Source organism: Haemaphysalis longicornis, unplaced genomic scaffold (assembly GCF_048455015.1).
Source record: "Haemaphysalis longicornis isolate Haplotype H1 unplaced genomic scaffold, Haemaphysalis longicornis Haplotype H1 scaffold_10, whole genome shotgun sequence".
NCBI lineage: Eukaryota > Metazoa > Arthropoda > Arachnida > Ixodida > Ixodidae > Haemaphysalis > Haemaphysalis longicornis.
Window position 1 is genome coordinate 117,007,297 of NW_027526204.1, and position 72,089 is coordinate 117,079,385.

The following is a 72,089-nucleotide window of genomic DNA, read 5'->3' on the forward strand; positions in this document are numbered from 1 at the left end:
ATTCTTATATTTTCGTACCTCAATATTATCTCCGATTGAGCATGCTGGTTTTATTGCAAACTCTTCATTACGTAGAAATCAGAAGTTTTCGAATATCAACTTAACTAATAAAGTAACCAGATAAATCATAAATCAAACTTTTTATTCCCCCTTCAATCAGCGAACGCCAGGAAAAAAAGCTTTGTTGTTAGTGGTCGACATCCTTGTAGTGTGGTAACAAAGTTATCCACACCCACACTTATACAGAACGAATAATTGTTTCTGCGTCAGAAGGAAAAACAAGCACGGTAGACGCAATGCAGCCGTTTCTGCCGGATCCAGTCTGAAAATTTTGTGGTCCTCACAGAGCCGGATTGAAGCACAAACCTCTGCCCAGCGAAAACTAATCAGCTTCCCTTTCCGCTTGCAATGGTGCGGGTTATTCTCGGTTTTTCTGATGAACAAACTTACAATTCCTGCAGCCGCCGATGCAAGAACTCCTGGCCCAAAAATTTGTTAGCGGGGACACCAGCCATCAAAGCGAAAAAGTCACATCGCGACACCCGAACTGATATTTTATGTTTTTCTCTTTCTTGTGCATGTTTTGCTGCATGTTTATGCCCTTCTTCGTGTGACGTATAACGAAGGCGTTTGTCAAACGTAGTACGGAGCAAATGTCTGTGTTCGTTGACAGTTGCCGCGAAGTTTCTTCCGCACCGAGAGCGGAAATTGAGTTGTTTTTATGCCTTTCATCATCCACGGTAAGCGTACTTGAGTGCGCTTGGTCAAAACAATGTGACTCTTGGGTGCGTGTCGGCCTTCCTTTCTTTTCCAGAAAATGTTGTGCATAGGCTACGCCATGCGAAGCCCATTCTCTCCCCCCATCCTCCCCTGTCGTTCCCAAAACAAGCTGCCGCATTTTCCTGCCTTCTCTTCTTCATCCACAATTGCGTTAACGTGTTCATGTTATTTTTTTACCGCCACTTTCCCCCACCCCAATTTAGCCTCTTGTTCAATAGCATGTCCATTGTTTAATCTTTCCACTCTCTATCTCAGCGACTTGTATTGCCATTTTTGTATATTTACAGGCTGTAAGACCACTTTTGGGGCATAGTTTGATTTCTTTATTACAGTAGGAAATTTATACACGACATTTTGTAAACTCCAAACAAACATTACACAGGAGCCGACCGATTTTTCGGACCTGCGGGTAACGAAACATAGTCGGAATAAAAGAGCGGTCCGAAAAATCTACGACTCGCAAAAACGAACTTTATTTCATTTAAACAGGACTGACGAAGTCACAAATAGTTCCTTGTCCTAAATTCTTCCTTCGTGTGAGAACGTTTGCTTGCATCTGTGCAAGCGTAACAATTTCTTCGTATATATCAGAATCTTTGTGGTGGCATGCACAGTGCACAGGCGATGGGATGACCCCGTGTACCATACTCACTACAGTGGCTACTGATCAACCCTCATAAAAATGGACGTTGACTTTTATTTGACCCGCTATTGTGTTTCTATAGGGTCAATAAAAAAGTCAATTAAAACTCATCGCCTATAGACTGTGCTCGTTAAAAAGTCAACAAACGTTGTATTGCACAAACTCAACCAACATTTTATTGCCTTCAAGACATTGAGATTTAATACACTTCATATTGCGTTTCTATAGAGTGAAGCCAATCTCCCATCTTAAAAACTGCGGCCAATATAACATCAATGAAGTTTTTATTGCAAAAATGCAACATAAATTTTATTGCCTTCACTATATTGAGTTTTAACAAACTCTGTACTGCCTTTCTATAGGGTCGATCAAACTCGTAATGTATGGACTGGGTGTCATTAGACAGGCAATAAACTTTTTATAACGAACACGCAGCAAGCGTCTTATCGCCTTCATTATGTTGAGTTTCAATAGACTCTGTATTGCGTTTCTATAGCCCACCCACGGAGGTCTGGTAGCTTATCGGTGCATATATGTGCGGTGCTATTGCGCCGCCTGCCCCGCCCCATCAACCAAAACCGCGCGATGGATGTCCCATCGCGTCGTCTTGGGAGCCCTTTGGAGCGGTGGCGCTCGGTATGGCGGACATCACCGCCGAACAGTTCGAGCCCCTACAAAGCTCCTCTGTTAAAACTTGCAAGAAAACCGGACTCACAGGCAACAGGTTATTACGCCTATACTCAATAAGAATTTTATTGAAAGCTAATAGAGATAAACTTATTAAAAACTCATCAGACATTCAATTCAGACTTTGACCGTATGCAACACGTTGTGATGACTGCGCACAATAAGAATTTTATAGAAATCTTATTGAGATAAATTTAATAGCAACCTATCAGAAACTATATTCAAAGCTGACTCACGCAACAGGTTGTTACGACCATACTCAAAACAATTTTAAGAAAGCGAATGCAGGCGAATTTAATAAAAACTCATCAAAATTTCTATCCAAACTTTATTCACACGCAACAGGATGTTGCGGCTATACACAATAAGAATTTTATAAAGAATGATTTGCCATAAATTTATTAAAAATCCGCTAGAAACTGTATTCAAACCTGACTCCCACGCAACAGGCTGTTGCGACTGTACTCAGTAAGTATTGCATAGAAAACTTATTGCATTTCTTTTATAAAAACCTCATAAAAAACTCTTAAGAAACAGCATTCAGAACCGATAGGGTCTATTAACTTGGCTCTGTAGACTTTTAATTAAAACGCGGTGGCCAATTTTTTATGGAAACTCAAAGGAAATATTCTATAGAATTTTGACAAAATGTCTATATGATTCTTTTGAGCAATCTCTATAACAAGTATATTAAATCTCGGCAAACAGTTTTATGAGGGAAGTAAACGAACAACGTCCATTATGCGCGAGACAGGACAAACGTGACGATAATTTTGCCTATAGCCAGCGTCACCTGATGCATAATAAAAGTGGTGTCTAAAAAAAGTGGCCACTATGACCCGTTTCCCGCTTATGAGATTGTTTCGCCGCAGACTACATGACCAGATCAAAGCTTGTAACCCCGGCGGGAGTCAAGACAAAGCCCATCCAATCCGAAGCTAGCCAGGCGGCCTAGCTGCCGCCGTCCCGGAGTCGCACCGTGGTTCTGTCCCGGAAAATATTGTCGATTAAATTTTGTGCGGAAAATCAAACTTTTGCTTTATTTTGTCCAAAATATCCGTTATTCATATACATTACTCCTATAGGACAAATGGCGGTTCCTCGGGAAAGCCCGGAATATCCAGCATGTCAGAATTTTCGCAGTTCGAAAAAACAGTCGGCTACTAGATGCCGCCATCTATAGTGAACCAGAATTGAGAATTACTGGCTTGATTGGTTAATACAGGAAGGAACACCGGTAGTTATGAACGACAGGGAAAGCATAAAGGAAATGCATGAACGTTTTTATATGGAAATAAAATGTTGTTTAATGGCTTGCGGGAAAGACAACGGGGGAAAATGACCGCGTATCTGCTCCTTTCGTTGCAAATATCGACGACAGACGATAGTCAACCGGTGCTTCTGGCAAGAAATAACTCGTTCCCTCTCACCTCTCATGCTGTTTCTTTTCCATCTTGTTCCTCCGAACATAACACGCTAGAGGATTGCTCAAGTCAATTTAAATTTACAGCGTTCCACTGCTCCAACTCGGGTGCCTTTATGACAGCGCTGCCGAACGGCGGAAACGCGAGTGAATCAAGGCACCGTATTAGAAAGTTTATAGAACCACGTTGCCCCACTCTACGAACGTTCCAAGCAGAACGTGGATCCTATCTAGTGGAACCTTTTGTTGCTGCTGCCGTACGAATTCCTAAATGTCGCCAGGAGCACGGGCAACATCAGGCGACGTTTTTCCCCAGTTGATGTAGTATTTCATTTGCTATCGTAAAAACCAAGTATCCATGAATTTTTTAATAAACTAACACTCCAAGTATCACTTATCTATTGATGGTCTGGCTTATGTTTGCGTAATGTCTTGTTCTTGTTCAACAATGTTGACAAGTACGAGCATTTCCACCGACTTGGACATCTAGATTTGGGTGTGGGTATAAAAGACCCACACCAATATATTGTTAAGCTTCTGTTTCACTTTGGCCGGGTGGCTGAATCGAGTCACAGACAGACAGACATACAGATGGACCGAAATTTCCTCGTTTACGTAGTCCAAGGAAGGCTATCGTCGTTAAAATATGCTTCACGAGTGAATCCACGACATTGTAACTATGCGCCCGATTCAGTACCAACCAACGTACCGGGAAGGTGTATTCGTCAGCATTTAATTGAGCATGTTTGGGAGCACGATTTTGTCCAAAGCCTGAGTGCGGCAGCCCACTCCGCTCCGACAACTCCGGGTGAAAGGTACTTATATTATTTATATGACGGCGTTATCAAATGTAATTAGTTCATTGCTCGTTGTGATGACATCTTTTTTATTCTTTCTGCACTGCTCGTACTACCTGACCTGCTGATGTATTCTTATTATATGCCTAGTTATTGTATAAATTTGGTTGGTATTTTTTTATTTTTTTATCTGCTAAATCCCCTTTACCCAATGCCCTGCATGAGCCTGGAAGGTGCTTTATATATATATATATATATATATATATATATATATATATATATATATATATATAGAGAGAGAGAGAGAGAGAGAGAGAGCGATGAATAAGTTCCGGGATTCGGTTTCAAAAATATACGAGAGGGCAGACACACGTATGAAAACGATGATTGAACTAACGTTTTGACCGGGGTCCGGTCGGTCGAAACGTTAGTTCAATCATCGTTTTCATACGTGTGTCTGCCATCTCGTGTATATATATATATATATATATATATATATATATATATATATATATATATATATATATATATATATATATATATATATATAAAGTAAGTAATGCAATTTCTTGGCCGCTGGCATTTCGTGATTCATAACCTTGTTACTCAATAGGCTTACAGCTACCGTTTTTATAAGTGCACACTTAAAGCCATGCCAAAAACAACCCTACATTCAGCACGGCGTAACCCGCGATGTAGGTAAGCCCCCAGTACCCCCAATTTCCCTCCCGGTCAAAATCCCGGAAATTTCCAAGTGGATTAATTAGATTTTTGCCTTAAGAGCCTCTGGGGCGTAAGCGCTAGTCGCAGTAAAAGTACTAGTAATTTAGGCAGCTACAGAAAGATGTCTAAAAAGCTACGAATCGTGGCCAAAATTTACTATAAGGAATCGAAAGAGACAAAATTAAATGACGCAGCAATTTTCACTCTCTAATTGACTTCTGGTGTAAAGAGCATGCCGCGAATTGAAAGCCACTTCCGGGTCCCTTAATTGAACTTTCGATTCTCAAATGCCCGTCTCCCTATAGCGTCCATCTGAAAGAAAGTCGCAGCAGGGCGTAAAATATTTGATTTTGTTGAGAGAAGCAAAAACTCTCAGAACGTTTCCCAAGAGTAACAACACGAAAAAGCACGAATGAAAATCTGAAGCCCTGCTTAAAAGGTCGAGCTGAGAGCTTGATTTGTTTACTGCACCGAATCTCTGACTCCACTATCATGTGCTCAGTGGAGCACGATGCCGATTTAATTTGCTTTGCCACAAGCGTTTTCGTATTTATCTTAAATCGCACCAAACGGAACGTTCAAGGTAAAAATGCAATGAGAAACTCTAATCGGCCGCAAAGCATATTGCGTTTAATTAAGACATCAGTGAAAAAAAAAAACAGAAAGTACTTGAGAAAATGCACACCTGGCTGAACACGAAACGCGTAAGCAGAAAAAAAAACAGCGAATTTTGAGTTGAATTTTCTTTTGGTGGGCAGTATGTCATATTTTATATTCCTCCCAATTTAATTTACGCAGTGTGTACGGTGCCGTCTGGCGGGTCTCTAGCTGAGCGCTGTAGACATGGTTTGAGTGCAGTTCGATGGCATTCTCTTTTCTCTTTGTCAAATATTTCGAATAATCGAGAATAGTCGAATATACATTAGAACATTTAGTACCACGCGAGCGTAGGCATTTAGAATGTCCTCAGAAGAACTCTTAGAAAATACTTTGAAATGACTTAACATAGTACAAGCCATCTTGTATGATCTGCAGAAGTTGATGTGTCACATGATTGTATTTTTTTATAATCGCTCTCCATAGTTTATGAAAAACGCGAATGGTGGATAGGCACGCTGAGCCCATGGTTTTTGCAAAATCACACGTTTTACAAAGAATCATTTTTGTTAAGCGTGCCTACAACCAAAATGATTCTCGTCCTGACTGGCAGCCTCTGCTTAGTAGCTGTTCAATGTTGCCTCGGTATTAAGCCACATGTACATAATTGTTCATTGTGTTCAGTTTTGTTTTTCGTCCTCTGTTTAACTCGTCTGTATCTGTATATAGTTGTAAATAGGGGTTGTAAATATCATTTTTTTTTAATTGGCCTGTAGTGCAATAAATACCATGTGCAAAAAAATCGATGGAGTATAAGGGTTTCGCCATGAATTCTTGATGACAAGGACGGTGAATCGAGACCGGCTCCTTCCGATTATTTCTCACCATTAAATTGAAATGCAAGGCATTTTATAGGGAATACCTTAAGAAATTTCTAAAACTAGGCTTTCGGAGGTTATATCTCTTTTCTTGCGCGAAGTGGTGAGAGGCCGTGGTGGGCGCAATAAAACGAGCGGCAATTGCTACTGAGTTAGGGCAGCAAGTACTAGAACTTGTAAATTAACTTTTTCATTATTGCAGTTGTGAATGTCATTGTAATGGGGAAATTATAGAGCATCATCTGTCGACCGGATATCCATAGTTATAATTGAGAAAGTGTAATTGCCCGGAGACTAATGGGCTGAAATTCAGTCCTCCGCACCAGCACATCTGGAGATGCAAAGACGCCCGAGTGTACGAGATTTCGGCGCACGTAAAGATCTCCAGGTGGTCAAAATTAATCTGGAGCTCTCCACTACGGCGCGCCTCGTCACCTGCGCTGGTGTCGGGGGGTTAAACCTTACAATCTGGAGATGCGTGGTTAAAAAGAGTGGCAAAGCCATGCCTACGCGTTGACGTCACTCAGAGTACACCAGCCTACTTTACCTCTGAAGCAAGATAAAGCCACGACCGGGCTAGATTGGGGGTGCTCGCCCGCTAGCCCGGCCGTGATAAAGCGTGGCGTGCGGGTAACGTGTACATCTCTGAGTGACGCAACGCGTAGGCATGGCTTTGCGGCGCTTTGCAGCCGCCGCACTGCAGATGCGCGCGTCCTGAGGACTGATGTACTCAGCCCATAGGCCTCCGGGCAATTCAGCATCATCATCAGTCTGTCTACGCCCATTGCAGTGCAAAGGCATCTCCCATAGATCTGCAAATATCCCGGTCCTCAGCTAACTGCGACCACTTTACCCCGCAAACTTCTTGATCTCATCTGCCAGCCTAACTTTTCTTCATTAATCGAAACGCTCTCAGAACCGCTACCAGTAAATCTTCGCAAAGGCCGGAAATCCTTACCTGCTCATGCCCCCTTACCCCACATCCCTTCTCTTGGCGACTTACCGAATTGTAATTCAAAAAGAGTGGGTTCTGCCTAACGTTTCATAAGTTGGGCTGAAACTACGGGATCCGCGTGTCGTTGTAATAGCATTTTTAATTTCTCCAGGATAATCTTTATTCCCCCCCCCCCAAAAAAAAACACGTTTTGAGTGCGGCTTTCTAAGCGCTTTTTCTAGTCACTTCCCTGATTCAATAAAGTAGATAGTGATCTGCAATTCTTTCGCGGCTCAACTATTCTGGTTCGACTGCAACTCTCCCCTCCCTCGATAGCACGCAAATAATAATCAATTCACAATTTCATTCAATAGCTCGCTTTGGTCTTGGAAGATTTTAAGGAATGTATTGCTTTATCTAGACACTAAAAAAAGTTATTTTTCACGATAGTTTGTTATTATCTTGTTCTGGGCCATACTGCAGAAGCGTGGTCTGCTGGGCAGATTCAACACTGGATTCTTTCGCAGGCTTTTCCTTGAGCTGTGTTACCGACTTCAGAAAACGCTGATTCCAGAAAGTTCACATAAATATACCCTCTGAACAAGGCAGAATACATAATGAAAACAGGAGAGGGGAGGGGTGGGGGTGGCGACTACTCATGAAAAAAAGTTAAAAAGAAATTACATAGAAAAACAGAGGGAGTCCAGCGTACCCCGGATATGTGACAAGGCAAGTAATTAGCCCTTGCAGCTAGACCCTTTTCGCACCAGACGGAATTCGTGATATTTTCGGAAAGCCGAGATAGCCAAATTTATTTCTCGCAGCGAATTTCTGTTCACAACAGCACCCGGTTCACCGTCTGATCTTTCGGCCAGAGGCAATATTCGACGGCTTCCAGGCCGCCTGGTCTCCTCCCATTCAATATCGTCGTGCAAAGGAAAGGCCTCCAGCCGGAGTATTTCTTTTGCTGCCTGGATATGGCGAATCAGCTTATGCGCTTCTGGTGATGGCACCACGCCTGCCCTCCATTCCGCTGTGTCGTTTTTTATTCCCCCAAGGATAGAAGTAGAGACGTACGGCTACTTCTGAATTGCCAGTGCCGCTTTGTAGCGTGCCTGTTCTACAGCCCTTCACCGCGTCGACCCGTAAATTCCGCGAGGTGTAGAGGCTTCTTCAGAGGAAAGCCTTTCAAAGTGGTGTTGGAACGAGGTTTTAGGAAGCATCAAACCAAGCGCGTGCGCCAACATTGCACACGCCAAAAACGCTTCCCCTGCACGCCCGTAAAAACAAAGATTGCCGGTAAATATTTCTAAAATATATATCGGCCTGCTTACAAACCACGGTGTGCTCGGCATGAGCCTCGGTGTTTCTAACTTCCGCCGAAGTTGCATTGTCATGATAAAAAGTGATGTGCCAAATAACGTTCCGTGTCATTCTACTGCAGGATGTTTTAAAGCGAAGCTTTCGTGGCCTCACTTGCATCACAAATCGTAACACCGTAACGCATTGCACGAAAGCCAACATAAACAACAAGTTTGCACAAGGGGCACGTGATGATAATGATAATGATAATAATAATGATGATGGTAATGGTGATTATGATTGTGGGGTGATGATGATGATGATTATGGCAACGATGGTGGTGGCGACGACGGCTATGATTATTATTTTTATTATGCTGGTGGTGATGATGATGAAGATGATCATGATCATGATGACGACGACGACGACGACGGCGATGATGATGATGATGATGATGATGATGATGATGATGATGATGATGATGATTGTGGTGGTGGTGGTGGTGGTGTTCTGGTGCTGATGAAACGCGAAGAACCTCGAGGGAGAAAAACGCTTCCCGTGGTTGGAATCGAAACGGGGTTCCTCGCGTCTATCCGATGGAGGCCTTCCGACATGGTCGAGACAGTTTGGATTGTAGACTTTGACTCAGGTCGCATGGGAGAAAGATTGATTTGATTGATTGCAGTCTTTATCGCGCCGACGCAACGCTGGCGATGAGGCGCGCCATAGTGGAGGGCCCCGGAATAATTTTGACCACCTGGGGAACTTTAACGTGTGCCGAAATCTCGTACACACGCGCATTTTTGCTTTTCGCCTCCATCAGAAAAGCGGCCGCCGCGGCCGGGAATCGAACCCGTGACCTCGTGCTCACCAGCGCAATGCCTTAGCCCCTGAATGGGAGAAAGATTAGATAGAAGTTTAAGTATCTTTTTTTTATAAGAGGGGCGTTGAGTTTTTGACATGCAGTGCAACCAAAAGTCTCTGCAACAAAAACAACGCCTTATTCGGCAACGACCCTTGCTTGCAGTCACCGACACTTACGATACTCGCTCCTGCATCCGCGGGGGTTTTCGAAGCCGTTGGAGAAACACGGCGTGAACAGTTCTCGGCTGACTGCTGCAGAAATAATGTTGGCCGCCATGATGTTTCGTTGCAGGAGTGTTAACGCGGAATCAGACCGTTGATGAGGGAGCACTTGACATGACAGAGTTTTATACTAAATGTGCAGGAGGGAAATCTCTCGCTGATATTGTTTGCCGTCGTGGGCGCCGTAATTGCACCTACCAACGTTCCCCTCTCTCCTACATGGCCTAGCTAGCCACATGGCATCTTTTCGCTCTTAAAGGAGCCATGAAGAGAAAATACAACTTCGTTTAATTTGAAAGAACTAGGATTCAGTATGTCACTCGGCTCCATTACAGACACAAAAGATGTTTTTTAACGAAAAAAAAGCAAGAAGTATTTAAAAACTTTCAAATTTTGCGCCACAGTGACGTGTTATGAGCAAGAATGACGTCATACGGGCTAACAATAAAACATAATTTTCAGTGCGTTAACTGCGCGTTAGCGTTCAAGTGATGCGGTCAAATGGAACTAGAGGCCCCATTACAGACGTCCAGTCATGTGTCGTCGCGACAGGTCAGTTAGGCGGCCGCCAATCGCACAAACAAGGTTCCGTGACGTCATAGAAAAGTTGCGGGAAATTGGCTAGGGGGTCGCAACTGCTTCACACGTTTTCTTTAATATCTCCGTTATTTGTTCGAAGATTGCGATGATATTGGTATCATTGTTATCGGGACTAAGCGGTCTTTCTAATAAACCCAACTTGTATTTTGTCTTCATGGCTCCTTTAAAGCCCAAATATATAAAAAAGAGTAACATTTTTTTCTTGTTCTTGTTGCATGAAGCTTTCACAATAATATCGGACAAATACAGTTCTGCCACTCCACTTCCCAGTTAATGAAACAACTTTACAAGCTGTTTCAAAATAATGGTTTTTCACCCCCAAGCTTGTTGGTTAGCCCTGTCAAAAACAAGCCTAACAGTTGTAACCCGATACATGGCGGCCCGCGCTCTGAAGCGTGGCTTGACCAGCCACTGGTGCCGCGACAGCCTTTGCGTCTTTCAAAACCCCTGGAAAGTACACTTTTTGTACCGTTTTTGTGTGCTGCTCTTTTAAGCGCTCACTCCGTGTAATTGGGAGACTGAATTTGTTCTATGTTATGGAACTGTCATTATCTGAATCGTACACCTCACCAGCTGCGGAACTTTTCGTCCGAATTCTTCCGAACGCTTGCACGCTTTACGCGGCGTGGCGCCTGCACCGGCTTTGTTGGATGGACCCGTCACATCCAGATGCATCAGGGCAAGAAAGCAACGGTACATGGAGCCAATGTGCGACGCCCGTCGTGTCAGGCAGTAACGCTTCATTTATTTCTAGTACAAAAGGCTTTAAAAGTACGAGTTCTCTCCGCCGTTGCTTGGCGTGCGGCTGAAGTGTAAGAACTTTCACTAGTCAACCTTTACAACCTGTTTGTTTTTGTGTCGTTTTGAACGTATCAGCGTCGCGCCAACATTTTCTTTTTGTATTTTCGTAGGGTCCGCTTAGCCCCTTTCGCACTCTGCCAAGCTCTTAATTGCTCCCATCAGCCCTGACAACTTTACTCGAATCTTGTTTATTGCTTAGTTTCGGTTCCTTCAGCTTAGCTTCCAAGGCGCTGTGTCTCGCCAAGGTGTCAAGTTAAGGTGGCATAACGGCATCTTGCCATCAGCTCCATCCTTGCTTCTTACCTGTGCCATCCAACTTTCAGACCTTTTTGTCCGCAATGACGCCAATTAGGGTACCGTTCTAGCTTAATTAAAGGGCTCTCACAGAGCTTGCTGTTGGCTCGTACATTGCTTTCCTGTCCCTCACATTTGCTGTTTTAGTTGCCCTAGGGAAAATACACGGAGCCCTTACGTGCATAAGCCAAGCAAGTACTGAACAAAGCTAGAAGAGAACTTGAAACACGGCCTTTTAGGGAGCAATTTGGTGGATGCACACCAATGGCTGCCTGTCATAAAAACTACTCGGGTTCTCTTTATAAACTGCAGAAACTCAGACAACTAGCATTAAGTAAGGTCCACTCACGAGGTCAGCGGCCAGGCGCCCCAGCCCTTGCGTGTGAAAGGATAGATCCCCGCAGCTTGGTCTAGAGGCACAGCACTGCCAACACTACGCTGTGGTCGTCGCGTTCCGGAGGCGGCTTGTCTGTATGGGGAAAATTCCGCGGGAATAATCCCCTTTACGAAGGCAGACAGCCCCGCCAAGTTTCGAGGATTGTGCGCATGGTGGACAACGAAGGGGTAATTATCGTCGTCCGAACCCAGGGCAGCCACCGCCTTCCCGCGAGATCCCTTTGTCGCACGCCACCGTAGGTACGGCTGCTCTTCGGTAGCCGCCACTTATCGCCCTGATCCTTCGAAGTCCTGTGTACTCGCTGCCGCGTTGCTCGCTTCCCTGCGCTCAGGCTTTTCAGCCAAAGGTGGTGGCGCTAATTGAATATTCGGCGAAGGGCTGGATGACACCTGTCTACGTGGATTTTGGAGGGGCGTTCCCGAGGGAGATTAATACCAAGCTGTTATAAGGCCTAACTTCGCCGTTAAAGAGCGTTTTTGTCTAAGCTCCCAGCTAGGCAGATCCTGGCGGGGCAAGAGTCTCGGCAGTTCAAGCTCGGTTAGGATTTGTGAGCCCCCTAGGCGGGAGGTAGACTTGAGGATCGAGTTGGGAAGTTAAGGGTACAGCTGTGTACCGGGCAACTAGATGGGTCCTGCGGCGGGAACAGAGTCCCGGCCATCGTCATCACTCGAGCGGTCTGTGTACGCTCCGAGCATAGGATAGTTCGATGGAGTTGAGGCTCCCTAGTGACTTGTGTGCACTTGAAGCTATAGCGTCTAACGGAAGTTTGAGGTTTTTTTTTCTTTTTTTCTCATGCACCCAGTTACTCTAATGTAAATAGTTGTATATAAATTCTTCGTCACCTTTTATCGAATCAAAACGCCTCTAGTCCGTCAATCCGAACATAATCTCCGAGAGCTTCAACACCATCGTCCAGCGAGCCTCCTGCCAAAGCAACCGGATCCCGGGCGATTGGGTTCCTGGTCGGTACCGAACTTTGGGGAAAGGAACATCATCAATCTATACTTATAACATAAATTAGAGCACACTACTCCGTCTGGCATGTTCATTCGAAGAATTTTCGAAGGTATTAAAAGTAGCAACACGCGATCTTAAAAAAATGGTTGTCTTGTTTTTTCTGTAACGAATCACTCAGGGATATTTTCGAGAAGCCTGCAGACTTGTAGCAAGCTGCTGATGTCACCTGCTGCCTTTATGGATTGCAGACAAAATGTAGAATCGCCTGATAATATTAAAAGAAGGAGGCACGTACCGTATTTGTCGGAATGAGTGATAGGGGAGCCACCACGCTGTCCTCATTTTCAATGCGTGTTCGTGCGACACAATAAAACGCCGATCTCATTCCCGGACGTTGATTTTGCTGAAATGCACGAACACCCGTGAATACGAGGTCACCGCGTACTTTGAAGGACTGCCGGTGGCCTAGCTCTTATTCCGATCTCTGTTCGCAAAGACACTTTCATGGCGTCATTTTTTATCACCATTTTAGTTTTCCTTCTCGCCCATGAAATTTTCTATCTACTTTGTGTATTGATTTCTTCTTTAAGTTTTAACGCTATTATTTTTACATCCACGCAAGAAGGCTGAAAAAAACTGTATGGAATGCTCCTCTTCTTTCTTTTTAACGTGCACGTACACAAGACATCTCCAAAAGCTTGAGCATGCTTTTCCCGGAGAAGTACTTTATGTTACGACTCGAACTTCATTATATATTCACTTTTTCTTTTCATAAGGTACCAGGAAAAGACAACGTGTTTGTCCCGCGTGGAATGCAGAAATGTACGTCGTGGTTTATAAATGCCCAGGCATTCCCACCCTTCCTTCGAAAGCGTGGGCGGTAAACAACCGCCAGCATATTTGTGAATCTGGCTAGCAAAAGCAGGCCGTTCTGGCGCGTCTAGAAAGCTACAGCTACCACGCCATCAGTTACGCGTTCTAATACCTTGAATATAAAATAAATACAGCGCAATAATGAAAAAGTGTTCTGATTTTATACTCTCGGCCTGTGAGGAACAACACGGGCAGGCTGCAGTCTCGAAACATAAAAGAAAGAACACACCTGGAACTGTTCTTTCGCTTTGATTGCAATTGTTCTAACCGAAGCAAGGATAAATTATTGGTGGTCACTCATTCTCTGTGCAGTGTAGTAGCCGCTAAGTTAAGCTGCCTATTTTGCTATGAAGATTAAGAAAAAATATTTTTTAGCGATACAACACATCTGCAGAGTGAGTCTGTAGTCTACTTTACACTAGTTTCTTTTGATTTATTTTTATCATGCAGGATTCTAAAAGAGCAAGGGAAGAACTGAATAGTACCAGCAAGCGGAGACGGCATTCCGTTCCCTAGTGGGCAGAGGCCCGCCACTTCCGGTACTCACGCAGTGCCAGCTACTGTTCACGTCGAATACTCCTCCTATTGTTTTGAACAACTGCTAGGACATCCACGCTGCTAGCCATAGTAGCCCAATTGGTTGAACCACAGATTTTCGCGAAAACGGCCTCGTATCGAACCCCATCAGTGTGTGAAATTGTTCCCAAAAAAACGCAATTTTTTAGAGACTTCTGCCGGCTCAATTCTGCGCATCCTTTTTTAAACTATGGACAGTTTGGTACATTTTAGGTCTGCCTAATGGTTTGGGAAGTGGCATACCAATACGTCTACTTAGGTTCTGCATAGAACCGGATGTATGGCTTGTACCTATGTCTAAACGGAATCTCGGAAGCTTGGAGACACAGTCGTGATCCTCATTATCACTAGCCTAATCAACATGGTCGTCATCATTGTTGCGAAGTATAAAAACGAAAACAGTCGGGACCAAAACTCCCCATATTGGAACTATTCCGCTCTCTCAGTCGGATCGGCTTCGCAATGCTTTCTTTTCAGGCTGTTCTATCCTGCCGCGTTGCAGCGGCCCCAGTTGAACGCGCTATAGTAAAATACCCGGTATTATTTTGAAATTCGCAACAAGTGCGAGTTGCTAGCAGCAGCCAGGGGAGGGTCATGTAACTTGGAGACGCCAGCGGTGCAGCTCATGTTGGTGGCGGCAGCGGCGGTGCATGGAAGTATAACTTGTCCGTGTTTATTTTCGCAATTAAACAGCGACAGAGGAGAGTTACCCGAATGAGGGCGTTTATAACAAGCCCAACACAGCTTTTGATACCTCCCAAGCGGGCAGCTCCACGGGGTCCTCAAATGGGGTTTGTTTTAAATGCAGAGCATTTCTTAGCCTCGCCTGTTCCTGCGTCGGACGGTGTCAACAGTTTCGCGTCTGCTACAGGTGCGCCTCTCCTTCCCTCCTCTCTCTCAACAGCAGCTGGCGCGCGCATGCGTCGTAGTCAGCCCGTTCGCTCCGTCGCGGTCTCGGCCTAACAGGTGCGTGATAGCAGCGCGGTTAGTCGTGGAAGGGCGCGCGCTGCTTGCGCATGCGCGCTCTCCCCCCCGTACTGCTCTCCCTCTACTGCGCGCGCTGCAAATATAGCGGCTAGCGGTCGCTCTTGTTTCAGTCACCGCGTTGCTCCTTCCTTCCTTGGTTGACGCTCGTGCCCACGTTTACTCGTGTCTGCTACTCCAGCATCACGGAAGAAGCGATGGAAGCAACACTGCCTTCAATCAGTACTGAGGCCCCAATGCTCTGCATTTACTCGTGTTCCCCTTGCGGGAAGGCGCGGGAATTTTTTTTTCGTGTGTGTTTGGTAGTACTCGCGACAATACGTCCTGGAAGCTAATTGCTAAATTTTCATTTTCGTTCTACTTTCGTCGCGCCTCTCTTTGACGCCGTTTCTTAATATGTATGTATTTTCCCAAATAAATCCAACATATTTTTTAGATAACGAGTAGTGTGATTTTTGTTTGCGTACTAGTCTTTTAGTTAAATCAATTCGAAGCCATGGGTGCAGAAAGCAATACTGACATGTATGAGCCGTACTAATCCACGAATGGTGTTCGGCGGGGAGAGTTCCCTGGTATTTTTTTATGGTCAGTTTGGCTATTTTGAAACATACAAAAATGGCATTAGTTCTTTTTCGAAGTAGCAGGAAGACGTGTATGACTTTTCTGGACGACCAACCCTTCTCCCCCACGAAAACACCTTGGCCCACCGGCTAAAAAAATTGGCCGCGTATCTGCTCCTTTCGTTGCAAATGTCGTCAAAAGACGATAGTCTTTATCGGCTATTGCGAAGTAAATGCCTCCCTTCGCTTTGCCGCTCACCTTTCATGTTGTTCCTCTTGTGTCGCGCTCGTCCCAAGGTAAAGACGCCAAAGGTTTGCTTAAATCATTTTAAATTTCCCGCGTTCCACTGCTCCAAACCGGGTGTCTCGATGCGAACGCTACTGTACGGCGGAGACGCGCGTTAATCGAGACGCCCTACTTCAACGTTTATAGAACCGCGTTTCCCTACTCCACGTGCGTTGCAAGCAGAACGTGGAACCTATATAGTGGAACCTTGCGTAACTGTTGCCGGTTGATTTCTTAAAATGGCGCAAGAAGCTATAGTGGCGCGGGCGACAGTAGGCGACGGCGAAGTGAATTCTTTTTCTGCAGTTGATGAAGTATTTAATTTCGCAAAAGCAAGCATGTTTTATTTTTTTATAAAGGAACACTGCAAATATCACTTCTGTATTGATTTGCTGTCTCATATTTGCGTAATGTCTTGCTCTTCTTCAACAATGTTGACAAGTATGAACCTTACACCGGACATAGACGGCTAGATTTAGCTGTGACTATATAAGACTAATGGGCAGGCATTGTTTTGCTTTGGCCGGGTGGCTGAATCGAGTCACAGACAGACAGACGGACAGACATACAGACATACAGACAGACCAAAATTTCTGGGTTTAAGGAGCCCAAGAAAGACTGTCGTCTTTAAAACGCAACGCTAACATAAATAACTTCTTTTGTTAACGCAAACAGTGCGTGTATGGGATGTCCTAGGGAGATTTAGGAGGAGGCTCATTTTAGGGGTAAAGCCCCTTTGGGGCTCGGTGTGCTGACGTCTCCTTTCATTGTCGTCTCATGTAGTCACGGCACTAAAACACCGGGATACTGGTTTCCAACGCCTCGTACTCGAACAGAACACGTACGAAAAAAAAGTATAGAAAGAATAAAACAGGTTTGAAATAAACTAAGATGATTTAAAGGTTTGTGGCACACTCCCTGTCCGCTTTGGCAATCGTCAAGCACAAGCACAAGCTGTTTGCAGACCGGTTATAATTTGTGTTACACTCAAGTACTTTCCGGATATCGACGCGATGCCTTATCGAATTGGGTGGTCGGTCGAATAAAGGAAAGGCGTATTGACCTGGTTCCGCGGCCTCCTCTATCCCCGAGGGCGAGCCCCCCGGGTAAGGCGTGGGCATTGCACTGCAGTCGCTTTTACCCTTGCTACTACCCCAAACTGGGGCAGATGGGGTATGCAAATTGCTTGAATTCGGTTCAACGCAAAAGAGGGCGCCACCGCCTCAGCAAGCGCGCGATCACTCCTCTGTCCGGCGCATCTCCGGCGCCCAACCAGCGCGCGCGGTGTGGCAAGAGATAGATGTACAATCTTTGAATACACTTATACAGAGCATGCTTCGCCCCTCCCAGGTTTCACTTTAGTGGAGATGGCCGCGTTGTACCGCGTTGTAAGTATCTTACTGTCTTCGTGACACACCAACTTAAACCGCGCTACGACGCAGGACAGTAGTCAGGTCGCCTCGCGATGTCAGACCTCCACGATGAAGTCCCCCATGAGCAGAACAGGCATTTTAAAGGTGAGCGCCTGAAACACCGGGTTGTGGGAATATTTACAAGAAAGACAAGTTGCTTTATTGTTGTGGCTGGAAAGATAGTGCCGGAATCAATGTATTATGAGTCCACATGGCCCTAAGCGCATAAAGACAACCAGAGTTGCTTCAGTATAATTAGAGGCACCTTTACATTCATTCGATTTTACCAGCTTTATAGAAACTTGCAGGACCGGTTATTCGCTTCATTATATTATCTGAAGTGGTGGATTAGGCTAACCGCTGCGTCATAGCTGGAATACGCTGCGTTATTTCGCTTGTGGACAATGCCCGGGCTGGTGTTTCTGAAGTTGTATCTTGCGAGATCATCTAACATTGATTCCGTGGCAAATGGGGGACGCAAGCAGTAAGGATACGTTTTGTTCGCTTTCACTTGGTGCGATTCAAAGAACAACATGTATCGGTGTACGATATCAAGCAGGGAATATCAGTTAACAAAGGTTTTACTGCGGCGTATTCACCTTGCATGCAGCGGTTGTCTTTGAGTTAACCGTTGACTTCTGTTGTGCCATATAGACAAATATTTAATGGTGAGTCACCCAACCAAATAATCCCGCTATATTTTATGGTAACACTTTGGAACATCAGGCGCTCTGCGCGCTTCCCAGAGCACGCCCAACTTTCGATCAATGTCAAGTTCAGACTGACAATCTTTCGAAACAACATAAAACCTCAGCGAATAATTGAATTTGTGAACGGGTAGTAACGGCGTTAACTAGAGCAGTGTATGTAGAGTAAAACTGCAACGGTCCAAAAACACTAAGCCGCAATACACCGAATGTTAGAGGGGGATTGATTGGCTCCGGTCAAATAAAACGTACTGAACGCGGTTTCTAAAGTAGTCACAAACCCAACCTGGAAATTTGTGTCGATTTGGGCGTGTAGACATTTTGTAAAGAAATTGACTACTGACAGAATATAATTACAGTTACCGAATATCCTTTTCTAAAGCCGTGTAGTTAGCTTGTATGAGGTGTCGATGTAGCGCTTACGTCCTAGAGATGCAATTCATACTGCTGTAGTTACATAGCCGTTCAGGTTTTCTTGCGCAGAAATTTATTCCACTGGAATTTGAACCTGGCAACGTTTAACGCGCATAACTCTGCGCACCAAAGGCAGTTTAGATGTGCTAATAGAGGAGATTAGGGGCATTCAATCACCATCGTAGGGTTCAGCGAGGTCACAAGAACATGTGAGGGCTTTTAGGTGTTGAACAGGGGACGTATCCTGTTCTTCCAGGACCATCGCTAAACGAAGGACCTCGGGTAGCATGTTCGATCTACAAAGCGATGCCACGGAATGGGGAGAAATTCCGCATCATTTGCGAAACAGCCGCGCCGTTGTGAGCAAACTCAACAGGAGGTACAGGCTAAAAATAGTGCACGCCCACGTTTGAACTTTTGGTTACGAGGGCGAGGGTCTGGACCGTTTCTACGAGGAAGCGGAACTGAAATGGAATGATCTAAGCACTCAGTGAACCTTTGCGTAAAAGTGGGAGGGAAGCGGGTGAGAACTGCGTTTATATTCCGCGGTGTTTTAAGCCGAACGTTTGAGAAATTCCTTTTCTTGAATACCCATTTGTTAGCCCCAACAAGAGCAACAACCGAAACGAACAGTTATAACAATTGCGGTTTTCATCAAGTAATGGCCGCATCCCTTAAGTTTCCTGGTTTTTACATTGGGTCGTATGGTAAGCCATCATTTTTGCATGCCAATATTTTAAATTCTACGTATGTGTTTTTGCTCAATATTCCACTGTGTAACTTTCAGGTAGTATCGTGTTGTGTCTCTGTTCGTACATGACAGACGCTCACATCATGAGCTAAGAACACTGGAGAAAGAGCTCTGTAATGATTGCAGCGCCGATGGACCCCCGTCTTGACGATGACCCCCCTCCCTTCTGGTGGCCTTGCTGGGTCTCCCCATCCGGTGTCGGAATGTTGGGCGGCCTCCGCCGACGCCAGCGAGTCGCACCCTTTGTTGGGCCTCGCCGGCGGCTTTTGTGCGGCGTCGGGGGAGGCTTTCCTTTCATCTTGACCTTCGGGGACGGCCGGGGGGGGAGCGGAGGTCAAAACCCTTTTTGGCATGTGCGCTGCTGTGGGGGAGGCGGCATTGCTCGCGTCCTGCGCGCACACGCTTCGACGAGTTTGTCGAGAGCTGCGACTGCAAGTGGTCGCACGAAGACTCGCTCCCGTGGCGGTTTCTGGGCGCCAGACCCCACGCATCTTTCCAGCCAACCGTGCGGCGGTTTGGCACCTTTTTGGCCTCCGGGCCCCCACGAGGGATCGTGCCGCGATACTCCCTTGCGCGCTGCGGCGCCTTTTCATTTTAATCCAGTTTTCCTTGTCTTATGTTATGCTTCATCGTCTGCTCTGTAAATAAGTGTAAATAGTCTTTTTCTTTCATCATCTACCTCCTGCGTCAGCGTCACCGGCTACTTTCACCTATCCACGGCGACACCAACCACCTTCACCAACGAACCAAACATTACTAGCTCCATGTCGAGTTAGAGGCAGGTGTGATTGACTGTAAAGAAATCAAGCTCTGTGGTTGAGGCAAGTGCGATTGGCGATTGAATGTAAAGAAAGCAGTTGATGGGAAGCCTACAAGAAGAAGGGCTTTTATTGGAATGTTCATCCTGCGGCGTGCAGTATATTAGTAATAGTAGGGAAATAGTGTAGTGGCAGCCGAAGCAAAGTTGGCCGGAGTTTCGACCTCACGGGCAGGGACAGGTGCGATTGGTAGTCCCAGCGATATCTTCCCAGCGTGCCCAGAGGCAGTCGTTGTACTCTGGAAAACCTCTTGTGTCCAGCGTGTGCCGTTTCGCGGGTTCTGCGACAGCCAAGTAGTGCTCCAGCGTCTTCGCCATCTCGGCCACCACCTGCAATGCGCATGCACGCAATAAAGGAAGCCCTGGCGGCTTCTTGCACATAGCTGAAACGTTTGACGTCATGGTACAGGACAAGCGGTCTTCTCAGAGGTCTCCTATAGCCGAAACGTGATAGTTTCCTGCAGTGTAGGAGCTGAAGCATTGGCACGGAGATTGCGATTAGCGCTCTAAACACTGTAAAAGGACTCTGCAACGCTTCCCATAAAAGTTTTCACTCTTTCCATTGCATCTGGAAAAGCTGTAGTTATTGTGAGCATGCGGTAGCTGAGTGTGATTTATCAGAACTATCCGCCTAACTATTATTCAGAACTATCCGTCTTCTGATTATACTTTGCTTTAATAAGGGTTTTAACTAAAGGCACTACCGAATTCATTCGTTGATGCAACATAAAGAAAGGTGCCAAGAGCCGGTACACTGCAGTAAGGACGTAATTCTAGTGTTTAAAGAACGCCAAGGCTCGGGAAAGAGACAAATTTTTCTGCAAGTTACTAACATATGTTAGGGGCGTAGAGTAGTAATTTTTCGCTGTGTACTTTGTGACCCCGTTATCCACGTGCTGCAGTGTTTGTTGACTACTGAAAGCATTTGAAATGCGGAAGGAAAAAACATAATGAAAGTGTTTTAGGGCCTCATCAACTTTAAATTGCGATCAACCATGCTTGTCGCCTTTTCCTATAAAGTGCGAGATTTAACGTGTGGGTAAAAGCCCTGTACTTTGTGTGAGGCCGAAAACGCAGACATGGCCAAAATCCTATACGAATGCTTTGAGCTCCAACTTAAAGCTGAATGGCATTTCTCTAACCAACTAGAGTGGGAGACTGCGGTAACCAGCTCCGAGCCTGAGACTCAAATTCAGGTCGTGGACTGGGCTTTGGAAGTCGCCGTGAAGCAAGGTCTTCTGGTCACCTAATACTGTCAAGAAGAAGCTCATAAATAATCCAATGATTGTTGACCAAGTAAAGTTGTTCCTCCCCCTCAGTATGCACCCAGCACCTAATTCTACTAGTTCACTTCGAATACTTTTATTATTTCGATTAACAGCTAAAGAAATTTGGCCGTTTTCTACCATTGGACTTCTCACTGTAGCAAGTAAAAGTAGTGTTTTCTCCGACTTCTTCTTTATAATTGGTCTTCGTAGCCTATATGGCGAGCTACGATGATAAACCACCATGCTGAATCTGCGCGCTCAATAAAAAGCCGGTTTTAAGAGGAGGGTGCCCAGATACGCAGTTTCTATGAATTTAAGTGTTGCTCTGGACCGTTTTAGTCTTTCGATAGGTACCTGTCAATGGCAGAATTTAATGTAATTTATTCTACTGTTACATTTAGTTGCAGTTGTGCCTCTGTTGTAACGTGTTTGCTCTGTTGCTTGCCGCGTTTGATATGCGACATAAGTCCGCCTTTTTTGTTGTGGTTATTGGGGTGTAATTTCTTCCTGTGTTAAAAAATGGCCTCAGTAGCCTGGGTGTACAATCGCTAGCTTCGGAGCACACAGCCTAGATTTGAGCTTCAGAAGTACCAAGTACCAAAATGTTAACTACAACTGTGAATTGTTTCCGAACAAGATGTTCTCGTGGGTCATGTCGACGCATTACTATCATAAATTAGGAAAGTTTGATATTGTTTAGGTCCAAATGGGGTGGAGCTTGGCATATCAGCACGCACGTTTAATTGACCTCCTGTGTCTTATGATCTCACTGGAAGCGCCTGACGTACCGATCCCGGAACGGCGTATCGTTACCGTACTCCCGTTATTGTCATCGTCATCAGCGTTAGTAGTAACCTCAAACCGAACTGGCTGCGCATTGACCTTCACTGTACTGAGCTGCACCGGCTGCACTGACAAGAGGCTGCACGGACGGCTCATGCTCCACGGTGGCCTAATCCGTGTACTGCAAGCGAATGATATTACCTTATAACCTAATGTACTTTGCCTACTAAACGTAAGTTGATAATAAAATTGCGGTTACTGACCAAGTCAAAAGAATAAAATTGACTCGCCATGTTGTGAACAAGGATTCCCTAGGGGATCCGAAACTTCAATTTTATTCTTTTGACTTGGTCAGTGACCGCAATTTTATTATGAACTTACCACCTGACCAGACGGACTTCTGTCGAACCCTGGACTACGTAAACGTAAGTTGACTTCCTTGGGCATGCCATGCTCACTTTTTATCCTTGAGTATTTGCGCCCTGCAGTAATGAGCTTCACGCACTGTGACCTAGTGCGCGTGTTGTTTCAGTTTTCTTCATTAGACTCAATGGGATTGAAAAAAGATATACGTGGTACGCTTGTGTTCCTGTTTTTGTCCTCGTACATATTTTTTTATTTGCATTACATAAAACATTTATTTTAATACATATAATGGTTGGGAAACCGGAATTAGTATATCCAATAGACAGGAACTTTATTCGTAGTAGGGCATAATAATTACCATTCTCTCCGCACTCCTACGCCGAACACTGCTTATAAATCAATGCAGGAAGTTACGAAACCCCGCTCAAGATGTCAGCAAAAGCTAGAGTCATTCAAGAATTGGTGCACAGGCTCAAGTCAGTATTGATTTGAATAATTCATTGATTTATTGATTGATTGAGTGAGTGAGGGACTGACTGACTGGTCACACTTGTTAATTATAAACGACAGGGTGTAATTTGTTTCGAATATTAGTTTTGTCAGGTGTGTAAATCCCTGTCTATGGGGTACGCTATATTTTGACAATGAACAGTTCGGCAATCCTACTACGCGAGTATTGGCTACTTTGCTAGTATTCTGACATTTGAATGAGGTACATCTAAACTGAGCGTTGCAATTGCCGGATTCAGCAGCGCAGCTTGATGTGATAATAAGAATTGACGAGTTAAGCGCGTTTACCAGCCCCGTGACGCCAACACAACAGTGGTAATAAGGGGGATGTTGTTTTTTTATGAATAATCACCGGAAAAAACATCGTGTCACCATTAGTATTCTGCAGGGTTTCGTGCCTGTTTGCGGGCATTAGTCTCGACGAGCTCTCGCCTCAAAAACCACCCAAAGTGCGCGGTGATACCTAATTAGGGGCGCGCACGCCGCTGATTCCCGTCAAGATTTGAACACAATCAGCTCCCTGGCATCTCCTGCCTCGACAAAAACGGTGACGAGAACGGCGATACAGCAGTAACTCGCCCGACACCCGCGACCTCCCAACAACTTCCAGTTAATCGCTGGTGCATTAAAAACTTTATCACCCTTCCTCGAGAATAGTTGAGAGATGCGCGAAAACTGCGTCAGAAGTGCGTCAAAACGTTTGCTAAAAGTGAGTCCACCCTTCTATCGAAGAGCGTCCAATCGAGCGTGAAATCTTCAAAGACAGAAATCGCAACACAACAGTGAACCCATGCGACCATTTTTCGCGCACTACGTAAACGCGTTTACGAACGATCTAAACGTATACTGAATCGCGGTTTATGATATAAAGGTACTCCTTGTACTCCTGTACTTACCGATGCGCGTATTGTCTTATATAGAACCGCTCTTTTTCGCCATTTTCAAGTAACGGCTTTGACACGATGGACGCCCGGTTTCAAGCAACCCCCTTGTGTCTTTCGATCTGATCAGAGCTTTTCGGTCAACCGGCTGGTCTACTGGGAAATACATTAGTTTCCTGGCAGAACGTCATTGGTCCGACTAAGAAAGCCTTCGCTTTAAAAAGAAAAATACATTAACACGGGTTTCATTGGTGGATATTTAGGAATGCGTACGCATGTAATGCATCTCCCTCTAGAACTTGAGGCCGAGTGCGGTGCCCACGCCTGGCTCTGACTTTAGAAGACCTCAGCACGGCGTTTCTCGCACTCCCCTCGCACACAGTGCTACGCGTCCTTTGCGTTTTAACCATTTCAGTAGTCACGTTTGCTCGGTTTGACAGCGGCATTAGCTGCCTCTCGGTCCTTTCGCTGTCCACTATGATCGGCATTTAGTCGCTTCCACACCTATTTCATGCCCTTTTGACGCTTCATCCGCCCTGCACTCGTTGCACACTCCACTGTGTAACACGTACAAGTAAGGACGCGGGGAAAAAGTGAGCCGGGGGCGCTTCGACTGGACGTATTTACTGAAATTGAGTTTGAAATGGTGCTACAGCAGCGCCACCGTAGACAATGCCGCTGTCCTTACGTCACCACTCTCCGCAGATCAACGGCGAAATTATTTTTTTTTCAAGACATACACATCTATTGCTCACGCAATATTAAAAACCATCGCGTTGGCAAGTCACGCGGCATTGGCAGTTTTCTCCACTTCCGTTTTGCAAGGATTTCCTTGTCCAATCACTGCCACTTTCAACCAGTTTGCTTACCGAAGGTTGTTCCTCCGCCAAGTTGTTGAGCTCGCAAGGGTCGCTAGAAAGGTCGAACAGGTAGTGACCCTTGCGTAGCTTCGCCAGCCCCGGAACGGACGAGTTCCCCGGACTGCACTTCACGGCACCCCGCTTGCGCCACCCCGTAGGCACGGCTAGTTTACCGCAATTGAGCTCCTCCAGGACCTCCCAGGTTAGTGACGACGTCATCAGGGAGTCGAGGCGGTTGACGGAAGCATTGGCGCTTGTGCTTGGCATCATACCTCCCGGCGTCGGGATGTGAACTTGAAGGTCTCTACCGTCAAAAGGGTACCGAGACCCATTTACAGAGGGCCCGGTGATTGAGACGAGCTTGTAGACACCGTCCCGGTAGGCCGACAGGCCGGTGAGGGAGTCGGCGTTTACTAGAAACTCGCGGCGCGGCCACGGTGCTCCGCTGGTAGACTTCGGTGCCGAAAGAGCGGGCCACAAGTCCAAGCCATCGATATTACCCAAGTCCTGCACCTGGCCACCTAATGGAAAACAAAATGTGTACAATCTACCACAGCCCTTCTCTGCACACTCCCTGAACCATGTGGCACCTTGCGTGGGAATGACCCTACCATACAACGCCCCATCCTTCTCCTACCCTATCAGTGGGAGGGCGTATGGACCAGCTCGCGGTCTTAAGTTCAAGAAGAGTTGATCTCACGGACCCTAGCATTAACTACAGCTAGCGGCTTTCTGGACTAAGGAAAGGCCACCCATATTTCGGTTTTTTTTTCTCCAATAAACGTTTCACTCCCAACTCCCTCCCTCCCTCACTCACACACTTACTCATTCTCTCATCATCGGCCCTTTGCGTCGTGAAGATAAATAAAAAGCCTTGGCCGTGTAATCATGCCGGAACAGCATAGATGAGTAGCGGCATTACTCGAAAAGTTTAGTTTTCAGACATCAGAAACTAGTAAGTGGACAAGACTGGTTCATTGTCGATCTACCAGCTCGTTCAGCGCAAAGCCTGCCAATCAAAACACAAACGCTGCACAAGCACATGACTAGAAACAAAAACGCATAACTTGAACAGGCTGCTACAAGTTGCCCTGCATGTGATGTCAGAAATACGCTTCGCTTGCTTTACCGTACAATGTCGGCTTTCAATAGCGCCAAGCATATGGCACTGAAAGTTTACAGCAGCAGAAACTTGAAAAGTGGCTGCGAAACCTCTCATGCTGTCCACCGGGTGCCTGAAGAGACGGTCGAATCCTCCAAATTGTAGTGTGAAGCCTCTATTGCCACACGCTGCGGAAGGTATATCCCAGGGGCGAGATGGCGAACGGCGAACAACCGTAAATAGTTCCCATCAACCTAGGTCTCCTCTGTAAGTATCTAGGCGAAATCATTATACTCGTTTTTAGGAATGCACGGAACACAACGTAAGTTGAAAAACAAAAGATTTTGTAGAATTCAAGTTTGGCGCCCTTGGAAGACCGCCTCATAGTCTCTACAATGGCAGAAAGAGGGCGCCAGGAGTCCGCTAGAAGTAGGAGTTCCTGTATAAACATCCCACTCGCGAGGGGCACGATCAAATGCAGAGCATTTCCGGGGGCGCACGACGTTAAGTAGTTTGCGTTACATTAATGTTGTTGCACTTGTCACAACTGCTGACGAGAGAGCGCTCGTCAGCAGTAATTTGAATGAGTCAACGTTATAAGGCGCGTTAGTAGCGTCCCATTCTGTGTCGGCTTTGTGGCGCAGTGGGTAGAGCACCATGTACATTGCGTTCCGCCCGCACGGTCGAGGGATCGAAACCTGGCGGCGGATAGTATTTTCTTTTTTATATAGTAGGGACAACGACGGTGCGGACTACGGACGTCAACGCGGGTGACATCGTGAGTTACTGAAATGCTCTGCATTTAAGCAATTGAAGCCAGTTCCACGCTTGTGAAATTTGATGATGCGGCGGAGCTGTTGTTAGCGTTCCCGGGTTAGCGAACGCGGACATTCCAGCCCTTCAGCGTCCGCTGTTTCCGTAGCGCGTGCGGGTGAGTGTTCACCTGCGAGTGCACTGGGACCTTCCAACCATTCGCCGAAGCCCGTCCGATGGCCGCGCGATCTCTTACGTTCTCTTTTCCTCCTTCTCCACCACCTCCGCACTACCTGTAGCGCGCCCGGCGATCGTGTAGCGCACGGCCGTCGAGGCGGTGGCTTCAGCTGTCTGCCCAGTGATTTGGTTTCGCCTGGGGTGAAGGGAAACACCTTCGTATGGCGTGGCAAGCACTGCTGGACATTGCGAGCCCCTAAATAACTTCGCTGTAATGAGATCACTTGAACCAACGCGTCTCTTAAAGGAGCCACGAAGAGAGAATACAACTTCGTTTAATTTGAAAGAACTAGGATTCAGTATCTCACTCAGCTCCATTACGGCCACAAAAGATGTTTTTAACGAAAAAAAAGGAACAAGTATTTAAAAATTTCAAATTTTGCGCCACAGTGACGTGCTATGAGCAAGAAGGACGTCATACGGGCCAACAATAAAACATAATTTTCAGTGAGTCAACTGCACGTTAGGATTCAAGTGATGCGGTAAAATGGAACTAGAGGCCCCATTACAGACGTCCAGTCATGTGTAGTCACGTCAGGTCAGTTAGGCGGCCGCCAATCGCACAAACAAGGTTCCGTGACGTCATAGAAGAGTTGCGGGAAATTAGCTAGGGGGTCGCGACGGCTTCACACGTTTTCTTTAATATCTCCGTTATTTGTTCGAAGATTGCGATGATATTGGTATCATTGTTATCGGGACTAAGCAGTCTTTCTAATAAACCCAACTTGTGTTTTGTCTTCATGGCTTCTTTAAATCCCATTTGAAGTCATCTCTAAATTGTACTTGAATGTGGCCTAATGGGATTTAATTCATATTCGATTTGTATACGGCAAGTCTCCGGGTCTCCTCTCACAATTCCGTTTTCTGCCCTTGTACCAGCAGGACGGAAACATCACGGCTTTGACGATTTTTTGTTACAGCTGATGAGTTCCTGAAAACACCGGTGTGCTATGCCACTGTTAAAAGCACTGGAACGCTAAAACAAATGTTTGTGTTTAATCTCACGCATTAAGCGTTCTTCAAGTTGTTGACTCTTAACAACGTAGTTGAAACGAAAGCTAGCGAAAGTATAACTGGCACTCCTATTTTACCTGCCTAACCAGCTGATTTAGCTCACATGAGAGAAACATTACTGAACACTTCAGTGGCAGACAGTAGGGTACTTGAAGGGACACTAAAGTGATTTGTAAACATTGCAGGATTACTAGCGAAAATTGTAGTCTGGTGTCTCTAGGCCATGTATCGCCGACTCTCCCTGTATATACGCGATTTTATTCAGTAGAAAAATCAATCAAAAATGCTGGCCTCCCCTCTGCATCCTCTTGGCCGATTTCTATGACTTTTTGCATAACGCCAGAAAAAGATCGCTTGCTTTATTGCGCTTGCCTGACTCTTCAACCTCCCGACAGAATCAGCTGGCCTAGCGTTTAGTCGGCCACCGGCAGCGAATCGTCGCTATTCGTTCGCTCACTTCAAACTAAGCCACGACACGATTTCCGCATGGAGGAATGTGCTAGTTTGTAGACTGTATCAGGCTCCATGTCCATGTAGCTCCACACAAGCACACATGCCACGCTTCGCTGACTGGTACGCTAGTAGAAAAATCTAAGGCCAATTGAAGGCGGGAGAAGAGTCAGATAAGTTAATCTAAGTACTAAGGAAATAAAAGCAACGGAAACTTTTACCGCAAAGCGTTAAACTAGGAAGCAGGAAGCCCTTTCTTGCGCTGGGGGAGCAAGCACAGCGGTCAGCAGGATGACTACGCATCTGTGAACGCTTTTCACGTCTAAGAAATGCAGTCGCTAGGCATTAGTTTTTGTGGGACTTTAGGGGTCGCATACTGCACGAGCACTACACAAGAAATAGTCATCTAAGCTGCTTAAAATGCTATAACTAAATAAAAACGTAAAATGGCAATGCATAATTTATATACTTTCTATTTCCGCTACTGGCAACGCTGGCTCGTGGACGAGTGGTCTGTGCCAATAGAGCCATACGGGCCACTCCCTCGGAAGTGACCACTACATCCTCGAAGTCCTCGTCCCGACGAGTCAAGCGGTCCTGACGGCCAAACGCCGCACGCAACATCTTACGGACTGGGACGCTTTTCGGCACGAACTCGAACAGCTTGACGCCCTCGACGGCAAAGACAACATCCGGCCATCACAGAGTGGACACAGACACTCCAACGAGTCAAGAAGCGCACCACGAGGGCCGTCGAAGTTCCCGAACAGGTGGACAGTGTAGACAGTCACCTAGCCCACATGCTCGTAGCCCGACAGTCCCTGCAACGCAGGTGGAAGCGATACCGAAGCAGCCAAAACCTACGCCAAAAAATTGCCCAACTCAGCAGTGAAATTGAGAAATACTGCGCAACTCTCTGCCGTCAACAGTGGCACGCAGTGTGCCAACAAGCCGGGGGCCAACTTCATGTCGGACGCACATGGCATCTGCTCCGATACTTGCTAGACCCAGCGAAGTCCAAGACCACCGAGCGTACCCAGCTCGAGCGTACGATAGATCGGGTGACGCGAGAGAACGGCTCTCAAGACACGATCCGCTACCTGCAAGAGAAATATCTCCCCGCCAACCCATCCGCAAAGCTTCCACTATATGGCGGAGTCGCCAACCCTGACCTCGACCGGGACACAGAACTTTGGGAAGTGCAGAACGTGCTCCAGAACCTCAATGCCACCTCGGCGGCGGGCCCAGACGGCATCCCCAGCAAAGAGCAACGCAACCTCCCTCACACATCCCTAGAGAGACTCACCCGCTACTTCAACCACTGCTGGCGTACGGGCCACCTACCCCAGAGCTGGAGAGACTCCAAGAGACCTCAGGCCGATCTCGCTAACTTCGTGCGCTGGCAAGTGCCTTGAACACGTGCTCCTTAATCGTTGGAACCACTACCTAGAAACGAATCACAGGTATCCCCATACCATGACCGGATTCCACCAGGGCCTCTGCACGCAGGACGCCATGCTCCTCCTCAAACGGGACATCTACGACAGGCGAACCAGCGATAGCAAGGCCATCCTAGGACTAGATCTACAGGAAGCGTTTGACAACGTGAAGCACGCGTCCATCTTGGAACAGATCTCGGCACTCAGCATGGGAGAAAGGACCTTCGCGTTCGTTAAAGCCTTCCTGCCGGATCGAATGGTCATCATCCACGCGGGGGACCTGGAACTCCCGACTAAGAGGCAAGGCAGCACAGGCACACCGCAAAGCTCGGTCATATCCCCCCTCCTCTTCAACCTGGTAATTATGTGAGTCGCTGCGGCCCTCGACAGAATCCCGAGAGTTAACTACAACCTCTACGCCGATGACATGACCATATGGGCCGTCCACGGAAGCGACGGTCAGATCGAGGAAGCTCTTCAACAGTCGGTGCAAGCAGTAGGATGCAGTCTCGACGGGACGGGACTTAGGTGCTCGCTGACGAAATCGGAACTCCTGGTCATAGCACCGAGCCGCACTCGCTACGGAGTCCAGCCCAACATCAACCTCCACACGGCGGATGGGAGCGCCATACCACGAAAGGACACGCTGCGCGTGCTCGGCATGCACATACAAGCTAACGGCACCAACTCGCACACGGTGCAACGGCTTTTACGCAAGATAACTGCGGCAATGACGCTTATCCGCAAAGTCGCCACACGCCACACTGGGATGGCGGAGGCCAGTGCACTACGGCTAGTCCAAGCGTTCGTGGTCAGCCACACTGCATATGTGGACGGCGGCGGAGACCCAACGCATAGACGCGGCCCTCCGCCAGGCATACCGCGAGAGCCTAGGACTGCACAGATGCACTAGAACGGACCACCTCCTTGAGCTGGGTGTGCACAAAACACTCGCCGAGATTGCTGAAGCCCAACGCATGAACCAGCTAAATCGCCTCTCAAGCACGCCCACCACTCGCCACATCTTCTACAAAGCAGGACTCCGCCCTCTCTACGATCCCCCACCGCAAGCACAACCCGTACCCCCGGTCTTCATTCGCCGCCTGCACATCGCGCCCATTCCAAAGAACATGCACCCGGGCATCCACGACGCTCGCAGGAAAGCCCGGGCTAGAGCCCTCAGTAGACTACGCCAACGGCTAGAGTGCACGATACGTAGACGTGGCCGCATACCACGCCAGACCCGGGCAGTACGCGGCAGCGGTCGTGACAGCGACCACGGGCATCACAGTCACCGCGGCCAGCTTCCGAGCAAGCACACCGGCGCAAGCAGAAGAAATCGCCATCGCCCTCGCCGCAACCGCCCCGGCTGCGTAGTCACCCACAGTGACTCGAAATCGGCCATACGCAACTACGGTACCAACGCTGTCGCGGCAATCGCGGCACGAATTCTCAGCAACGCTCCAGGCTCTAACACCCGCCCCTTGAGACTGCAATGGTTCCCCGCATACGAGGAGCAGGCCCCCGGGGTAGACCGCGCCCGCAACCGCAACATCACTGCGGACCGGGCCGCTCGCGAACTCACCAGTCGGGCGGCCCCCCAGGAGAGGTCTCCCCCCGCGCCCTTGAATCCCGGACGGAGATGACATGAAGATGCGCCCTACTCGCTACCTACACCACTATAAGACTATGGCACCATACTACGGTGGTACCGAGACACCAGAAGATGGTTCCCGGCCCCACACCCCAACCTCACTCGAAGCGAGGGGACCCTCTATCGCCAAATACAAACAGACTCTGTGCTCACACCAGTACTGGGCCGCCACATAGCCCCCGCTATCCACGAGACATCCGAGTGCACCGCCTGCCGCGCCACTCGCGGCACGCCGGCCCACATACTACAGTGCGCATCCCAAGACCCCGCACCCTCAGGCATCCGACAGCTACCAGTGACAGTGCGAAGAGCCATCACCTCGTCAGACTACAACACCCAGAAATTAGTCGTCCAGTGCGTCCGGGATGCCCTGAAGAGGCAGCGGGTAGGCGGCGCGAGCCCCTTGGGGCCGAGCGCCGGACGCCCGACCTGAAGCTCGTAGGGCTGGCCCGGATGACGCCATCGGCGCCACCGGACCGTTTCTATTCAATAAAGTATTTTGTTTCTCTCTCTGGTGCGCTGGGTATATTTTTTGGAAAGCCGCAAGTTCGAATCCCCGAAAGTACACGCCTTTTTTGTGAAGTTGATTTCTTTGTTTTTGGCCGAAGTTTTCTGTAGTCAATCCACCATTTTTGCGCTGTAACGTTCATTGCTCCACAAGCGAGTTCCCAGAACGCGTGCACACTGACACTGACGCGTTATAGCGAGTTTTAGTTGCCGTGCTGTTGCCATAAGCACCGACTTCTTTCGGGCAGTGGACACAGTACCGAATCAGCCGACCCTTCGCCTGGTGCGAACACGCTTTTCACGATACAGGCACTACACAGGCAAGCTGCAAGGATTGGGGAAAAGCGCATCGCATTTCAGTGCCTGCGGTGACGCGGAGGGCATTCCTTGTCTGCGTAGGCCTCGGCTTGTGATTGCTACGGTTCCAAGCCATCCTGGTAGGCTTACCTGACGCACTTTACAGCCGACAATATGGCAGAAGCGCGGTATGCTGATTGCTGAGATATCGAGAATGCCCAACCAACGATAACGTCAGAAGTCATTCCGAAGTCTTCGTCAACCGGAAAAATCATCTACCACTTGCTTGTGCTGTTTTCAAGCTCCAGTGTGGCTGCACATCAATGGAGCTAACGAATCCGACACCCTGCCCTTTCAGTTTGCTGCGCGGAGAATTCCTCGGCGGCATTGAAACCATGGACTCATCAATTTTCAACTTTGAAAATGACGCGAGTACACCTGCCCTGGACATCCCCTAACAAGGCCATCCTCCCATGCCCATCCGCTACCGGCCCACGCTTCGGTCTCTTCGTTGGACATCAGCTTGAATTCAACGTAGCATACACAATTGCTTGCCCTGCTAAGTGCTTTCCATTCTTCCTTTGTTAGCAACCAAACTACCTTAAGCCTAACGTCAACTGTTGTGCATCACATCGACCCTAGCGCAGTCACAGTTGCGCCAGCATCCATACCGGGTATAACCATCTGAACACCCCGCCATTAGTTAGTGGATAGCATGCTTTGGAAAGGTGTGATTCCACCGTCGCAAAGCCTGTGGTCACCGCCGGTAGTGCTCGCCACTAAAAAATACTGCGCCATTCTTTTTGCGTTGACTATCAGAGGCTTAACAAACTGATCCGTAAAGACGTATCTCTGTTTTCCCGTATTGAAGATGCGCTTGACTGTTAGCATTTTTGGCGAGTTTTACCTTCTTTATATTTGTGTTCCAGTTCTTCTCAGGTGCCCTTGGCCAAATCTTAAATACGGAAAAGAGCCTTTGTTAGCTCCAACAGTTTAATTTCATGCCATTTCATTCGGTCTTTGCAAGACTCCCGCAACATTTGAAACAATGATGGACAACATCATAAGGGGTCTCAAGTGCCACACGTGTCTGTGTTATTTCGACGATGGCGTCGTGTTTTTTTTTTAAGATTTAAATGTGCATGTAATCCGGCTCAAAAAAATTTTGACCTGCCTCACAGCCCTTGGACTGCAGCTTCACTTGAAAGTGTCACTTCTGAGCCCGCACAATTGACCATTTTAGGCTATGTGGTGTCCAAGGAGGGCGTTCTACTTTGCCCGAACAAGCTGCTGGCAGTTTCGGAGTTCACAAAGTCAATGTCACCCAAGGGCCACCGCAGCTTCGGCGGCTTTTTATCTTATTCCCACCGGTTTGTGCTAAATTTCGCTTCCATTAGAGCTCTTCTGACGAGTCTACTGGGCAGTGACAATGCAATATCTGCGTAGTCGCCAAACTGTCACGAGGTATTTGTACTCGTATACGGAGCATGTTGACATCACCGCCTATTTTGCGCCTGTGCGATCCCAGCGGCCCTACCGCTGCACATGGACGCCAGTGGTGACGGCCTCGGTGCTGTTCTCGCACACCGAATAAGTCGTATCGTATGCCAGCCGGACCCTCACCAATACCGAGGTAAATTATTCGGTAAACGAGGAAGAGTGCTTGGCCATTGTTTGAGCCTTGGGGAAATTCACTCTTATTTATGCGGCCGCACATTCGCGGTTGGTACAGACCATCACGACCGCTGTTGGTTGTCGTCCCTTAAAGATCCCTAGAGATGTTTTGCACGTTGTACCCTCCAAATTCAAGAAAAATCATGCACCCCTTCATCTAATGACGACAATAGTTGAACGCAGAGCTTTCTCGTGATGGATTCTTTGGTTGGCGAAACCCACACTGCAACTCTCGGGCGTGCACTCCATAGGTGTACTGTTTGGGTTTGGGGTGTACTGCATGAATCGGTATCTCCTGCTTGGCGTTGGGTGAGCCATTTTTTGCGTGGGTGACAGTTTGAGGTGTGAAACCCCTAGACGTGACGTTAGGCTTAGCATCCTAAACCTCCAAATGGGAAGCCTAACGGCACGCATAGCAACACTATTCTTCTTGTGACGGTTTTTTTTTTTAGTCGTCTCAATTTTTAGAACTGCTTCGACCATGTCAAAATGGGGCAGTTGGATAGACGCCGGTTTCACAACGCGATGGACCGACGTTTGATTCCAGCCAAGGGAAGCGATTTTTTTCTTTCACTTCACGCATGATCATTCGCCTTCATCGTCAGAGAAGGACGGTTTTCTTGCAAGGCGCACTGGCGTACAACGGCATCAATTGAAACAAAAACTTCGCTTTTACGACATTCACGTCCTTTACAGATCGGGACGCAAACACCTTGCGCCAAGGCCACCTTTCGATTCGCTCTGACGGCCTCTACAGCGTGTCTTTATTCAACGGAGTCCATCATCTCTGCACTCACACTCACGGACATGTTCCTTCACCAGCACGAAGACCCGTTGGCCGGTTCTATCACGAGCTGCTTTCCCGGCACGACGCTCCGCTCTCAACCTCGAGCACTGCGACGGCAAGCAGCCAATTTCCCTAAGCGGGACGCCCTTCTATGCCGTCGCAACTACATTTCCCACTGCAGGAAATGACTGCTCGTGATACCACATCATCGACGAGCCTAAATACGCGCATCGTTCCCCATCAACCCAAATCCGCCAATGCTGGCGTCTTGAAAACATACGGTAAGCTCTGTCAGCGCTATTACTGGAAGTAAATGTATGGTCTTGTCTGGACTGTATCCGGGATTGTGCGGCTTTTCAACACCGAAAGCTGTCAACCCCGTCCACCGGGAGGCCTGTCAATCCCGTACAAAGCCTGCAGCAGAGGTGCAACCGCTACCGTGCCATCCTCACCCATTTGGTCGCGTTGGCATAGACCTTTACGTACCCTTACCATGCACGCCTTCAGGGAACATGAGGATTATCGTCGTCGTAGACCATCTTACAGACTACGTGGAAACGTCCACTTTTCCAAGCACTACGGCACGGAACGAAGCCCTGTTCATCCTTCATCACTTCCCCCTACAGCATGATTCCCCTAGGGTGCTTGTAAGCACCAGAGGACAAGTCTTTCTGTCCGGAGCTCTGGAGGCTGTCGTCACTCAATGCAACATTGTTCATCGAATGAGTACTGCCTACCACCCGCAGACAAATGGTTTGACGGAATGATTAAGTCACACGCCTGGTGACATGCTTTCCATGTACATAGCTGCCGACCACTCTATCTGGGACGTGGTACTTCCTTTCGTTGCTTTCGCGTACAATACCGCTACCGAAACTACCACCGGCTTTTCTCCCTTTTTCCTCCTTCTTGGAAGCGAACCCTGATACAACATGGACACCATGCTCCCATAGAGCCGCAATGCTTTCGATAGCAAGCCCGTCTCCGAGATAGCGAGACACGCTGAAGAAGGTTGCCACTGAGAGCGCATTGCAACAGACCACCACGACAGGAGGATTTCCGCTATATTTTCCCACTGGCTCTAATGTTTGGCTATGGATTCCACTTACAACGCCTGGCCTGTCTCCTACATAGTCTCTCGCTAAATATCACGGCCCACAACGCATTATAGAGTGCGCGTCACCAGGGATTTACGTCGTCGAGCCATTCACTTCGTCTGGCGATCTCCGTCGGGAACGACGAAAGACAGTCCACGCCAACAGTTTGAAGACCTACCTCCGGCCCATCGTGTTGCAGTCGCCATGAGGTCGCCACAATATCTCATTTTCACTCGGTAGTAATTGTAATGAAGGAGAGACATTCAGGTCACATGATTCAAGCTGCGGCAAAACCCAAGCAGAACGCGGACAATGCGCTCTCAGAACGCCCGCAGCATGCCTATCGCGATTGTGATCAGTTTTGGCTATCCCGCTTCCTCCACTGCTCGAGCAAGAACCGGCTCTACGCGGAGGCCCGTCGGCGCAAGATGTCGCAGTCTCGTAGGACGCAAAGCGAAGCAAGACCACAGCAAGTGGTGTACGTTGGCTATTACATCGCTGCGGTGGCAAACTGGGCAACTGGGGCCTGTAAAACAATCTTTGAAGTGAGGGCATTCGCGGGTCACAGCGGGAGTTAAGGCCACCCCCACCCGGATCATCCTAAGCGCAACCTCCTCGGCACGGCTAAGACACGGGGGACGGTGACAGCACACGGTGGAATTAGAGCACGTGTGCGACACCGGAGGTGCTCCTTTCTAGTCAGCAGGAGAGTCGCATCATCCAGATTTAACGGGAAAGTCGGAGATGGAATGGAGACTGCTATCCGGGCTGCTACGTCTGCCTTGCAGTGGGCCATGCGGAACCCATTCAATCAGTATCTTGCGAGCAATTCGTGCCACGACGTAGTGAATACTCTGCGCCAGCATAGGGCTACGGCTCACTAACCGTAGTAAGCGGACTGCTGGAAGGGCACCGGGGCGAATTACGATGCACGCCCAGGGCCGAAAAGTGAGCCCGGTTACACCCACGAGAGCCTCTCTAATGGCTACAAGTTCCCCGCAGAGCGATGCTGGAGGTTCGGGGACCTTAAATCTGGATGTCTTACTGAGGGCTGGGTGGCTAGTGTAATGAATTGCAGTGGAAATCACAGTGTCTTCAATACTGGTATCTGTATATAATATGGTGGAGCCGAGTGAAAGATGGCTATGCATGTCGGTGATGCAGTGTTGAAGGGCCGTCGCCGAATTGTTCGACTGTGGGCGACGAAGGTCAGTTGGCTTGTTGCCGTTCAATTGCACGAATTGCCACGCGGGGAGCACTCGCTGTGGTAGGGCTGGCAGCGTATGCGGGACTGCGTAAGCTATTAATGTTCGCGCTGAATCACACAATGAAGCCTTCAGTTCTCGAGCTTTGCGAAGTTTATGAACAAGTTCATCCAACGTGATTCCTGGAGAGCAACTACAGACGACGCATTCGCATACAACACATGGATATATGAACCCCATCATCGTTCCCTTCTATACTTTACACGCGAAGCGAACATTCTCATGTTCATCTAACAAACTTTCCTCATCATCAACTCATACCCCTTATCTGTGCCCTGTGGCAAAATAAACGCTCAAAAAAAAGTACCGCCTCTACATTACTTGATCATGTCTGTCCCTTTGCCTTCTCAATAAACCCCATTACAGTGTGGACTTAGCTTTTATTAATCGTCCTTCAAGGAGGCACGTTAGCGAAACTCTGGATGGTAAAAGTAAACCATCTTCAATTTTCCCATAGGGCAGCTGCAGGATCTCACCTGTGTGCACAAGGTACTTCGGCTGACTAAGCAGAAAAAGTGCACAGGGTGTTTTTACTGGCTGAATTCGGCTGACTAAACAGCCAAAGCCAAGAGGCGGCGGTTACATCCACTGGACAATTTTCCGTCTATCCCTGTCTAGCCAATAGTCCGTCACATCGTCCATTTCGTCTCTGGCTTCATGCCTTCTCTTACTAAATATGACGAAGCACAGGCAACTTCTTCGAATGTCTTTTCACTACTCACCGGCAGCGGAGTACAGCGTCGGCAACCAATCCGCGACGTGAGCGATCTTTGAAACAACTACGTCTTCGTTCTGCGGCAGAAGGGAGCTCCATATGAGTGCGGGCACCTTTATTCCTCCTTCCCAGAGTGTCCCCTTGCTGCCTCGAAGCGGCCAATTGGAGCCCGTGTTGGAAAATGGGCCCCAGGGGCTCCCTCCGTTGTCGCTTGTGAACACGATTATGCTGTTTGACAGCATGCCACGATCGTAGAGGGCCTTCACCACACGACCAATGGACTCGTCCAGGGCATCCACCGTGCCTGGCAGTAGATAGAAGATGATGATACTGAGACGGGTGCGTTGCAGGATATTATATCCGTGCTGCAATGTCAATGCAATATCAGCACAAGAGCAGTACTCAACCACTCAAGTGTGCCGCACAGGCCCTTTTGACCCCTACAAAAGCGTCTCTCAGTCGAAGACAACAATAGAGTTCACTATATGAAATATAAGCCATCCAGGCGAGGTCATGATTACCAAGACAAACTCATCGACATTATTTGACACACACACACAAAAAGCCGTATTTCTAGAGCACGCGAAAATCAAATTCAAATATGGGGTCTCGTTCAAGAACACAGAGTTCCCTGTGAGCGGGATTCCAGGACGCGGCATTTTTATGAGTTGAAAATTAGGCAGCCGATTCGTGTAATGGTACCAGCATTGCAAACGTATATGGCTGCGGCGCTGTCACTACCTTCGTCAGTGTACATCCATCAATCTGAACGCCAGCACGTACACCGCTTTTCCAGGGTAGTAACATATGCGCGGTACCCACCTGCTAGTAAAGTCCTGTTTCTGTCACCGATATAGGGAAACTTGGCTAGGTTCCGTTCTGGTGCATCCGTGGTTACCTCCAACGTCTGTCCATGAACAGCTGCAGAAGCCAGGTACAGGAACATGGGCTGCCACATCGAAAAGGAAGGGGTTGCATCATTAGCCAACTTCGCCACCATAACGTGCGTTTTTCTAAGAGCGAAATGTTAACACTTCAGTGCTCAAGGCTATAAAGACGTTCGGAGTTTGGTCAGAGTTCATAGCTTCGTGAGGAAAGAGTCTTCCTTTTGCATTAAAGCTCGGTATGGCTCGGGTTTCATGTATTTTTGTGCTGTGTCAACGAAAACACAATGTACACCCTCTCTTCTTCAGCGCTGCATTAACGTGTGTGGCTAGTTTTCCTCACCTCCTCGAGCCGGTGGTAGTCGTCCACGCTGAACCCAAACAGATGGCACCACGGCGCGGCCACATTTGCTCAATGGACAATAATTGAAATAGCACTCAGGTGGTGTTGAATTCGATATCACTGATTTTGCATTCGCCATTTCTAACAAGTGCTTCTCTACTTTAAAAATACACAAATTCTATTACACGGAATGACTCTGGGAACACCCGCCGCAAACTATGCTATTCGTGCATTCTTTCAATTACTTATGCAAATACTGACCGTGCTTGTGTTGTGGTGAGAGATGATATCGATGGCCCTCTGAGTGAGGAGGTCGGTACTGTAAGCGCCACTCGTGTTCCTTACTGCAACCTCGTTGTCCCAGAAGTCCACACCGCAATGGTTGTACTGTGCACACGGATGAATCTCAAAATTAAAAAAAAAATACTCGCAAAGTTTCCGAACTCTCTAACAAAATTGTCCGAAAGCATGCTTTGTAACTTTTGAGCTGCTGATTGTGTAATATTTAGGAGAGGAAGTGCGGTGTGGGTTATTTTCGGAAGTTGAAACGTGACAAAGATCCAAAGCGTGTCGCAGTGCAAGTTAGACACAACTTATGTGTTTGTAAATAGGGCACAAGTTCTGCGAGAAGGTTCCCTTTCAGTGTGAGCTCCAAACTAAGTGACTCTCAAAATCAGCGGCATTACTAGGCCGCGCATCTCACCGTAAACGTATGCGCAGCATTCTCACACTATAAGAGCTTTCGTGCCCATTCGCATTTTTTGTTTTGCTTTGAGGTGAGGCCACAGAGAATGGTACGTCGCGTCACGGGAACCACCATAGGACCGTAAAGACGCATAATTTTATGCGTCTCCTTTTGGTATAACACCTCTGGTTGGCAGGACTTTTCTTTTTAAGAGCGTCGACCCACTTTTTAAAGTGGGATCGTGTGGTCTGACCAGCCTAAACAAAGTAACTTTCGTGGATTACGCCGAACCAGACGAAATGAGATAGAATTCCTGGCAGATAGTGATTCGTTGTAATCTTACGAAGTTTAGGTACGGGTTGAAGTAGTTGGTGGCTTCGCTGTATGAACCATAGAATGTGTGGAAGCCGCGTCTCCGTGGTGTATACACGAGTCTTGAGTATCCCAAGTGCCACTGAAAAAAAGATAGAAATTAGAAAAATGTCATCGACCTTGTCGTTGAGTCGCCAAGGTGTACTAGTGATCAAAAACCTTCATTTTGAACAAAAATCATGGCGGTTTCCGACAGCTGGGGGTCCCGATATTTTGGGAGCTTAGTTAAAGTTGATGCTCGGGCAAGTAGGTGTTCCATATTCTTGATTTCATAGCGCAGAAAAAAATGGCAGAAGGGAGGGCGAGACACACAGGCGCTGACAACTGAAGTTTATTGCTGTGACATCTGCCACATAAATACACCAGAACTCTAGGCAACTAAGAACGCGTGAAAACAAGACAAATTTGCCACGACATCACTACCACCATATGCTTACACATGGTCTAGATAGGTGATTTCTTTTGCTGACAGCGCGACAGAAGGTACGCTTAAATACGTTTCTTCTTTCTTTGCTATTTCGTGAGCCTCAATAATTTTCCTTCTCAGTTTATGCTTGTTTTCATACAATATTGCGGTATTAAAGATAACCTCGCACCCAGCACAGTCTCTACAATGTATTCCTAGATGACCGCTTTTGCACTTTTCCACGTTGTAACTGTGTTCTTTTAACCTATCGTTAATACATCTCCCCGTCTGCCCGATACATCCTCTGCCACACAGTAAAGGGATACTGTGGACTATGTTTATTGCCCATGGAATGAGCTGTCTTTGACGCTTCTTCCTACAAACCGGAGAGCTAGGATTGTCGCTATTAACGCGCTTACGAAGTACCGAACGCTTATCAGGAGCAGAAAACACAACACTGACAGGGCACGCTGAGCAATTCTTTTTAGATTATGTCAAACCTCATGTATGTGTAGCAATACTACAGTTTTCCCTTTTGTTTTGTTATTCCTTTCATTTTCTGTTTCGTTTCGTTTTCTTATTCCTATCAAAAGTCTGTAAGCGTCCCTTCTGTCGCGCTGTCCGCAAAATAAATCACCTATCTAGACAGTGTGTAAGCATAAGCGGTAGTGATACCGTGGCAAATTCGTTTTGTTTTCACGTGTTCTTAGTTGCCTAGATTTCTGCTGTATTTATATGGCAGATGTCACAGCAATGAACTTCCGTTGTAAGTCAGCGCCTGTGAGTCTCGCTCTCCCTTTTGTCCTTGTTTGTGGTGTGCGCTGTGAAATCAAGACTAGGGAGCTTAGTATTTCTGGCACACTGAGCGAGAGCCCCTTGCCCAAGGAAAGCTTGGCTGGAGAGAAGCAGATATTTCTTCGGGCCTACTGCTATGTAACTTTGGGTCTCTTAAATTTTATTTTCAGCAATGACAAAACACAGGTGATCAAAAGTGAGTCCTCCCAAGGCAAACTGAAGTCTGACACAACCCTTAATATCGCGGCTGTCACCACTAATTCCAACAAAACGCTTGTGCTTGTCGCTGGCGTCAGGCGCGGGAGGTCCAATATTTTTTTTCTCGGAGCTCCTTCCCGGCTCCCTCACAAACGAGAGAAATGAGTGATCCTGTGTCGATTAGTATGTCCAATTTGCATCTATTTATGGTGCACTCAATAACTGGACTGGTTTCCCCTGAGTACCGAACAACGCCAACATCGCCCGCGTTCTGGCTAGCTGTTAAGCAGGGCTGAGTCAAACCTTCTGTCCTCCTTTTCCCATAGGCCTTTTGCAGTGTTGTACCCTCCCCGCGAGGTCGAGGGGGGACCCCTACTGGTTTTTTGAATATCTGTTTCGTTCTGGGAGCTGGCTCATTACGTGCCCTGGCAAGGTGACCCGTGCTACCTCGAAAGCGCTGTCCCAAGAACCCACGTTGACCGCGCTGCTGCCCTGGGTGTACTCTCCGCGAGAACAAACTTTCAATGTTTTCAAGCCTCCGCTTTAATTCCGCGGCATCACTGTCAGACTGCCTCTGGTTCTCATCCACACGAGGAATACCCGAAAAATCGCTGCATGGCGACTCGTTTGATTCTTAATGAACCGCACAATCAATGGCAGATCTTGAGAACTCTTGATCAAAATCTTGAGAACATCTCCACATGACAAACCTTCTCACAGGGTCCCTCAGCCAATGCACGAAGTGCGATTTCATCTCCTCGCGCGGCAGGTCATGCTTTACCTGCTTCCTCTCAGCAGTGCTACCTGCCTCATCCGACACCGTGGCCCAAGCGAGCACTTGAATCGTCGTTGCGAAATATCTAATATCTGCACTCGGCACCAGCCTCATCCGACACCGTGGCCCAAGCGAGCACTTGAATCGTCGTTGCGAAATATCTACTATCTGCACTCGGCACCAGCCTCATCCGACACCGTGGCCCAAGCGAGCACTTGAATCGTCGTTGCGAAATATCTAATATCTTCACTCGGCGCCTGCCCCGCACTCATAAATCTTTGCGTGCGCATGTTCAGTGGTGCTCTATCGAACCTCTTCAGCAAAACCTCCGTACGCTCTGAAAAAGTAGTCACCATTTTCGCGTTTGCATCGTTTCAAACAAACTCTCGGGCTGTACCCTTCATCTTGCACTTGCAAAGACACGCAGTGTGCTCATTCGGCCACACCCCAGTGGCAGCCAGCTGCTCCACTAACGTGACGAACTCCTTCACCGAGCCGCTGCCATCGATGTACGGAATCAGGCTGCTAAGCGCGAGCATGCTGGTTGCCGCCGCCGCGGCTGCTGACAGAGTTAAAGGGGCCACGTAGACAAAATACAAGTTTGTTTTATTCGAAAGATTTCGTGTCCTGTAGTACCCCCAGCGCTTCTCCGGAAGCAAACAATGCTTTATTCACTGCGAAATAGATCAATTTAAGCTGAAATATTGATTCTCGCGCCAAAACGCATGTTTTAAGGACGTTTGCATTGACATCTTAGGAACAGGTCTTCTAGCTAAACTTGATGTGGAGCGGAGACTTGCTTACTGTTAGTCAACCTAAATGGGGCCACCACACCGCGGCAAGCCGTTTTCTGCCTTTGGTTTGTTTGTGACCGTATTTAAACTTGCCTAATTTTTGTTTATGGAGAAAATAATCGTTTCGTGAAACATGGTGCTCGCTCAACCAATATGGTCATGTAAGACACCGCCGCTTGCGTCAATCGGCCAGTGTTGTCTGAGCATGCTAAGAGTGGTCTGAGCATGCTAATCAGATAAGTAACGTATCACGATCACGCTAATTCCTAGACATGCATAGGGGGAAGAAGATTGTAAGAGAGACGAACACGGTGGAGTGGGAAAAATTCGTGATGATGGTTATAAGGGGGCCCATCGCACCTACGGACATGTTTCTGTGCCAGTGCTGTGTCGCCTAGGGTGAAATTTAAAGCGTCCACTTCAGCGGCAGCTGTGAAACGAACGTGATCACCCACGGAAGCAGTTATACCGTTATACGCATCGGAAAAAGATATAGGGAGCGCAAAACAATGAACCCCACCCGGCCCTGCGAAAGTGGATGTTCGGCGAAGCTGTTGGAAAATACTGCGCATGCTGATGGATGAGGGTATGAAATATAATTCGTCGTCTCGGCGGGCTTGTCGCTTGCGCTGGCCTTATCTGGCGCAAATGCTAGGTCCTTCCCTGCCTGCGCATGTGCTCGGCGTCTTGGGCGGGAACTGCTGGGTCATATCTAGCCAGGCGCATGCGGCCGCACTCAAATAATCTTTATTTTATTAAGGGACTGGTTACGTGTCTGGAAAGTTCATCTTAAGCGCAGAAAAAACAGGAACTCAGTAGACAAGGACAAGCGCTTGCCCTTGTATACTGAGTCTGTTTTTTTCTGCGCTGAAGATGAACGTTATGGAATACCAACTAGACCGAACGCAAGCCCTTCTACGTGTCCGGGCCACCCCAAGATAGAAAATGCTTGTGGGGCTATGATAAGCAGTCCGTTTGCCAACCCCATTTCCGAGAACAGGGGCCGAGTTTTACAAAAAAAGTGGCGTCATTTTGAAACCACGCGGCAGCGCTATGCCAATTCCTGTGTTCTTCCGCTGGGGCACCGCTTTGGGAGGGGGGAAAGGGGAGAAAAACACAACGAGGAGCACAGTAGCAATGGTGCAAAGCGACGCGTACTGCCCCCGTCGTTCCGCTTGCGACTTCGCGCGCTTGCTATAGTGCTCGTCGTTGTGCTTCTCCCCCTTTTCCCGCCTCTCAAAGCAGCACCCCTGCGGAAGAGCACAGGAATTGGCATGGCGCTGCAACGTCGTTTCAAAATGACGCCCCTTTTTCCCGAATTAGGCCCCAGCTGCAAACCTAATATTTAACAGGAACACATGAGGCGTCCCATTATTCACAAGCGCCTTATCATCCGTCATGCTCTTTTGATGCTTGTTTTGTGGTCTTTTACACCGGTACTGAGCTCTATGGTTTATGCCGGATTACCCTGGCGCATGCGCTCAGCAAAACCCAGCAGTGATAGCTGCTGGGTTTTGCCTGGGTTTCTTGTTTACGATACGAAGGTTGCCTAACAACGAATGGCTAACAGCTTCGCTGTAAAATTCCGCTGCGGAGGGATGAACAGGTCATTGGTGCAGCTAAAACCACCACCAGCCCACGTTACCGCAACTGCAACGACGCGTTCATTACAGGCTGACGTGCATTTTTCTGGGGATGAACACATTGTGGAAACAGAAAATAACGCAATTATGACAGACATATGATTAGACGTAGTAGACGGCATTGTTTGCAATATAATATAATTTTTTTCGGAATCCTAGGGTAATTCTGCGACGTTTGATGCGCGCATGGCGACCCTACTCACTTTCCCAAGTGCATGCGTCCGGTAGCCGAGACTCTTGAGCCGTTCTGCGATCGTGGGGACGCTTGTGTTTAAGCCTCCCTTCTCCGAGGAAAGAAAAACGCTGTCCTGGAGGCCTGGGTGGAAGAAGTAGTCCCGACCAACCAACCACATTAGGTCCCCACCTGCCTAATGCCTACGTATAAAGCGTTCGCGAAATTTGTACAATTTTCGGCCACAACAGTTCCCCCCATTTTGTACTGCGCAGAGAGGCCGGGGGTCAAGGAACTCGGTGTTAAATTTTCTGGCACTTGAAATTTACCTTAACGCAGAGTCAGCAGCAGAGTAATACCCTGTAATTGCTTCTTTTTTTTCGTTTTACCTAAGATAAATAAAAAAGCAGGCCTACGCTCCATATTGGGGAATCGTTCCATACTGCGTGACAATCATATATATAGGTAAATCACTTTAGCCACTGATCCACAACTTTGGCTGGCACCGCCTGCCAGTCGAAAATTGTCACGGGTGATGTCGATCCACTGGATACGATTCCTTAAAGTGAGCGTACGCACTTTCCTCTACTCGCCGACTGATGTCACCGACTGACGTCATCTACCAAACGGAACGTACTTGCTTACGCAAACTTAGAAAACGTGAGTAGCGCGTTTATTTTTCTTTTGAATGAGAGTTAAGGTAATCGGTGTGATGTTTGTCCTATCCTAGCTAACATAAAGGTGAGCATGAATAAAGCATTGACCCAGCTTGCACTAGGAATCTAAGGCTGGAGAAACTGCAGTGCTGGGGGGCTGACCTAGCTTCTCCCCCCACTGACAGCGGAGCCGAGGAAAGAGGGAGCAGCAGTGCGAAGCCGTTTTGAACGGCACTGTAAAGCAAACACTATTGAAGTACGTACACAGTGTTTTATTTTAGCAGCTATCGTCTTCATCCCTTTCTTCATCGTCTCCCGAAGAAAAAATTGCGTAAGGCAAATCATCTTGTATCGCGTCCTCGCCTCAGTATACCTCCACTTTTTCGTTGGCTGGTCCTTGTGGCCCTGTCCACGTGTGCATTGTAATGGGATGGTTCGGCTCGGCGCTGCAGTGCCGTGGCGTGCAGGTCGCTACACGATGATGACTCCTCATGAGGTCTAAGCCTACAGGCAAGCCTGGACGACGCCGGGCGGTAGCCGCGAGGCACCCGCTCACGTGCGCTCGGGGTTTCCTGTCTAGAGCAAACGGTTTTGTGTCGGCCTAAACAGCTCTGCTGTTGAAGCTACAGTTCCATTCACCGCAGTCTGGTATATCAGGCCACCGCAAAGCAAGGAGGAGGATGAGGAGGCAAAACGTTTATTGGGAAATAATAATAATAAAAATGAAAAACGGTGGGTGGCCTCCTCTGTTGGGTGGCCTCCTCGCGTTGCCCGCTGGACCAGTCTGAGCTGCTCCTGCAGGTCGGAGTTGGTCAACGCACATTCCCACTGCTCGGGGGTAGGGTAAGGAAGAGGAACAGGGTGTTGAGGGCACAGGAATACAAGCTGGGCATGGTGGCTGGAACTTGACAGTCCGGGCAGTTGTACTCGAAGCGTGAGGGGGAGATGTGGGAGAGGATGGTGGAAGTGTGTGCCAGTTTGTAGTCTGCGCCAGATTCGTGATTCTTCGACGGACAGGATAGGGTGGGACGGAGGATACCTTCGGCGAGCGTGGCAGTAGTGTGAGAAGATTTCGGTGAAGCATGGTTGAAGAGCATGGATAGAGCTTGAGCGCCGCCGGGGGTACTCTTCCCGGGAGGTAATGTCGGCAGGCTTGTTGAGAATCTGTGATTATGGTTAGGGGGGGGGGGGGGGGTTGGCCGCCGCGAGGGCAATGGTGGTGGCTTCAGCAGCGGTTGAAGAGAGATGAAGGAAGGTAGTGGCGTTGAGAACGGTGCCCTCGTTGTCCGTGACTGCTAGGGTCGAGTGGGGTGTGATGGGGTTTGGGCAATGTCGCTATAGCGAGCATCCGAGGCAGAGGAGTACTTCCGTTGAAGGTGCTGCACTCTGGCCTCGCGTCATCCGGGGTTGTGTACGGGATGCATGTGACGTGGAATTGATGCCACCTTGACATTGGTCCGATTGTGGGGAGGGAGGGGATGAAGCTCGTTATGAGGGTTCGGCGTGGGGCGGCCTAGTGCCCTGAGAAAAGTTCGACCGGTACGAGTGAGGGACAGGCGTGCCAATTGACTTGTCTGTTGTGCTTCGAGGAGTTCAGAGAGGGTGTTATGCAGCCCCGGTTGAAGCAATTTCTGTGTGGCGGTGAAAGCTGGAAGGCCTAGAGCGATCTTGGAAGCCGTCGAATGAGTGCTTCCAGCTTGCTCTGTTCTTGAGGTTCGAGACAGACGTAGGGGGTGCCGAATGTGTGAGGCGCCTGAGAAGTAGGGCGTGGACGAGACGGCAAGTGTCCTGTTCCTTCAGGCCATGTTGGTGTGTGCAGATTCGCCAGATGAGATGGATAAGTTGCGATATCGTGCCCTGCAGTTGAGGGAGGAGTGCTCCTCTAGAGCCATCCGCGTGAAAAGGCACGCCGAGAATTCGCAGGGTTCTCACTTTCGGCACCAGTGCTTCTTTGATAGTAAGTTGAGGATTTGGTGTGGTCTCGGGGGTCGACCACGCGTTCTGGGGAGGGGGACCAAGACAGCGGACTTTTGGGGAGCACAAGTTAGGCCGCGAGGTGCGAGATACTGGAGGGTGAGGTCGATAGCTTGTTGTAAGGCATCTTGTTGGTAGCCTGGCGAGCCTTTGTTTATCCAAAGTGCCATATCGTCCGCGTAAAAAGCGTGGCATAGATCCGGTATGGTGGAAAGTTGTTTAGGCAGTTCAAAGAGGGCGAGATTGAATAGCAAGGGGGAAATGACCGACCCTTGAGGAGTCCCTTTGGCTGGTGTGTTGAAAGTAGGGGATTTGTATAGGCCAAGACGGATAGTGGCAGTTCGGCCAGTAAGAAAGGCGCGCACGTAGTCAAGGTTCGAGGACCGCATTGCGTGTGAAGGAGCCCTTGTAATATGGCGTCGTGCGCCACGTTGTCAAATGCGCCCTAGACATCTAGGGTTAGGATGGTGCTGTGGTAAGTCTTGCTAAGGTTGTCGATAATTTGCTCTTTTAGTTGAGCACGTCTTGAGTAGACAGGTGATTTCTGAAGCCAAACATGGTATGGGGAAAGAGACCTTTAGTTTCGAGGTAGGAAGTAAGCCGGGAATGCACCATGCGTTCGAAAAGTTTTCCCAGGCACGATGTTAGAGAAATGGGCCGTAGATTGATGGGGTAACAGGCTTGTGCTGTTCGGGAATTGGGGTTATGTCTGCGTGACGCCATTGAGAGGGCAAGGTGACTACTTCCCAGTGGTGGTTGAAAAGAGTGAGAAGGAATTCTTGGGCTTCATCGTCGAGTTTTCGAATGAGCTTGTTGGTAATTCCATCCCTACCCGGGGTGGTATTGCGAGTGAGGCGTCCCAGGGCTTGTTGGAGTTCAACGTGGCTGAACGGGGCATCAAGTGCTTCGTTTTGTGTACCCGTGTAGCTGGTGGCCGGAGAGGGTGGGTGCGTGACTGGGTGGCCGAACAGGTAATCTGTGATGGAATGTAGGAGTTCTCGGGGAGGCCGGTCACTGTTATGTATGAGTCTATTAATTTGGTTGTTGGTGGCCGTTCGAGTATGTTTTTCGCCGATTAGTTTCCGAAGGATGTGCCAGGTGCGCTTGGTGCTGAGAGTACCTCTTAGCTCGTCGCAGAAGTAGTACCAGTTGTGTGTGTGCAATGTTTGAGCGTACTGGGTCGCTTGTGAAGTGATTGCCGCAATACGTTTCTTGAGGGTGCGGTTATGCTTTTGTCGTTCCCACCGTTTGACTAGCCCTCGGCGGGCTGCCCAGAGATGGAGCAAATGAGCGTCGGCGGCGGGATTCTTCTCGGTGAGAGGAATTGTTTCGGTATGCTTCTGGACGAGATTTTCTAGGGCCGATGTCTACTCTTCTAGGTTTTCGGTGATGGAAGGAAGGGCGGTGCGGTCCTTGCGGAATGCGGGCAAATTAGTGATCTTTGTGAAACCAATTTTTCGGGTTGTGTTTAATTGAGGTATCACGATTTGAATGAGGTAGTGGTAACTTCCTAGGGTGTCTGGAGTCCTTTGCCAAATCAAATGTCCTACGTTGGCTGCGAATGTGAGGTCTGGGGAGGTGTCGCGTGATACACTGTTCCCCAGTCTAGTTGGAGTGGGCGGGTCATTGTAAAGATCGAGGGCGTGATGCTGGGTGGCGTGGAGGGGGGCTGTTCCCTTTTTTGTAGCCTGTGAGTATCCCCAAGAGTAGTGAGGGGTGTTAAAATCGCGGAGCAGAAATAAAGGATTTTGATGCGCTGTCCGCTTCGCGTCGTGCGCGAGGGTGTCAATTGCTTGGAGAGAACTGAGAGGTGGGCTGCATATGTTTAGAACAAAAACGCTGGGTTCGTTTCACCGAGTTAAAAGAATTTCGTAAAATGTGTGGGCGATGGGGGAGGTTAGACTATGTTCTTGGGCGGTGAGGTGCTGGGCGACTAGTATTGCTGTGTGGTGTACGGGATCTTGGGTGTAGGCCGTGTACCCAATAATTCCAGGGTCAGGCGTGTCTGTTTCCTGGTCGGCGATGATATCGGGAGGGGCAGGGGTGATGTAGAATCTCAAATAAGCTTTTTTGTTAATTAAGGGTCGGCAATTTCATCGATAGATGGTCAGGGCCACGGAGTTAGACATCGTCGTTGGGGAGGGCAGTGGCTAGGGCAATAGGATCGCGCGTATTGGATTTTTGGAGTTTGGCTTTCTTGGATTGCGAGATGGCAAAGGAAGAATTGCTAGCGAGGGCCTTCTCAATGTTTGTGATGCGGGCAGTAAGCACTTCGCTCATCTTCTGAATAGAAGTCAGGGATATTGTGATGGTCGATCGGAAGTGGCCGATGGCCTTTTCGAGGCGTTGGTCGATAAGGGGGATTATTCGTGTTGGTATGTCCTCTTCAATGATGGCCGCAGCATGCTCGGCTTGTAAAGTCTGTGGTGGGAGAGTTGTGGGTGGGTTAGTGCAATAGCAGCTACAGCTTCCGCCAAAGAATTGAGGCGCTCGCTGAGGGCAGCTTGTTGTTGCTGGATGTTTCGAAGGAGTTCATGAAGGTTGGGAGAGAGGGAGATTTTTTGAGGTGTTTCCTAAGGGCTGGTTGCTTTGGGTGGGAGGAGGGAGGAGTCATGAGCAACGGGAGTTTGTTGAGAAGCTGTCGGGGGGGGGGGGTAGTGAGTAAGGGTAGGAGACGGGGGAAGTCGTAAGCAGTGGGAGTTTTCGCTATGATGTTGGACCACTCACCTTGCTGAGGCCAGGCGCGGTGCTAGTGGGCGTCTCGTATTGGCGGGTGTTGTGACGGACAGTTTTCGTCGTTTCAGCGGGGGGCCGTGCGATGACCCGTTTCGGGCCGAGTGTGGGCAGGACGCGTTTCGGGAATCCTTGCTGGTGGTGGGATGCGCTTGTTGGCATAGTCTGCACGTAGGTTGACAGTCGTGCTGGAGGGATGGGTTGGCGACGTGGCAGCGGGGGCACTTCGGTGAGTCTGGGTGGGGGCAGATGTCTTGACGATGTACGACATTGCCACAGAGTTGGCAAACCTGGGCGATGTGGCGGTAGGGTGTGCAGCGGTGAAGTACACAGCCCACTCGAACGTAGTAGGGCAGCCAAGTGTCGTTAAAAGTCAGGAGGGCAGATCTGCTGTGACCCATGAGCCGAACATGCAGGAGGAGCGGGCGTTTGGCTTCCAGAAGTTCTTGTAGGCCGTCCTGGGTGATGTCCTTTTCACACCGTGTATCACGCCACGCCAGGTGTTGGGCGGTGGTTTCATGTGCAGTGCAAGCTCGTAGTTGGCACTGCCGAGGTTACTCGCCGTTGTTTTGCTTAGCAGAATTGCTACCTGAGCATTGGCTGTACTTGCCACCAAGTGGTTGCGATTCTGTTGAGCTTCCACCATGACTTCGTTGAGAAACTGCGTTGTCGAAATGGCCCTTGCTTCAGCAAGACTTGCATCAAGGGTGCAGAGAGCCCAGGCAGCTATATTGAGACCGGATCGTGGTCGATAAATGATTATGTAGTGGTTGGTCGGGAGGCGTGGCGGCGGAGTTACCCGCGTCGTTGTAGTTGTTTTCGTGCCTGCCGGTGGATGGCGATGCGGCTGCTAGGCGTGAGGCAATTTGTGTCGGGCAGCGAGCACCATATCCCGAGGATTATCGGGGGGAATGGTGTGGCCACTTAGCTCGTTGAATTCCATGTTGATGGTGGTTAGCGCCGGCTGATGGGATGTCGACGGGTCACCCTGGCCCGGTGCTGTAGCGGTGGAAGTCATGGCAGGAACGACAGTGTTGCTAGGCCTGGAGACGAGGCTTAGCGCGGGCTGTGAGATGGGAGACCATGACGTGGGTTGCAACTCTGTCCTTTCGAGTCTGGGGGCTCAGTCAGCTGTCTACGTATTCCAGAAGACGTACCTGAACTGTTTGTAGTGGCCGTATGGTCGTCAATGTTGAAGGTCCGCTCTTGGAGAGAGATAAAACGGGAGCCGAAGCAACTCGTGTTCGGTGGGGTTGGCCCCCTGGCGGCGGAATCCCACAAAGCAAGGAAAGGAAAACTTAAGCTAAGAAAGAAGTATCGCGGGAGAACAAAGGTGGAGCCATTAAATTGTGGTATTGTATTGCGTTGGATTCGATATAATGGTATAGATCCGGATAACATAGAATTGTTTTGCATAGGTTTGTTTTATTTATGGAGGATATACGCGACCTCGGAACAACCTCGTAACGCCCGAGCGCAGTGAGTCAGAGAAAGCAAGCGTAGCGGAGCATTGAGGTAATGGAAAATATGCCACTTCCTGCACCAGCGCACAAGTGTCCTATCCTTGGTGCCTGCCTCGCATTGGTGGGAGCATGCTTACCGAGCCTGATGGGGTACAGCCCAGTCATGAGTGCCGCTCGAGATGGAGAGCAGAGCGGCAGCGTGTAGTACTGGTTCAGCAGCCGGCCGTTAGCAGCCAGAGCGTCCAAGTTCGGTGTGGGAATCTGAGACGAGCCGAACAAGCTGGTGTCGGCCCAACCCTGCGTGCAGAACGCCACAGTAGTTATACACAAGACCACGACCGCTCAAGTAAGGTGCTTATGTGGAAAAACGGGTGAGGCAAAAACTTGGAAGTCACCTAAGCACTTCATATGAATTATATACGGAATCACTAACAGCTAATAGAACGCAGCTCGGTTTTCGCCGCTTAGAGCACCCAGCTCGCTGCTGAATGGTACGCCGAGGGGCAAGGGTAGCAAAAGCGACCGGAGGGCCGAGTTGTAGTGTTGTGGTTCGAGTGAAAGGAAGTGGGAAGGAAGTTCCCTGGGGATAGTTTCGAACTCGGTAGGGAGGTGAACTTCATTCAACTCCTAGTGGTAAGGGAAGCATAGAGGAAATGAAAGGACGGAAGGACGGAGGAGAGTTTAAAAGAAATATAAAGAGCGGGGCTGCTGGCTCCGCTCCCGGAATGCATCTCTCCGGGCTGAGACGCCCCCTGGAGGTTGCGGTGCATGCCGATGACGTCGCCCTCTAGTCCATGGCCCCACTCATAAGAGCTCCCGCCTTAACCATCAACCTCTCCCCTTTTGTCTTGACTCTGTGCATGCCCAGGCCTTCCTAGCAGCACGCCCACCTTTGCGCCATATTTCTGAAACCCGGCCGGGGATATCTCTTTTTTTTTTATTTTCTGCACGCGCTCTCGAATGTGTCGCCGCCAGGGAGAATTTAGGAGCAGAATTTTGGGCCGATTCTCCGACGCGGCATCTACTCCGTTCACTGAGCGACTGAATGATTTCGCATTAAAAAGGAGAGTGCTTTAAGTCAGTCAATTTGTAAACACCAGCGTCTTGAACGCACAGCTAGCCTAGAACATGGCTGTTTTTCCGAAGCCTACACGTATGCCGCTGTCGCAGAAGCTTGAGTGCCTCAGAGATTCTTTCCACCTTCTTCATAGACAGCGTCCCTTTATGTCCACCTTCGCCGACAAAAAAATCTATAAAGCACCCCCATGTAGCAATAATGTGTTGAAATTTCTCAACTTACCATGTCGTCACATAGCACAAAAATGATGTGCGGAGGACTCTTCTTGGCGTGGACTCCAGAAAAAATCAGACTCGTCGCTAGGAGGAGGATCATGCTGAAACGCTGCAACGTAAATTTATGGGGGCGTAATTTATGCAAATGGGACCGAAAAGTATTCAGGCATGAAAAATTAAGCAGGTGCTTTGAACTCTCAAGAATGTAAAGGCGAATGTGAAAGCCTCAACGTAGCTGTGTTTTAAGCGTTTTGTGTTTCATGAGATGTGCTTTTTTATTTTTACTCTCACCCGGGTATATGGCTGCACATGTATATATATTCACAAACTTTCCTGGCACGTTCCAGAGCTTGTCAGTTGGTCTGTCTTTGTGTAAAGGATGTGTGGGAAAATGGACTCCTGTTTTTGTATTCCTGTGTTTTATGCGCCTGTTCTCTCCATTTTATGTACCTGTTCACTGTGACTTCCAAGCCACTTCCGAACTATAAAGGGAGCGAAGAACTCGTCAGGCTTCTTGGTATTCTGTCTCAAATTCCTCTTTCGCTGCAGAAAGCAACAAATAAACTTCGAAATTCAAACTTGAAAAAATTGGCCCCGTATCTTCTCCTTTCCTCGCAAATGTCGACAAAAGATGATAGTCTTTGTCGACAGGTGTCAAGTAAATGCTTCCCTTCGCTTTCCCGCTCACGTCTCATGTTGTCCCTCTTGCGTCGCGCTCCTCCCAAGATAAACACGCTAAAGGTTTGCTCTAGTCCGTTAAAATTGATCGCGTTCCACAGCTTCCGGCCGGGTGCCTCGATGCCAGCGCTCCCGTACGGCGGAGACACGCGTTAATCGAGACACCCTACTTCAACGTTTAGAGAACCGCGTTGGCCTAGAACACGTGCGTTCCAAGCAGAACTTGGACCCTATCTAGTGGAACCATTCGCAGTTGTTGCGGCTTGAATTCTTAAAATGCCGCTAGGAGGAGCTACAGGTGCGCGGGCGACAGCAGGCGACAGTGTGATTTTTTTTTTCTGTTGTGGATGTAGTATTTTATTTCGCAAAAATCGAGCATCTATGCATTTTTTATAAAGGCACGCTGTTAATAACGTTTGTGTATTATTTTTTGTCTTATATTTGCGCAATGTCTTGTTCTTGTTGAAAAATGTTGACAAGTATGGACATATAAACAGGCCTTCGACGTTTAGAGTTGGCTGTGAGTATATAACACTACTGCGCCGACTTTGTTTCACTTTAGCCGGGTGGCTGAATCAAGTCATACACACAGACAGACAGACAAACAGACATACAGACAGACCGAAATTTCTGGGTTTAGCTGTCACCCACACCTGGCCCCCGGCTCCATTTGGCCGGACGTGACCATTTTGCTCCACTTTGGCATCGACCGCAAACATTCACCATCTTCTGTGGACTTGCCGTTGCCTCCAACGTTCCCGACAGCAAGTACTAAATAGCGTGGAACTCAACCCAGGCCGGCCGCCCGACTGCAGACGTTGGCTCTTTGGGTCGTATCACTGGAGCCTTTTAGACTTTCTGAGTGAAAACTTCCTGTTAACGTACATTTAGACACACTCGCCCCCACCATTTTATGCTGCAGAGCAAACTTTCGCAATTAAAAAAAAAGTAGCCCAAGAAAGACTTTCGTCTTTAAAACTACTTGATATGCTATCGAACTTTCTGTAGAACTTTGCAGCTGCGCGCGTCACTACTTGAGCTGCCCCCGTAACAGCGTGCTCCGAAACCTGTTCCGATCGCTTGCTATCGCGAGGAGACTCCTGTTTCCCCCTTCCTCGGAAGCGTCATCTCTTAAGGCGGTTAGAATCCGCACGTGCGTGCAGCAGTGGCCTACCCTTGTCCTTTGCCCGGCTGTTTCTCTTTTCTGGCGCTCACTCCGTTGCCCCACCTCAGAGCCCTGCTATGGCCGTCGTCCCACACTGCTTTTTTCCCTTTTTGGGTGCGCCATTTCATGCTTAAGTATTCTTTAGGACACAAAATCTTTGAACCTTACAATGCGTTCGTTTGGAATAGTCCAACCCTGTTATATCCAACTGTAATATGCGCCGCGATTAGTCCGATATATCCAATAATTCGATATAGCCGAACCCGTCTATAACGAATTTTGTTTAGGAGTTCGCAACACGCGGGACCACAACCCCCTTGCCATTCTCACATAACGAAACGAACACATAAACTATATCTCACGCAAAACAATCCGCTTATTGCATGCAATAAGGCTACTTTCCGCCTTAACTGCCTACTTCGCAAGAAAGGGGTGATTTTTTGTTTTTGCTTTCACTTTGGTGGCACCAACTAGCACCGCATTCTCTACACGAGACATCGTTTGCACCAGTTTAAGTACGTGTCCTCAATATTGAAGCAATAATAACGGAGAACAGGAGAACATCGGCTAACAAAAACACTTCATAAAGCATAGGTCGGCTTTACGTTGTGACATCCTCAGTCTCTTCGTTGCTTTCAGCAGTGCCATCTGCTATGACATTGGTGACGGTGTGTGCGCTAGAGAGGCTCACAATGACGGCAACATCGTCGTCAACACTCAGGAAATCATGTGAGGACACTCCTTTCGGCACAGCATCTGGAACATTGGCGAGCTCTTCCAGCAGTTCGCCGATGATGCCGTCTTGGTCCGGATTCGCCGGCTGGATGGGCTCCGTCGTGAATCCCGTGCATCGGAAACAGTTACGGAAGGGGTCGGGCGTCACGTCGGTCTATACGAGGCTCAACCTCTCAATCATGGCCAATCCGCACCTCAATCGCCGCTCCGAGACAACGCATTTCGGTGGCAATTGTAGGCGCGCCGAGTTCGATATATCCGATGTGAACTTCGTTACAAGCAACAAGCTTCGCATGCATTTTCGTAGCATATTTGCGTTTGTTCGCTATATAGCGTAATTCGCTCTATCGGGGTTCGTTGTAATCGAGTTTATACATGGATAAAAAAAGGCGGTCGCCCTAAAGAATGAGTATTGTTTTATCAACTTCAAAGCGTGCTAAACAAGATTTCTTAACCACAGAATAGTACGTATCCCCTACCGCTGCGAGACGTTCATCGGCACGCATGTCGGGCATTTACACGAAATCCCCCTTCCATCTCAGCTTTATCCGCTCCAAAACCCCATCCGTCGTTGCAATGTGTCGGAAGCCAATGAGAACAGAAGACTACTTATGTGTACGCCGTATGCGGGAAATTCCCAATTGCACCGCATATATCTAGAATTCGTGCTATTGATGAGCCTAATCTTAACTTAGTCATCACATTCCGTTCTTTGAACAATTCCCTTTGTTTTATTATTGAGGTGTGCTACATGAGAATAAAGCATATGTTGAATGCAATTATTAATGGGCTAACGATACATGTTTAACGGTGACAATTCTGTTATGCTGAGGCAAACGTTAACGATAAAAAATAGTGGGTTTGACATGCCGAAGGTATACCTGGGCTGTGCTGGATGCGCGCCGTGGTGGAGGGCTACGGATTGATTTTGGTTACTTCGGGATACTTAGAAATACCGCTCGACGCTCGTGCGTTTTCGGTTTTAACCTGCGTGAGAAAAATAGTTCACGATCAATATGACTTGTTAGTTCGGAGAGAGATTTTCTTACCCAAAAGGGTTGATCACAGCTTGCTCACTTAGTCCACAAGTACTCCCCGGGTATGGCTTCTGTTCCCAAATAAAGAAATGAATTAAATTTACCGAACCACCTCTTGTGGATGAGGATTTAACAGAATTCCGATCGCCGACGTCGTCAAATGGCGCTCCACATGGCGCACGTCGTGCGCTTTAGTTTAAGAGGAGCTCTTGGAACGGTTTATATATATTAGTCGGTTAATGTGACGCACGACGAAAAAAAACGAGTGGAGGCGGACCGGTAGGCGGACTGGCGGTGGGGGCAAGTCGCTTTTTTGAACGCCGACAGCTGCTGCTGGATGCGGGAACCGGTACGGCCAACAACCTTTTCCCTGCTCACCTTTCATGCGTTAACTGCTGTTTCCGTTTGTCGAAAGATGCCGTACAAACCCACGTTAAGCGCAGCCATATGCCCGTCGTAGCAGTTCTGTTTCCGACGTGGCGGGGCCAACAACGGTTCGCAAATGGGGGTCTTCGGGCCCCGGGAAATCCGCGAGGGTATTTCAGGGGTCTTCGGAGCCCTCCCCGAAACTTTTCCCCCACTCCTTCTTCTTTTTTGCGAAACCTTCCGTGGTATTCAGAAATATGGCTTCTCTAGATCACTTGTACTTTTGTAGCGTAATCTACACTGGCCGAGGTTGAGCAGTTTCGCGTGGCTCCTGGAGAGCCGTGCTGCGCATGGGCGAGGAACAGTGACGTCCCACGGTGCACAGCTTGCGCGCCAAAGCCGCTTCCACTGCCGTGATTAAATTGGATTGGATTCGATTGGATTGTAAATTGTTTTAGCACCAGTAACCATGATAATCAGCTAATCCCAGACAACCAGGAACCCTAAGAACAACCAGCTGAACCTTAGCTCACGTTACGTATATCCTGGCATACCCGAGCAAAGACTGCTATTTTTTTCTTCATCAGCGACGCTAGCCCGCAATTTGAAGTTGGCGTTTTGCACAACACACCACCTATGTAGAGAAGCCAGACACACAAAGGACTGCATTTAGGTTTACTGACATCTGGCTGCAAGAACAAATTCCTTGAACATATGACACGATGACACGTTGCAGTATAAACGTCGGAGATAATATGAGGCATTGAATACGTATGTTGGAGTGCTTTATCTGAGAGTGCATATGGTTTGATATTTTGACAAAAACCCAGCACTGTTTATTATGTGGGACACCCCATAACTTTTGCCTGTTCGAAAGGGTTCCCCGGCATTCTCCTAGTTAAGAAGCGCTGATCCAGAAGGTTGAACGCAGAGGGCAACGGCTAATCCTGAGGTCTTCACGCAGCCAAAGCGTTTCTTGGATTGGGAGACGCGCGCGCTAGCGTGTCCTTTTCCGCTTATGCGTTTGAAATGTATAAATTCGCCACAGGTAGGCTTCACCACAACACCACCGAAGGACCAATCAGCCTTAACAAATGTGCGAACTGGGCGAACGATGAGGCCAGGTGTGCGATTACCGAGGAAAAAATAGTCTGCGCTGAGACAACAGGAAAAGGCGTTCAGGTGCGTCGTTGTCCGAGCGTAGATTCTATTTCTTACTGTAATCGCATGCCCGGCCTCGTCATTCTCGTGGAAGTTATACCTAGCAGCGTTTAACGCGTACTTCAACTACGAGGGCAGCTATGGTCGGCTGAGCTGGGCTATTAGAGGAGTTTTCAGGAGTTCAATTGCTACCATACGGGTAACCAAGTTTCCAAGAACAGGTGCGAGCTTTGAGGTGTTGAACAGCGGCATTGTATTTATTGTTGAATTTGGGCAGTACAGTGTTGTAAAGCCAAACGCAAAGAAAAAGGAAGTGTATCCTCATGACCAGGCTTCAACCCCGCTTGAGCAGCAACAAAAACTAACAACAACGAAATCACAAAATGCCTTCAGAGATACGAAGAAATGAGAGAAAAAACTTATTTCCCCTCAATAACTGTTGTACATCGGAACAACATATTGCAATCGCTCGATAATAAAAGCATATAGGTAAGAGTGCCCATCACATAAGGTACTAGAAACCAAATATATAACCATGAGGACAAAAATATCTCACAAGAAGTACTAGAACATGCAACGTTGCGTCATTTTACTGATAATTGCTCGTCCGACGAATGAAACAGGACTATAGCAGTACGTTTGCATGCGGGAACGTCTTGAAAGTGTTGTAAATTGAAAGTAAATCAGGGTAGTCATTAGAAAGTTTTATGATCAGATGATCTATCATTTGCTTGATTTGATTTATTGTGTGGTTTAACGCGCCGACGCAACGCAGGCGATGACGCGCGCCGTAGTGGAGGATCCCGGATTAATTTTGACCACCTGGGGATCGGTTACGTGCGTCGAAATCTCGAACACACGGACATTTTTGCTTTTGGCCTCCATCAGAAAAGCGGCCGCTGCGGACGGCCATCGAACCCGCGACCTCGTGCTCAGCAGCGCAACGCGTTATAGCCACTGAGCCACCGCGGTGGGTATCCATCATTTGCATGCCGTTATACGTGGCCTCTCTACTGGAACCAATGTGTGACGTAGCACATACACAGTAGTTTAATTAGGAGAATGAAAAGAAAATATCATAGTTCATGATCACTTGCTTGGATACGAACACAGTTCATTTGAGCAAAAATGTTTGTTTTACATCCGGGATGTGGTATTCCAGCATAAGATATCCTGACGTAATATATTTCTTGACAGGTTTAGTAGGCGAGTGGCTCCACTCTGCAACACTGAAAAGTTATCACAGTTCTGGCCGGCACCACACAACTGCTCAGAATATGTAAAATGTGAGTGAATAATCGTGTAATATAACTGCACCCCAAACCATACGGGTAAAAAGCTGTAATGACCGCTAAGCAAGCCGACCGACCGCGCTACCTTTACAGAAATGTTTTTATCGGTCCAGGTGTCGTGAAGTGAAGTGAAAAAAGACGACTATAACCAAGACACCCTCTGCGGGTACGCTCTCAACACCCGAGACTATCCGGTGGAAAGAAGAACAGGGATGTGGGGCTGTAACCGAGACGTATCAGAATCAGAATCAGAAAAAGTGTATTTTTGTCCAATGATAATGTGTACATGAGTCACCATACAGAAGAAGCTCCCAGAACCAAGGGCTGAAGGGGGACCTCCTGTAAGTAAGCGCATAGTCAACGGTACATGAAATATTGCCAGTAGATCAATTAAATCAACAAAATTAGCATATAGCCAAGGGTAACAGAAGACAGGCAGTTGCATATGGACACTAAAAAGTGTGAATGTAGTTATGACTGCAGATAAAATTCTAGAAGGTCGACCGAAATTTATTTTAAGCTTTCAAACTCGCCGACGTCAACCGCTTCTGAATTGGCAGCTATTCGGGAGGCCCTTCTATTCATCCAGCAGGAATCGCCAGAAAAATGGGTTGTGCTATGCGACTCGAGGTCCGCTCTTCAGTGCATCCAATCTGCCCTCCGCCGCGGCCCATACGAACAACTTGTGGCTGAAATCCGGTGCTTATATGACACATTAGTCAGGCATAGACATGATATCGTTTTCCAGTGGCTCCCAAGCCACTGCGGCATTACTGGGAACGAACAGGCGGATAGAGCGGCTCATGGCGCCCACACAAGTGCAAGATTGACCCGCGTCCCTCTATCACGCACTGATGCTGCAAGGTCGCTGCGGTCCATTGCCCGGGAAATCACTCTCGCTAAGTGGAATACACCCGAGTTCTCTAACGCTCGTCTTTACTCGCTCGACCCAGATTTGCAGCGCCACCTACCTAATAACGTGCCGCGCTCGGACGTCACCTTACTTTGTCGCCTGTGGCTAGGTGTTGCCTTCACCGGTGCTTACTCCTACACCATTGGAATGGCCAACAGCCCTGCTTGTGATGCGTGCGCCACCGACGAGACGATTGAACACCTTCTGTGCCATTGTGACCGCTTCATAACGCCGAGGCAACAGCTCTCCACCACACTTCGCCGACTCGACGACCTCCCCTTTACGGCGCAGACAATTTTGTGCCATAGGCGCTGTCCGACACAGGCCGAAAAGGCTATAAAAGCCCTACTGCTCTTTTTGAAGGACACGGGCCTGTCTGAACGATTGTAGGGACATTACTATAGTGCAGTGCCCTTAGTTCGCCCATTTTATCAGTGGACCGTATTAGTTTTGTGCATTTTCTGGTTGTGTGCGTTGTTTGTACCGCCTTTATAGTTGCCTGGTCACGCCTTGCGTTTTTTCTACTTTTCTTTCTCTCATTTTCTCCTTTAATATGTACCGCTGTCCTTTCTTTCCCTTTCATTTCCCGTATCCTCTCCCCCCGGAGTAGGGTAGCCAACCGGACAGTATTCTGGTTAACCTCCCTGCCTTTCCTGTACTATTCCTTCCTTCCCCCTGTTTTAAATACGTGTAACGACGGAGAGAGTTTAACATTAGTTGGCAGGGAATTCCAAAGCACCAGAGCTGCAAAGTTGGCAGTTAGTTTTCCATAATTAGTGTGGGCGATAGGTAAAAGCAAGTTATGATTACAGGCAAACCTAGTGGAATTTAAATTAACAAGACTTTACCGAGTGAAAACATTCATTGGAACCGTGTTATGTAATGACTTAAACGACAAGATTGTTATGCTATATTTTAATATTTCATTGATAGATAATATACTCAATTCCCGAAGCAGTGAAGGAGTATGGGTTCGCAATGGACTAAAAGTTAATATGCGAATGGCCTGATTTTGGCTATGTTGTGATGGAATCAAATGAGTGGGGTACGATGCGTTACCCCATGAAGATAAGCAGTACGTAAAATTGGTGTGAATAAAAGTATAGTAAAGGAAAAGTAAGGTTAATGCGGCCGCAGGTGTATCCTGAGGTTGTGCTATCTGGTTCCCTCTGGAAATGCAAATCCAGGGCCACGGAGGATCCTACCGTGTGATCTTGTGCGATTTACAACGGACGAGATTACCGCTGGGACATTGGTCGCTCGAGTGTTCGTCTTGTAAAGCCTCTGTTCACGATGCGGTCCAATCTGGCTTCATGGCGACAAGGTACCACCTCGCACTCGTGAACAGAAGTCCTACGTTCGAATCTCCCAGCCCCAGAACTTTCTTTCCTTCTTTTTTTGAGACAATGACCATTGCTATGCATTTTTGCATCATGTTTAGAAGATGGACGGCAGTGGTACATATTCCGCTGCTTTCCTTACACGAAGCACTGCAACGATCACTCGAATTTTGAAAGCTGATGTGGAGCGGTACCATTTAGCGTACGGTTCACACAGCGTAAAAAAACAAGGTTTAAATTTCGGGAACTTATGACAGGCTCACCACAAACCCGTTACGAAAGAGGAAGAAGAGTTAAATTTGTTACAGTGCACACAGAGTGAATGTTTCACAGTTGTGGGTTGTCGATTAAACACTGTTTCGGCTGGTCAAGGAAGGACAGACTTGATTCCAGCAACAAAGACATAGATCACAAACTACAGGTGGGTCCTCTTTTTTTCGCGTGGCTTGCGGAGGAAAACGTAAGAGCGGCGGTTGGTACCAGGAAGGTTCATCTTATAAAAATGATAGAAACATGCATAGCAATGGTCATTCTCTCAAAAAATGAAAGGAAACCAGGGGGATTCGACCCTAGGACTTGTGTTGACGAGCGCGAGGTGGTTCCTACCCGACACAGAGACAGGCGGGATCCCACCAACAGAGGCCAAAAAGACAAACACTCGAGCGACCAAGGCAACCACATAGCACAACCTCAGGATACATCTGCGGGTGTGTCAGACGGGCCTGCACTGTCAGTCCGCCGTGCCTTTCTTTAGCCTCTGGGCATCGAGTATGTCCGACGTACAGTCCCTTCAACGGAGGAGGGTATTCATATGTGCAGGAACGTTTTCGGGGTCGGCGTACGTCTGACGTGTCTTTAACCGCTGTGGTCGAGATACGACCGGCGTACCTTTAATTTTCATTTCCGTCGGCCGTAACTTCAATATCATTTACAGGTTAAGCCGGACGCAACTCTAGACACTGACTTAAAGTTCCGTCGGAGGTAAGTTTAGTATTCAATTCTGGGTTCCGTCTGACGTAACTCTAGACAGTGGCTTAAAGTTCCGTCGGAGGTAACTTTTGTTTTTGATTTTGGGTTACGTCGGACGTAACTCTAGACATTGCGTATAAAAAAACCTTTTCGAAGTCCACTTCAGTCATTTTCTTTGCGGGCCTAATACATACATCGCGAGGGAACTTTGTTACCTTATCCTGATGTGCTCTGCTTAATTTATGTAAATGAGAATACTTGAGTAGAGAGACTGTCCTAATGGGCTTTATGGCCTTGTAACATAGTACGAGTGTTCTTTACAGCTGCCTCACCAAACGCAATGTGTTTTAAGACGACAAAATGAAGTTAGCTGATTATGTTTTTTTTTTAATTTTGAGTTTTGACAGTGAAGTAAAGAAACAAGTTCACCTATTGTGGTATATTGTCACGAAGCCAAGGACGACGCAGTTGTTATGAAGGAGAAACAAGTTTATTGGAGCGAACTTGTGCTCCCCTAACAACTCAAAAGAATACAGAGGCGGCGAAGCAGCGGTAAACAAAGTGACTTGCGTCGGCGAGCGTCGCAGAATCGAATGCCGAGGCGTCTGCTCTGCAGGCTTTTTATCTTTCGGCGCGAGTGTTTCTGGAACCGTCGATTCACATCCAGAACATTGTAGATCACAGGCGATTATTCTGGGCTAGCGACGTTAGGGTGAAACGGTTTGATTATCTGAATGTGATAGCCCGTGCGGCATAAAAATAAAGAATGGAAGACGCGCTTTGCTTGGAACGCAGATAACACAGCCGGGCGTGGCCCGGCAGTAAAAACAAACAATAAATAAGCAAGCCCATACGTGGTTTGCGGCAATATTATCATGCCGGGAGTACAGATATAACACTCACTGCTACAGCAGCTCCTTAGTAAACATCACCACATGGTTTCCCTCACTACGATTTGTGATGTCGCAAATCATGAATGGTAGAATGTGACTGTGGGAGCTCGTTTACAGAGGCTTCGGAAGTGTTTTCAGGAGGGGCAGGATAATAGATGAGGGTGATGATGCTGTCAATGATGGTGATGATAATGATTTGTGGTTATAGAAACAAGAATTGGTGTTCGGGACTCTGAAATGGATAGTTTTTTTAGCAGAAGCCGGCGAAGAATCGTATTCTTTAATCAAGCATAATTTGTTTTAAGTGTTAGCGTTTGGTTCACTTCAAAAATTCTGCATGAATTAAAGGTATTAGTTGATCGGTTAGGTAAGAGCAGTCCTACTCACTGCGTTGCTCGAGGACCGCGCTTGCAATCCCCGTTGACGAGTGATGTAATCCCCATCGCGAGTAAAATTTTAGTAGGAAAATTGTTTACTCCTCCTTACAGGAACACACAGAACTGATGTGATATTAATGTGTCAGTAGCGATTATAAGAATAAATGAAGCAAGGCGACTCGCGAATCAAATAACGAGTACCCTTTTCAGGCGGGTCGTACGTTTGCGTAAAACGGCTCGGAGGTATTTGAGCCTCTCCGTTAGCACCACTCCAGCCATATTTTGTTGTTTTGAAGCCGTCCTTTGTGTAATCAATTGAGAGATTATCAGCTGTATTGAGCCGGCGCTACACAGGCGATGAGTCGCTCCGTTGTGGAGTGCTCCGGATTACTTTTGACCACCTGGGAGTATTTACCATACACCGAAATTTCAAACACACAGCGTTTTCACTTTTCCCCTCTATCAGAAAAGCTACCGCTGCGGATTTGTCTATTCGTGCCAGGACCAACAGGGCGGGGTAGGGGGGAAGGGCGGGTCGGAGCCTTCCTTTTTCACAACACGGGGGCTCGAGCCACTACTCACCCCCCCCCCCCCCCCACCCCCCGCCTTTCGCTAGCCCCAGCTTGTCTAAGCAGTTTTCTGAGGCAAACCTGAAAGCAGTTACTGCAAGTATATGCAAACTAAATGAACGCGAGAACTCCTGCTTAGCCGAGAATTTGTGACAAATCGTGAGTTGTGAAACAAGATTTGTCGAGCTTGCCTCGGCAGTTTCTGGAAACAACGTACATGTGAAATGTAAAATTAATCTACATTGGAAATGCTGCTGAGCGCACGTGTTTCAAAGAGGCATGTTCTGAAAGTTGAACTGCACTTAAATTTCAGCTGGGCTGAATTTACTTTGAACTTACAGTACCTACCACCAAACCAGCAGGAACATGACTGGAAGTCCCTAGGTATGCGTTGTTAATTAGAAGCGTTTACAATAGCTTCACCGTACAAGAGGCGGCACCTCCCGGCGAATCGATGAAAAAGAGAGGTGAAACGAAAGTGACATTGCGACCTGTCGGGTGGTTGTTTCTCCGGCCAGTCAGAGGAACCGGTCGAGCTCCGGTGGGCGCGCTCCTCCTAGGGCTGCTGTGAGGGCGAAGCATTGCGCGCATATTTGCTCCGATCTTCTGTCCTGTTGCAACCTCTTGTACACCGGCTGCAACGACACTTGAGCTAGGCCGTAATGGCCGCGCTATTCTCAATTTCAGTTTCAAAATCACCTATTGTTGATGTTTGTTTGCACCGTGGATAATTCAGCTCTCATGTTTTGTATCTTGCAGACGTTTCAGGTAGATCATACGAAAATGAAGTGTTCAAGAGGACGAAATTTTTTGTGCAGCTGGCCTTTGAGATAGAAATCGCAGTTAGAGGAAGTGTTTGGGGCGGCGGTACGTGTTTTACCTCTCCAAACATTTTCTTCATTAATACTCAGCCGCTGTTACCGCGAGTGGTATATGTGTATGTGCAAAACCTTAATCTTCCTAGAGCGACCAACTTGTTTCTGCAGTATAGCTTCGCTCTAATGAAAGCATGATACCATTTGGCAAATCTCACGGCAATGCCATTTTCTAATACCGTAGATACAGGCGAATTCTTACCGCCGCTCTTTCAGCCAATTTGCTTGCTGACAGTTGATCATGCGCGAAGTTTTTTAACTCGCACCGGCCGCTAGCAAGATCGAACAGGTAGCGGTCCTCGCGCAGACGTAAGTGTACAACGATTTTTTTCAATCATCTGATGTTCTGCTTTGTTAGAAGATGTTCAGCGACAACTTTTACGGCTTCCATGATGTGCTCCACATGCATCATGAGTGCAGAGCCGAGTGGGCACAAAAGTTTAATCAGGAGAGTGACGATGACGAAATGCCGATACTGTTGTACAACGAAAGAAGCCAGAGACGGCCAATTTCGCCACTAAAGCAGTTGAACGGGAGCATATATACTCATGTGGTCTCACTGATTAATCTGTAGCCCTCCAATACGGTGCTCCCCATAGCCGAGGTTTAGCTTCGGCAAACAAAACTCCCAAAATGTGAATTTGAAAGTGATACAGCAGTAGCTGTATCAAGTATGTATCGTAGTTTCTTGCCGCAAGCTTCTAGTACTACAAGAAACGATGATTAAAAAACAAGGACGCCAGCTCGATAGTTCATCAAGATATGTTGCACATGGTCTAAATGGAGGGATATGATCGGCGCACCGCAATTGATAGCTGCAGGTGAATTTTAACCACCTGGGGTCTTTTAACGTGCGCCGAAATCCAGCCCACGGCAGCGCGTGTTTTGTATATCACCTGTGCTTCAAATGCACCGTGTGCGGTTAGATAGGAAGCCGCAACCTCAGGCGTAGCAGCACAGCTATCTTCCCCGGCAGGTTTACAATAACATGCAATCTAGCAACTGGGTCTCACAACGCAAGGTAGCTGGCCCTGGCTTCATTCAACGCAGAAAAACGGATGCAGCTGCTATGGCGATGTAGATTTGCAGCATTTTGTTTTCTCGAACAAGTACGGTCTCGTCGCTGCTAGGCTGCTAGGCGGTTTTTTCACTGCCATTGTGCACTGGCGCGGCCTTGAAATGGCATTACAGGGAAGGCCACAGATGTGCTTCAGGATCGCACAAGTGGTGTTGTCTTCTACAGGGTACCTAATGATAAAAACACAGTGGTGTACGCAAAGGGGGGGGTGGGCGGGGGCGGGGGGGCGAGGGAGCTTTGGGCCATCGACATTTATTGTGTTCGATGAGGCAGAAAAGAATAGGGGTGCTTACGCTGTTTATTATGAATAAAAGACATCTTCTGGCAGTTATTTACCTCTCGAAGCTGATGCACCATTTACCTTTGCATATGATTTCGCTGTCTGCTCTTAACACAACGTCAGTTCTTTTGCAATGCCACTGTGGAAGTAGAATATACAACAGCGCGTGTGGTTAGTTTAAACGTATTCTGCAAAATTTCTGGTAAAGGCTTGCACTCTTTCCTTCTTGTCTGGAAGCCTGTGGAAGGTGTATTTAGTGCCAGAACGGAGCGTCACTGCGCGATTTGCTCATTGCAGCTAAAACGCCTTCGTTTCTGCTTTGCTTCTGGGGCTTCCTTTTCAAAGTGACTATTGAATGCGCTCCTTGCTGTAACTGAAGAAAATCTGGCCAATAGCCGCTACAGCCCTGAAGGACGTAATTCCAGCGGTCGAAGAACGCCAGACCAAGAAAAAGAGAAAAACCTTTTGAGCAAATTTCGCAGTTATCTGATGGACCTACAGCAATAATTTTTGGCTGAGGTACTTTACGACCTCATAATCTAAGTACTGTGTGTGTTGGTTCACTACATCCTGCAATCATTTAGGAATAAGAAAAAAATTGAAAAAAGTAGAGTACCTTAAAATAAAGTAAGCCCAATGCATTCCGAAGTTTTTGAACCCGGAATAGATTTGGTAGTTCTTTGCGCTTTGTTTTGTTTTTACTTTTGCCCCTTTTCTATGTTCGCCATTTCCTCTCGGGAGGGGGGCGGAGGCATCTGGCTACCTGCGCAACGAGACTGTGCGCACGCCACTAATGAAGCGATAATGTTTTGGTGAGTGTTTCTATGCTCTGTGACGTCCGAAAAAGCCCACCCACAGGCCCGCAAATAAAGAGGGTATGACAATTTTACGTGGCGTTTCCCCATCCCATACTAGACATTCGTAGATGTCCATAGTTATTATTTATCATTGAGAACTTTACCTTTAATATATTCTTCGTTCCAAGAGAATGGAACGAAATTGCCTCTAGTCGATTAAGTTCCACGTGATTCAAGTACGTGCCACCATGATTAGTCCGCGTTGATTATTCGCCGCGAGATCGACATGTAGGTGGCGACAGCGTCGCGCTACTAGTGTGGCTGCACCGCTGAGCGGCCCGGAAGAATGCACACTGTGTACGTGTTTCGTGCCTTTTTGGCGCCGTATGCGCGCACAAAAGGTGCAAACAAGAGTGGTATGCTGTAGTTCGGTTCCTCAACGTTCAATGTATAGCATAGAAGCGGCAATAGGTTTTCATTACTACGACAAAAAAGCGCCGACCCATCGGGAATCTCAGAACTGCCGCAATAAGGACAATGAACTTTTACGCCGTGGCTCGTAGCAAGCTCGATCTTTCCAGACTATGGCTTTGACCCTTACATAAAAGCATAAATAAAAACAAATAATAAAGCCTCGATCTCTGTAATTCAGTTTTTAACAACAATTTCAATCTTTTTTACTGATGGTATGACGCATTCTTTCATTTGTGGGATGCCCTTAAATGGTAACACCACTTAACTGCCCCAACATTCTTTCTAAGAGCTTACGATATTTTTGTGTGTTCGAAAGGCAACTTATAATTACTGAATTTTAACCCGCGCAGAGATATAAATGCAACCGTTATAACGGGTCTTTTGCACGCAGCATTAGTTAAATGAAATTTTAGGGACTCTGAAGGCGGGTTTGATGAATAACGGTGTCGGATCACTTATTTACGGCTCTCGTCGCAAGGGAACTTGCGAATTAAATTGCTAACGCGCGCAGTACAATGAACATCTCATATTTAGCTACACTTTCGAAGTATCAAGCAAGTTTACAATGTGTAAATCAAGCTCCTGGGACTTCACAGTGAGCACAGATTTTCTGTTACGGCTGCACTGTTGACCATTTGCGTTCCTTTTAAAATCTAATAGAGGCCTAGAACAGTGAGATGTGTTTGCATTCTTGTGTAATGTCGCTTACGAACCATAAAGATGGGAAATGAAGTTGCAGATGTAGTAAAATGCGTCTTTTCATTTCGCATTGCGAAACAGCGCCACGGATTCCCGGTAGCTACTTTGTTTTGTAAGCTGCATCCCGCTTTTGTCTTGGCATTTAATTCTTCAGGATTGGCTATAAAAGGCAAGGATAAAAGGTTTTCTGTGCATTTCCATTTTTTTCCGGGGGCGGGAGGGAGGGGGGGTCCTTTTAACGTTCCAAGAGCAGCGAGAAGAGAACGCGTGTAACGCTAAAAGCGAAACGTTGGTTATCAGTATTACTTGCAAATGAAAGTACGCTAGGCGTCGTGTTCCGTAGCGGTGAAAAAGCAGCACTTCAACAAGTGAAAGCCAGTACTTTCAAAACTGATTAACCTCCCTTTTGGTCCGAGATTGTCCTGGAATTTTGGGTCATTTTTGTAAAAATTCTATTGAAAGCAAGCATTGTTGGAAAAATAAAAAAATAACATCCAGCTAGCTATACACCCTCCACACATGTGGGCAACAACGTGCATTATATTACGCAATTTTTCCTCTTTAAACTTAGGTCCACCTTAAGACGCTAAGACGTGACCATATTAAGCATTTGTTTATGCTGAGTGAAACACATTTCTGGTCAAGGTGATTCATATAGGGATTTGAAAATGAGATATACAAAAATGACACACGTAATGTCACAGGGCAGACGTAAGCTCACAACTGCTTAATGTTACCGAGAAATCCTAAATGCTCTTGTGCATCCGCAGAACCGTTTTTTAAATAATGCGTAAAATTGGCAACACAATATAAGCAACAACTATCCAAAAATTTATATTTATTTTCGAAAAGGTACGGGAACAATTCGATCATACAGGCGCTTGCGGGAGTGAAATACGTTTCCGGTAATGTATGGGCGATAGCGCAAGGGTAGTGTGCAGTCTAATTGTTTTTGTTTGCTTCTTTTTTCTATAAGGACATAGGGCAATTTTGCAAGGGTGTGGAAAAAGCGCGCACGGGTATGCACAGGCCTTGTCGTTTCTTACCCGTTTCGTGTGCTAAACTTTTATCCTATAAATAATCCCCACGTCACCTTTAAAAAGCACTTTTTGACTTTCCCGAAACGGCAGGCAATTGCGCTCACCAATTAAGAAAGTGAAATGTGTCGAAGCAATGTTTATAACAGGTTTAACACTCAAGCGGTGACCACGGCGAAGATTTTTCGCGGAATTAAACCAGCGCATTAACCCGCAGCCACCGCTGACTATTGCGTTTCTAGAGGAAATTCGCAAGCACAGGTAACTATGTCATTGGTTACTGCCAAGCAAGTACACATAGTGCTTGTTTTATCGAGTGCAGCACGCGCCTTGCGCCACGCGCAACGTGAGCGAGCAGGCGACTCGAAAGCGCCATCCACACTATGAGCGGTTCGTCGCGCCGCCGCCAGGGGCCGACTGTGTTCGATCTCGGGGCGAATACAGTCCGCGTATGCGACATAGACCAATCATGATAGCTCATCTAGCTTAGGCCGTTGCTAACTTCCAGTATTTCTCCTGACGCCATACTTCCTGCTACTCTAGTCCAATCCAATTTCATCTAACGAAATTACGCGCTCATTCCCCGCCATGCAGTGGATCCTAACGACGAAAGCGTGTCCAGCAACGCGCGACGCGCAGCTGTCACTTCTCTTTGCATGCAGAAAACATTATTCTTAGAGGCACACCACGTAAGGTGCTTGCCTGGCGATTGTGAGGCTCATGAAGGGAAATCGGTCAGGGGATGAAAATATTGCTTCAGTTCCATAGGGACCGGGCGGCCGTTGTATGACACCACCGTCGCTTCAGCAACAGCGCCTCCCGTGGCGAACCGCTCGTCAGAGGAATGCCGCTGGCCGTCAGCCCAGCGTTTTGTGTACGACGTTTTGTCGTTCTGCTGCGGTGCGGCTTGCAGAGTGTAGATAACCACAAGGACATTTTTCAGCTCGGTACATCTTGAGCGTGGAGGTGACCTTTACGAGGCATGCCATGTGTGGGATTTACGCCCATACTCAGTAATTACAAATAGCCGACGGCTCTCAATGCGCTAAGCTGGAAGTCAAGCTGGAAGTGCATGTCCGGTTCTTCATTCAAATTTTTGATGCCTGCATGCCGTTTGGCGTGTCGAGGAATATATTGCAGCTAAATGCTCCGACAAAGCCGATGTGTGTAGCCGACCAACGAATGCTGCAGCGCTGGCTTTTGGCAGATCAAGAAGAAACGGCGTCGTGCACGAGTGAAAGACGAAGTTCGTGGGTGTCTTTTAAATTCCCCTCAACACAGAAATTGTCATAGACGACGCTCCGTAACTTCATTAACTACGGTAGAAACGCGTTTATTTTCACAGAAATGCGTTTACTACAGACATCGGTATTCATTTACAGAATACATACCGCATAATAGTAGAACGTTATTGCTTGTCATGGAAGAGCATTGCCTTGTAAGTCTTGCAATGGTTGCTTGCTAGTTTGTTAATAGTTTTTTTAAAACAAAATACCTGCGTGGCTGATGGGCAATCGACCGGAAAGCGCTAAAACTGTGCCCTCAGTTCCACAACTGAATTCTGCGATCGAGTTTTCCAAGCTGCCACCTACGTTTGAAAAATCATGCACTCCTCCGTCTAACAGTTTACGGTGATGGTTTATCGCAAAGCCTTCTCGTGTGGGTGTCCTTGGTTGCCCTTTGGATTGAAACTTTGACTAGCTGAGCTTTGAATTTGACCAACACGCAGTTTGGTCTTTTGATCACAGCGTCTTTTACTTCGACCCTTTCCCATTCTATTTCGCACGAAGAAAGCTTGTTAAACCGTTGCCGTCGCTAGGCGGAAAGGTGCATGATTTTGCTGTTCAATTTTGCACTTCAATGACCCCTCTCCATATCCTAACTGCTAGCAGAGTGTCGGAAATGCGTCTGTGCTGGAGGACCCCAGCTGATGCACCCCTAGTTAAAGCAACTAGTCGTGCGTTTTTTTTTTCTTCACAAGTCATTACACGATTTTTTTAGGTACTCGGCCAGGAATGCTTAGGCAATAAAAAACATGGGCTGAAGTTATTACTGCCACATTTTTTAACTATCGGTGCCAGAGCTTATTCCACGCATGTGGTAAAGTGGGAAGAGGAGGGGGATGGCTGCTGGGTGGTTGAATAACTTTGGCCCTTGATAAAATGACCCCTACAAACGTGTGACCTCCACTTCAGCTCTCAGACTCCCATGCTGTCACTCAAGAAAATTG

The 72,089-nt window shown here is 47.8% G+C and overlaps 1 protein-coding gene across 1 annotated transcript; it reads right to left on the minus strand.

Moving 5' to 3' along the window:
• Nucleotides 1-20,357: 20,357 nt before the first annotated feature.
• LOC144157922 (arylsulfatase B-like) lies at nt 20,358-56,680 on the minus strand. The gene is made up of 10 exons (XM_077688638.1): nt 56,584-56,680; nt 53,132-53,233; nt 51,969-52,128; nt 45,037-45,149; nt 40,194-40,304; nt 39,427-39,552; nt 38,761-38,887; nt 37,946-38,242; nt 24,957-25,468; nt 20,358-20,609 (listed from the first exon to the last, which is right to left on the minus strand). The coding sequence occupies exons 2-10, from the start codon at nt 53,222-53,224 to the stop codon at nt 20,445-20,447; spliced, it is 1,704 nt and encodes a 567-aa protein (XP_077544764.1). The 5' UTR covers nt 53,225-53,233; nt 56,584-56,680; the 3' UTR covers nt 20,358-20,444.
• Nucleotides 56,681-72,089: the final 15,409 nt, after the last annotated feature.

Bases quoted from the DNA above. Each gene is read 5' to 3' on its own strand.
- LOC144157922 (XM_077688638.1), bottom strand. From the start codon at position 53,224: ATGATCCTCCTCCTAGCGACGAGTCTGATTTTTTCTGGAGTCCACGCC. The intron at 25,469-37,945 runs GTGAGTAGTGAA...GTTTTCCATTAG, and splicing joins GACGCTGTACTCCGCTGCCG to GTGGCCAGGTGCAGGACTTG. The intron at 20,610-24,956 runs GTAAGCAAACTG...TGCGCATTGCAG, and splicing joins TGGCGGAGGAACAACCTTCG to GTGGTGGCCGAGATGGCGAA.